This window comes from Paralichthys olivaceus, chromosome 7, assembly GCF_024713975.1.
Source record: "Paralichthys olivaceus isolate ysfri-2021 chromosome 7, ASM2471397v2, whole genome shotgun sequence".
NCBI lineage: Eukaryota > Metazoa > Chordata > Actinopteri > Pleuronectiformes > Paralichthyidae > Paralichthys > Paralichthys olivaceus.
In genome coordinates, this window is record NC_091099.1 from 19,786,102 (window position 1) to 19,851,042 (window position 64,941).

At 39.8% G+C, this 64,941-nt stretch overlaps 1 protein-coding gene across 3 annotated transcripts; it reads left to right on the forward strand.

Moving 5' to 3' along the window:
- Positions 1-4,578: 4,578 nt before the first annotated feature.
- LOC109624025 (INSC spindle orientation adaptor protein) lies at positions 4,579-57,014 on the forward strand. 3 transcript variants are annotated; one of them, XM_069528827.1, is made up of 13 exons: positions 4,579-4,905; positions 23,493-23,584; positions 35,646-36,012; positions 37,587-37,639; positions 37,716-37,839; positions 38,886-38,999; positions 45,189-45,314; positions 51,054-51,225; positions 52,067-52,245; positions 52,468-52,534; positions 53,707-53,862; positions 54,848-54,924; positions 55,933-57,014. In XM_069528827.1, exons 2-13 carry the CDS (start codon positions 23,511-23,513, stop codon positions 56,059-56,061), a joined length of 1,638 nt encoding a protein of 545 aa, XP_069384928.1. In that variant the 5' UTR covers positions 4,579-4,905; positions 23,493-23,510; the 3' UTR covers positions 56,062-57,014. The 3 variants fall into 3 exon arrangements, with proteins under 3 accessions (XP_069384928.1, XP_069384929.1, XP_069384930.1); XM_069528828.1 differs by lacking the exon at positions 4,579-4,905 and adding an exon at positions 15,883-16,017; XM_069528829.1 differs by lacking the exon at positions 4,579-4,905 and adding an exon at positions 19,857-19,995.
- Positions 57,015-64,941: the final 7,927 nt, after the last annotated feature.

Sequence of the window (64,941 nt, forward strand, 5' to 3'; positions counted from 1 at the left end):
ATTAGTACATGAATTGTTGGAACATTAATTAAAAAATTGTCAATTCATTATAAAGTATAAAAGGTCCTCACAGAAATAGAGTGATTTATTATTAATTGATTAATTATTTGGTAATATTTTCCACTGACAGAAACACAAATATGTCGCACACTTGGCAAAATGAAATCCACAGTCACGCACTCTGCTGTTTCGCAGTTTGGGTGACTTTGTATGCAGCAGCAGTGTGCAGGTATGATCACATTGGGAGTATTTTCTGACTGACACCAAAGCAGCATGGAGATGTTAAGATACGTGACAATAAGGGGAAAATAAACTGCATGGGTCATTCATTCTTAATTAATATTAATAAAAAGCAGCCAAACCTGCTGTCGGACTTCTTCTTGCAGTGGAGGTAACTGCACAACACTCAAATAAATCCGAATCACAAAGGATTCTCATTTACACAAAGTGATCCTTCACATATGAGTGCAAACGTTGTACAATAGATGGTCTTCTTTTGGCATCGATGTAGAGACATCAAAAATGGTTTGAGTTTGACAGGACACAACTCTCACAGAATAATGCATTGCTCAAGCTGCCCTAACATACTGCACTCTCGTCAATTGGCAGACTTTTAATCATAAAATGTGCAGCCCCATGCAGGATCCAGGTTCACTGAACATTTTAGGGGTTCTCTTGTTTTTACAGCAGCACTCCAATAGGTGGCAATGTCATTATCCTGACTAAAGTTACAGTGGAGCACTGCAAGTCTCACTCGTCGGACCCACGTCACAAAAGCACCACGTCATTATCTGGGATAAACATGAAATCTTGAAACCCCTTCAGCAGGCGTTGTGATGCTGTCACATTTGGTTTATTCTTACAGCTGCAAAAGTTAATTTCAACCGTAAAAGAGTGAAAAATAAAAATAGAATAACACAAATTAAAACATTATGTATCCAGTGAGGTGTAACACAATGGCCTGTTGAACGCTCTATATGAGGCATATTTAGGAAATGGTCCTCCTGTGCTTCATACCAAGGAATTCTGGTTTTGACGTGTTTTGTTTATGTACGTTGCCTTCAATGCAGACAGTGGCTGCATGACAGTTACCTCCTAGAAGTCAGTGACTCACAAAGACCCACTTGCGGCCGACACACACAACACGTCAAATACACGCACCCCAAAAAATGCTGTGAGCTCAAATCCTGCATGGTCGAGCTGAGGAAATCCCTGACGTGCACTTAACCCTCATCTGCCTCAGCTAGAAGACGACTTCCTTCATGTTCTAGATGTCATCTGCACAACAATATAATTACACATTTCTATGTGTTCCCCAACAATATCACATTGTGTATCCACAGCCAGTGGTTTCAAATTATTTTAAGTACCATGTTTCCAGAAAAAAAAATCACACACAGGCGGCTAAAGAATCACTTGAAGGGAGGATAAATTATAGCCCCTCAGTTTTGGATGACAAAATATGGGATGCACATTTGGAAAATTGAGGGTATAATGAGCCCATTCAATAAGGGTGAAAGTGAAAAACAGGATGCACTTGATCCTATTTGCTTGCACGGATGGATGCCAAGCATGCACCAGAGCAAATACAGGATATTTGTCACTATGTGCAACGCAACCGAGCACACAAGAAATGTGAGCACTAAGAAAAAACTGTGTATTTCTGCACAACATTATATTTAGTTCAGATGAAAAAAAAAGAAAAACTGCAAACATCAACACCACACATGTCACACAATATAAATCACTTATCACTTAAAGCAACGAGAGGATGTGTATGACTAATATGTGAACTTATGCTCTTTGAATATAAACAGAACAAATGAATTGTGCTCTATTACCCATCAGGCCTTAACACCCTCATCAGTCAGTAGATTTACTGTCTTTGCAGTCATCTGTCCCTCTCACTGTCTGTCTGTCTCACCATCTATCTCACCATCTCACTGTCTGTCTAATCTATTTGTCTCACTGTCTATCTATCTATCTATCTATCTATCTATCTATCTATCTATCTATCTATCTATCTATCTATCTATCGATCTATCTATCGGTCTCACTATCTTTCAATCTGTCTGTCGGTCTCTCTCAGTGTTGAATTTGTAGCCATGCTGGAAACCACATGGAAACTTCTCCTGCATGGTTTAGAAGGAAAAAAGAAATACCCCTGCCCCCTCCATATTCTGATAATTGAGGAGGACGGGAGTTTGAGGGCTGATTCGTGGGTTGGTTTGGTTTTAAGCTTCTTTCTCCGCAGTACTCTAACAATCCCACTATGCCAACGAAGAACGCAGCCCTAATGATACACAGCTGCATTGAATATGGCCCTTCAAGTTTGAAATTAGATGGTTCGCAAAAGAGAAAACTGAGAAGCAAGCCCCCCATCTCAAGAGAGAAGATGTGCCACTGGTCCAGTTCCCAGAAATGTACACCACAAATGCTTTTTAAGACCTGGGGCTTTGGAAGAAGCTCCTTTTTAATGTTTTAACATTTTGGGGAAAATAGAAAGTCAAAAGTTATGACGTCAAATCCAGGGTGGCCTCTTTTCCACCCTCTCATCAGCCTGTCTTCCTGGACTTTACTTTCCTTGTCCACAAACAAACTGCCTTTAGCTGTAATACTTACTTTTAACAAGTCAAACCAACGTGCTCTGTCTGCACATAGAAAATCTACTTGGGTCACTCTAATTTGGTGCAATCCAAATCTATAAAACTCATTCACTCTTCATCAACATTTAACCTGCAATTGTTTAGGCCTTATGGGAAATTGTGTTTGTTCAAGGAACAAAACTGAACAAAGAATATTAAGCTGTCAAAAAATTACTATCCTTATGTAGACATGTGCACTAAACCACACCTCCTGGCATTACAGAGCAATGTAGCATATGAATATTAGCTTCTTTCTTTTTTTTTTACCTCACTCTCGCAGTGTCTGTTGCTTCGCCTGTGTTAATGCTCCAGAGCCACTTTAGAATTATTCTTTCTCATTGGTGAGTCCTCCTCAAACACGTCTTCAATATACTGTTACTGTTTAATGTTTGAGTGCTGGTGCTGGTGCAGAGTGAAGTTAGAAAACTTTGTGTTCACCCGGTGTATCTGAAATGAAGATTTCATAGTCAATCTTTGGGATCTTGTTGCCCTCTATATAATTTATAGATTTATTATTTTATCAGGTTCTATTATACACTCTTCCCATAATCCCTTGACTATCAAGAGTTAAAAATCGTACCTTGACAACACATTGTGTTCCCCCTCGTAGCTCTGTGCTTCTTAAATTAGATCATGAGGCAAAGTTTTCATATTTTTCAGTGATGCAGTGAGGTATTACCTGCTAAAAAATTTGAAAACTCCTGAACTGACCAATCTGCATTGATTGGCAGAATGCCAGTGTAAAATGGGCAAATCATCCTCTGTCAGAAAAACTAAAACACTTTTTTTATTCAACTCTGAATCAATGAAAAGGCCTTTTTTGTGGGAGCGGGTTTAAATAATGATTTCCTCCGAGCTACATTTCATTCAATTCATAGAGGATTACCTCACGATGCCCCCTGTGTTTTAAATATACAAATAAAAGTCTGATGAATGATATGTGTTGAGAAATTGTGTTCTGCTCAGGGAACAGAGGCTAGAGTGAACTGTTAGGACCTTTTTTCCTCCAAATATAGGACTTTTCCTTTATTCCTCTATCTATCTCTGTAATAATTGTGTCAGGCAAAGGGTCAACATCAGGTATATGGAAATGAATCTTCATGACCATTCCCTTGATGGTTTTGCCAGGAAATGAGGTAACATTTGTCAGGAAATTAGTTGTTTTCATTCAGATTTAAGCTAAAGCTAATATTTATTGACTCTATACAGTGTAACAGGCCCTTGTGTGCACATGGGAGAAAGTGTGTGGTGCCGCCCCTTACACATAATCACATAGTAAGTATTCACTCAAGAATATGCAGCGATATTAACTGCAGCGGCACAGACCAGCTGAGTCTTGCTCATAATGGGAAACAGCCGACTGGCGTTTATATTTTCATTTTCCTTCCCCATTTTTAAAGCTCCCAATCTTTCCATAAGGTAGTCATTTCCAAGGCTGACGTGAAACCAGACACCCAGGAGCACTCATGGTAAAGGGCCAGAAACAACACAAGGCCGGGCCCGACATCCTCTCACCTTCCCCAATCCCCCTTCCCGTCTTGTGCGACTGTTCTTGGGAAGGTAAACACCTCGATGCCGTGTCAGAAACGGGATTTCATTTTGCTGTCAAGGCAGTTCCTTAATCTGGCCCACGTTTCTGTCCCGCCCTCTCTTTCTTCTCCTCCCCTCACTCTCTCACTGCTTCCACATCTGGAACCCAGCCTCCCATTTATTTATGTGGTCTGTGTTGTTCCTTCTCTTATTTTTTTTAAGACTTATTTAAAAGTCCTTTACCTTGTCCTGCTGGCATCTCCATCTGATGAGGTCTGCAATTACATCTTGCCATAGCTGGTCACTCTGCAATTACAGCTGCACCACAGAATCTTTCTCCCCCCCCCCTCTTCTCTGAGCTGCACCACTGCTCATATGGCAGACCGAAATAGAATAGTTTCATGTCTGTTTGGATGGCGGCCCAGCTGAAACTATGCTCTGCTGCTTGACTGACAGTGGGATGTGAGCTTTTTTCTTCCCAAGAAAAAACCTTTAAGGCCAGTCACGTTTAGACGTTCAGAGCAGTCTTACTCCGGCAGGCTTCGGTGGTGGTTGGCCCCAGCTGGGCTCCAAGAAGGGAAACTGCAGGGCAAGTCAGAGACAGAGTCAGTGTGTGTGAAAGAGAAGACAGAGACAGACAGTGTGCAAGGGGAGAAGACAAGAACCTTGAGCTGAAACTATGAACCCTCCTGGGAACACTTAATCTTTTAGTGGCTGACCATGAGAATGGGTAAGTTTGGAAACTAGTTCTGTCTTATCTCAACCTCTGGGAAAGGGGAAATTATGGCATGAATAAGTTTTGGACAACAACTTTTTTTTCCAGATAACTTAATATGCATAACTTAGTAGTACAGCATGTAGTACTCTATTAAAATATATGAACGGTAATGCAGGATATCCCTGTAAAATCATCCAAACATTCTCAGTGCAGTTGTCCACTGGTCCAGGGGCTGACAGACACTACAACAGTGTACAACAGAGTATTTTCTAATTGGAGATTCAGTTATGTTGTTGTGCTAAAAGCTTGCAGCGCTTTCAAACTCCTGCATTTAAATGGGCGGTGAATAAATTGATGTCAAAGCCCTTTTTCTTCATGAGAGTGTTCTTGACCAGGGTCCAACTCAGCTTTTTACCACATAAACCTTGAAGATTTTCTAAAGATGTCAGTAGCATACTCACGTAAAAGCTTGTGATTTAAAAGGGCAGCGGTACTGATCATCTGGACTCTTAAAGGTCATATGAGCCCCTCTGGACAGGACGCTTAGTTTTTTTTTAGTTCAAGAGGTTTTTGAGTTTTATGCTTTACAGTACTACCTTGCAGGTGAAGTTCAGAAAAAGCATAATAAAAGAAAATATAAAACCAACTCGTACAGACTGGAGTAAAACAAATAAAAACAAAAGGCAGTACAGTTTAGTAGAGTTAGAAATTAACTGATGCCAGTGATAATAAATCAAACTCTAGTAATCTGAAATATTGTTGGATATTTCAGTGACAATGGAATCATGTAACACTAAACACAGCAATAGCATACTACCGTCAACAATAGCATGAGCGTCTTAAAGTGGTGATGGCAATCATTTAACAAACATATGGTGTTTCCGGCTACCTCTTCCACCAACTGCTAATGCAATGTTCACTGCTAGTCGCTAAGTTTGTCTGTCTGCTCAGTTGGCTGCATGCAGTGGGTTTAAAAGAGAGTTAGCCAAAATGGTGAGTTGAAAGATGGTAAAACTGCTGAGTCATGTGATGGTGGACTCCAGCATTTTCAAGTTAAGCTCCTCTTTGCAAACGTGCATTGGCATCCAAACGACAAAAGTCTAAAGCATTGGTACTGCTCGTTTTAAAAGGAAAATGGCGGTCACAATGTTTTGGTTGGTCTTATTGGTCTTGTTGCTCATGATAATCCTGCCCACAGCCCCTGACAAAAGTGTTTCATTCTCAAGACCAGCAAAGTGTTGGTGTCAGAGTCGAACCAGTTTTTCTGGATGAGAGTGTGTTCTTTGGCATGTTGAAACACAAAGAACTGGCTCGAGATAAAGCAGTGGCTGGTCAAAAGACTGGTCCTTGAACTGTCCTTGGTGGAAAAGGGGTAATGTGAGTATGCAACGTCAAAGCTAGTAAGATCAGGCTACACTGACACATCCAAAGCAACCTATACATCCAAACCCCTATTGTTTAAGCTATGACCCCAAAACCCATAAGTGTGCACTGACTGACAACTGCTAGAAGGAAACTTTTCTGTGAGTCTTGCAAACGCCTGACCATAGTCTTTGCTTCAGTGGTGTGTCTCTCCAGCTGAGGACTCCAGTCATGTGCAGTGAGAGCACTGTGGACAGCTCAGTTAGAGACAGACAGGCACGGCAGCCAGTCATTTCATTCTGTTATAATCAAATGATTGGTTGTTTATCACAGTCCTGTAAGGGCCACAGACACCATCTATTTTTCTTTCAGACAACTTTAGTTATTGATGTCTATCTGGAAGTGATTTCAACAAACAGGATAAAAAAGTTTTTCAGAAACAACTTAGCCAGCCTTTAAAGGACTCTACCAACTTTATTAAAACTTAAACCAAGTGACAACATTGTTATACTGAAATACTTGCTAATTCTCTACCACACACTCAACCATTTCAGCTGAATGCACCTGTGTGTTAATCACTGACGTGGTACATGTTCGTAAACACCCATCTTGTGACATATGAAGGGTCCCTTGGGGATGCTGCTCAGTGTTCTCAGTCGGAAAATATGTTGTGCATTTGTTCTGAGTCATGCTGGAGCTGAAAACCATAGTGGCTGAGTGGAGTAGAGGCTGATCTGGATTGAGTGGGAGTGGTGGTAGCTGAGATTGTGGAAAACAACAAAGATTACAAAGAGACTGACTGTAATGATGAGCACACAGTCACCACACGTCTTTACTACAGGCTTCTGTGTGTGTGATGTGGTGGTGCAGAGATGTGTGTTGGAGAGCAAGAGAGACAATTAGAGATCTGAGTGATGATGTTTTTTCCACATGTGCTCAGTGTGAATATCAGACAGTTAGAAATTAGACATTTGAATGGATATCTGAATATATTTAAAAAAATGTTCCTTATTAAAAGCACATTATGAACTTCAACTTTGTTAGCATTGTTAGTAAGTGACTAGTCAATTAATAAAGACGACTAGTAACAGGACAGAGGCACTTCAGGGGACAATGAGATTTCAGCTTGGGTCAGTGACCCCTTTGCCTGGATCCGTCCCTGCTCCAAGTCCACCACGAGGTTGACATCTCATTTTTCAGTCCTCCCTGGACATAACGTAAACATGGATCTTATGAATTTACATTCAGTGTCATCATCAGTTCAAAAACTTCTCCAGTTTGTTTCCATCAGCCTCAGCTCCTTGGAGTTGCTAAATAGCAAATATTGACAAGCTCTCATGCTAAAAAAACCCTGGTCATGTTGGTAAAGCCAGATGAAGCATGATTGTGGTGTCAATGTGGCTGGTAGCATACTGATCTTTGCATTTTCCTTTTTTGAGTCAAATTTGAATGCTGTCTGTGGATTTTTACCTTCCATCAAACTCTCATTTGGTGTGTCATATCAATCACATGTTGGGATTTGACCTTGGGGGACATGAAAGACTTGATGATCTTTAGATGAAGAAGCAGCTGAACCATCACCACTGTCTTGCTCTGTTCTTTTTTGACCTGTCTTAATCCTTACACATTGACAAGCCTTCCATTTGGTGACTGAATGCTTCACACAAGTTTTTCAACATGACTGAAAACATTTAGGTGTAATAATAACCCTACATGACGCCATCCAGTAAATGTGATGTATTGCTTTCCTAATTTCTCAGAGCAAATTACTACTCAGCATTACTTGTCTTAAGTTAAATAAAAACAGGTCCGTCCGGGAAACTGCTTTTAACAGCTAATTTAACATCAGTTGATGACAAGCTGTGACAACCGCTTCCTTTAAAAATCTCTATAGCACTTCTAGCTAATAATACATGACTAGTTGAGGGTGAATGTGGATGCATATTATGTTGCCATTCATTCTGCTCTTGCCTGCCTGGTGAACAGCTGAGGAGGGCGTGGTGTGGTTAACATGAACCGCACATGCAGGTGTGGCCCTCACTGTGCCGTCAAACTGTTTAATTAGGTTTTTTCTCCACGTGCATGAAATCTCAGAGTTTCCAATGTTTAGGACTGAGCTCTCCTCGGTCTAATTCCTGCAGTCATTGTCTGGAGATGTTTAAAGAGTTCAGTGACTGTAACACTGAGGGTGTAGCTGGACTTTGTGACTATAATTATGATTGGAAACCTGAGGCTACTCTTGGTTCCACACAACTCTGGGTTTTGAGGAACAAGTGCCAAAGCATTGTCTACTCAAACTATCCTGGTTACACTGAATTGGCTTCATGCTCATTATATCTGCTTTCAGAAACGCAATAACCTCCAGATACACCCCTGAAATTACCCAGAGTGAGAACGCAAATGTCAATCAGTTGCTCAGGGAAATCTCCAGAGTTGTCATGCCAGCTCCCTTGTAAAAACTTGGTTTATGTCCGAATAGCCCCATGTGAGAAAACAGCAGGAGATTATCAGGAGGAGTCACACACATGAGTATGTTTGATGACGATTCAAACACATGACGGGTGCAAATTTGAAGAAGAAAAAAAGAACATGTATACATACAGGATGACAAACAAGGGTCATAGAAGACACAGACAAAGAACTGAATGTTCTGGAGATTTTTCAGTGGTGAAAGTATCTGACAGGAGAATCCTGCTGCGTTGTTCATATGTGATGACAAACTACTCACAAAGTTCATGTCTAAAAACAGGTTATAAAAGACAGACTCATCCCATACATTTGCTTCTATAACATCTTCCTTACAGCTGCTGACAAGATGATTCACATTCGAGGACTCTACACAGCTGAGATCTCACTCTTGGAGCTGTACAAGTGTCTGTCTCTCTGCATTAGTAGCCTCTTTCATCTGGATGTGGTTTCTTTCTCTCTTTGTTGCTATTTTTCCTTCCTCATTGTGCATGTGTGGCCCTGCTGGAGTCAGGACTGGGTCATTTTGGTTCTCCTCCCACAAGTCCCCCAGACGCTATTTCTCAAACAACGCGGCCTCAGTCTTCAGACTGTTTCGATCCAGAGACCAACTAATTGCAATTTCTTCGGGGAAAACAACAGCGTCAAGATTATTTTTTTCATTTTTTTTATTATGTTGCCTGTACTTTTCTTTACTATCTTACAACAAATGGAAAATCATACAAGTGCACAGCAGAGGGATTTTTAAGATGCTAAAAACAGACACGTGATTTGGTTTGATAACCCCACTATCCGAGCCAGAGCCTTGCATGTCATCAGTGTTGCAATGAGTGTAAATACAGTAATTAGTGCTTTGATATAGAGTATGGAATTGTTCATTTTGATGGTATTAAATGTATGAATTAATTGGAAGTTTTGCCAAGTGAAATATCACAGACGTACCTGCTGTTCTATTGCTGGATGTGGCAGTGAGTTCTCGTTGCAGACAGTTAGGCGTCTTTCAGACATGCACTGAACTCTGGACATGTTTTCTTCTAGAGCGGCAGTGCGTGAAAACGCAAATGTCCGAGCCAGTCGGTCCAAACTCTTTCTGAAACATTTCCTGCCAGCCCACTAGCAAAACATTGAATACGTCAGATTGAGTCCATGAGAGAATATAAAAGGAAAATATTCTGAAAACTCTGGGCTGTCATTCATGTAGAAGACGTCAATGAAGATGTCACCTTGGAAAGACAAATAGATTTGAGAGCATTTGGTAATAATGGCCAATGTCAGCATTGAAATGATGTCAACAAAAACACATGATTTCCACAGCAGAATTGATAGGTCATGACCTCCCTCCTGCATTCTACATTCTACAGCGGTGCCACCTGTCGCCTGAATCTTCTGGACATTTTCCAGTTGTTGTAAACACATCTGACCAGGACAATTCCCTGCTACATTCTTCATATAGGAAACAGCTCTTTCAATCATCTCATTCGAGATGGCTTGTTGATTGTCCGTGTCCAGCTTCCAGAAATACATTAGATAACGTAAAAATGTTTGTAAGAGAAAAACTTTTCCTGAGCTCATACAATGGATGTAGATAGTCTCTTTCATTCCTATGCTACCCTTTGCTTGTAGGCTTTCCAGGCAGATGGTTTCATTGCATGACTTCTACATGTGTCATGAAAACGTTTTCTGCTGCTGGCCACATCTTGGTGCCATTTCAAGATGCCAGTGTGCAAATTGATTTAGTAGAAAAGAACAAACCAGTTATCACCACAAGCCAGGACATTCTGTGACAAAAACTTTTACATTTCTGCTTTTGCATGTCTCAAGCATTATCAGTGGCTCTGGCTGCTACCTTTGAGTTGCTGACCTTCGGCCCTGGTGGAGTGCAGAATAACATCTTCCTCCACATGGGGCCACCCTCCTGTCTTCGACATTAATCACAGAGGCAGCTTTTGTCACTTTAAAACAACTGTGATCAAAGAAAGTTGTAAAAATAGTTCAAAATAGTAGCAGTAGAAAAGTGCTTTTGATTTAAACCTTTATTTCCCAATGATAGAAATTATAATTTATAATTATACATTTTGAACACATTAGTCAGCGGACTTTTGTGGGTAAGTATGGACATTTCTGACAGGCTTGGCAGAAATGATGACATGGCATTTAAATAATGTGGGAGCACAATTTGAAGCAACGCCCATGAATCTCATGAGAAAGCTCCACTTTAATCTTCCTTACATCAGAAAATATAGATGCCGCATGTGCGTCACGTGTGCATCTTTGACGCTGCTTTGCTGTGGGTAATGGCGGCTGTTGACACGTCTATGCAGTAGCGTTCATGACTCAGTGGAGGTTCTCTCTTTGGAGTGGAGACTCAATTAGGAGAGTGCAGGTATAAATTTTTGCGTAGGTGGGCCCAGTATGGCAGCCACTCTGGGGCCCAAGGCTGGGGGATAAATCAATATCAGACTGGTTGAATTAGAGCGTCAGCTAGGAGCTTCTCTTGAGATGACCTCTTTTTCTTTGCTCTTTTCTTTTCTTCACATCTCCATCTGCTAATTGGAGGGAGGTCATGGCTTTGTGGGCTTCAGTCACTTTATCTGTCTTCTCTGCGATTGCCATCTAAAACATTTGCTCTGTGGCCCTTGTTACGGTTCATTGGGGGGGATCATGAGAGGAAATGGAGGCTTCAGTATGTCTGTGCATCTGTTTGCTGTGTGATCCACAGAAGATAGAAAGGTCACCACTCCCTCCCCACGTACATGTCTTAATGCTGTTGAGAGCACATCAGGGAGCCTTAAGGAGTTACGACTCCTTCTCTCTGGTGGTGTCATTTTCTGTTTGGGTAACCTCCACACCCTCACTGCTACTGTCTACTTTGGCTCGTACAGCTTCATACAACAGCAATAGTCACTGAGGACAAGCAAAATGTTTCATTGGATTTTTGGAAGGAATTAGATAATTATGACATCCACACAGTCAATTTCCATTAAGTTTCAAACTTTTTTAACATGTCCCTGTTAGTCTTACACAGCAACCTTGCCTTTACTTTAATTCAGTTGTCATAAAGTGCTGCAGCAATCATTTAAATCATTCATTTAGCATTTATCTACTCAATTAATTGATTATTCAGTCTATGATATCTCACAAAATAGTGAAACAAGCCATGTGATTCTGTTTGTAAGACTTTAAAATCATCAAATCTTCACTTGAACACTCAATTGAAAGTATTTCTGCATTGAATGCAAACAGTTTCTTGATGATCAGAACAGTTTTTCAGTGGATTGTATAATTGATTAACTTTGAATATATTGAAGCTCTTTGAATATCTTTGTACCTTTGTGTCTCTTGTGAATCGACCATTTAAGTTTTTTTTGCTCTCTCTAAGTAAAGGCTTGATGAACACACCTTTTAAATGACTCACATGTTATTTTGAGCTATTTTTTGTGTATCTCAAATGAGACATTGCATTACTGTTTTTCAGACCTAATTACCCAGAAAACTCTCATGTTTTCTTTGTGCTTGAAGTGGAAAAATAGCACAGAATTTTTTTTTTGCAGCCGATATTTACTTATCACCCTCACCCCATGTGTATCTCATTAACCATTTTCCTTAGACCAGTGGTGGAATAACAGTCAAAGGACAACGCCTTAAAAAATTCCACCCTGCCCTGAAGTGCAGCCTGTGTTCTTCGGCTTAGATCTGGGCAGCGGCCCTATCCTCCACCCTTGATTCTTATTCTTCTACTCTCCCCGACACCCACCCACACACACGCACCCAGCCCACCTCATTTACTCCCACCTCCTAATGTCAAACAGCTGTAGAGTTGACTCGCAAACGAATTGCTGCTATTACGTCCTCCTCCCTTCCATCCCTGCTCTTTTTCTCAACTATTTTGTGTGTGGCCCCTAATGTCAGGTCACTCACCGGCCTAAATGTGGCGTGTACACCAAGCACACATCCAAGGGTTTATTTATGATCCACACGTTGGATATGAGGTCATGAATTTAAATCTCAGGTGCCTGCGTGGGCGGAAATGGATAGAGAGACAGCTGGCTATAAATTGTGCGTACGGATCGTGTTTGACTCCTCATAGCATGGTCTTTCTGACATGTAAAACTGGGCCGTAACTGGTCAAATGCCTTTGCCAAGGCACTCCATCTAACTGAAGGAGCTGCGTAACATAAATGCCAGTGAGGTCATTCGAGGCATGATTGACAGGAGAAGATCAGGCAATGAGGCTGAGGGTGGAGAGCTCCTGCTGCTGTCAGGAATCTGCTTCAAAGGATTCGGCCAAGTCCAACCTGCAAGCTGATGTTAGCAATTTCTCAAGAATTTATCTTGACTTTAAAACTTTAAACGCAATGTTGAAGATAATGCTGAAAAAGCAATAAGCATATTATAGTACTCATAGTTGAATAATCAGGCAGCCCTAAATTCTAAACATAGCTTATAACATAAGACATAAAAACAAACATATGTGTCTAAGTCTTTAACAATAAGACATCAAGAGCAATGAGTAAAGATTGTCTTTGAGCTTGTTCAAACCACTTGTTTGTACAGTACATTTTAGTCAATTTGAAAAATAATTTAAAAAACAAATAAACTTAATAATCAGGTGTTTCTGATCGAAACAAAACATCAGCTGAGCCTTGTTGTTCTGTGGTGGTTTTTATGGAGTTTTCTCATTCAGGTTACACAAGGTCTTGCTGTTTTATGGAGAACTCATGCAGCTCCACTAAAGCAAATGAGAGACCAGTGCACCTTGATAATACCATACAGGTAGAAATCAGCTGTGGCTGAAAATGTTTCTTTTATTCATCTGTGGGACCCCACTTGTTCTGTTTTGAGGTGATCCTGTATTTAGAGGAGAGCACTGATATAAGACATTTCTGCAAAACCCTTCTCCTCAAGGATTCTTCATTTGGCTACAAAAGTAATGTTAAATGTTTTGACAAATACAACATGGAAACGATAGGGTTACACATCAAAAAGCTAAAGTTGGGAAAAGATAATGGATGCAGTTAATGAAAAACCTGACCATTACCTGGAATGTAAATGACAGAAGGCATACTCCAGTCTACTTTACCTTTTTGCTAAAGGACACAGAAAGCTGTGCATTAGCTCTGAACTTTGGCATTGGATGTTAATCATAAGATAAAGTATCTAATATGGATGTAATTCCTTTGATACTAGACTGTGAGCGGAGTCTCTGGCATTTTATCATCTCAGCATTGTTCACTCTGTGATGCCAGAAGGACCGCAAAATAATTCGTCCCCAGGTGATGTTGTGTCCTATTGAGACTGGGTCTGTGAATGTGAAGCAGAAATGCAAAGATTAAAGCAGCAGACAGGTAGTGTCACTGTTACTACTGTTACTACAGACCTAAGTAGCTTTTTTCAGTTTTGTACTCAACACACATGCAAGAACCATTCGTACAAACAGACTTACAGTGTAATATTTAGGAGAATTTACAGCATTTGCCAATTTTTAGTTTTCTTACCGGTCCCAACAGAATATATGAGTGATCCTGACCTGTTGTAGTAGTCATTAGAATTTAGTCTGCTGCTATTTTTGACTAATTGCTAAACAGTCTAGACATTCCTCTCTATATCTCAGAAATCAGGACTTAAACCTCTGAATTCGTAAAGTTCTTAATTTTCCTGTTTGATGCCATTTTCATGAAAGAACGCTTCTGACATGGGACGAGGAAGTATCTCAGTATGGATCATTGGGGCGTTGGATATGCTAATTTAATTATGCTGTCCATGCGCATGCTCGCTCGAATAAGCAAAGATAGCTTTCATCATGTCACACATGTCCTTTACTTTTCTGAAATTAGAAGCCTTTGTTGAATAGAATGTGTCATGTTTGAACAAAATCACTGCACAAACATTTGTACACACACAAGATAAATTGAGGATAAGAATACAAACATGTTCTTGCATGAGGCCCAATGTTTCTTCCTCAAAATAAGAACATTGACATGCATCTTAGACTCCGAGTTTTCTGTCAAATTCTTATTTTGATTTTAGTTTGGATCAGGTTTTTAAATTACAACTTGAGAAACATTTGAAATCAAATCCATCTGGAGCTGTACATCCAGGTTTCCCACAACCAGAATATGGTGGTTTCCCATGGTTTGTGTTTATACACTCAGTGGGTAAACACCAACTCTTTTGTGTTGTGCAAAATCTTTCTGTCATTTAACTGCATAAATATTGTGCTAATGATGTTAAGATATGCTTTTATCCAGGGCGAACTAAGTGTTGCCAGCTTTGAAAAACACATTATATTATATTTAACAAATATCGACTTTTTCAAGCTTCAGCCACATTTCTCATTACACTGTGGGTGCTGGGTCAGTTTTGGTTTGCTATCCTGCGTCAGCGTAATCTGGGTTTTGACAAAAGCCCAGTCAGTAAAACCACAGGGTTTCAAATTGATGCACTTCTGTCTCCTGGTTTTAACCTCAGTGTTTGTTGATACTTTCTCGGCTCCAAGATGACTCAGCTGATGTTTCATAGGAGAGAAGCGGTTTCTACTTTTGTTACTTGGAGCTGGCGGCTGCTCATCTCTGATTTGGTTTTCCCCTCTCCTTTGAGTGTTGCATCTCAGCCAATCATATTCTCTTTCTCAGGTGGGTGGGGTTAGAGTTTCGTCATACATGACAACACCCATCAATTTTGTTATTTTCATCACCAGACTGGGTTTTTAACTTACTGACTTCTCACATCATGTCTGTTTTTATGAACTGCCGTCGCACTGAACCTTAGTGGAACAAAGTAAAAAGGAGGTTTTACAAGACCGGTGTAAACTGCTGTGTGTTACATGCTGAGTTGAAGGGTGATGACAGAACACTTCGTTAGCTACATGTGTCAAGTTGCTCCAACTGATTATAGTACATACACCCTCATTTTACCTGACCATGCTGTGAGCCTGTCTCCAATTATGTCAGACTGACTCCCCATTAGCCATGTGGTGTGTGTTTGTACCTCTCTGCAGGCCTTACTCATTCATTATTAAGCAGCTCCTGATGTTTAGCTGGCCGCCACTGCTCCGGTGTCAGGTACCCACATGATCCCCTTCACTGAACCACACTGTGCAAGGATCCAGTTCCAGTCTGTGTGACCTGTTGGAGCTGCTCCTGAAGCCACGGCGCTCCACTCCAAAACCCTTTGTTAGCTCTGGATGTCGTCTCTTCCCCGGTATTCATTCGGTTAACAGTCGCTGAGCCGGGAAGCTTAAAATGCACTTGGATATTTCTCTTGGCGTAACGTTGGGGCTATTTGAGCTCTGAGGAGGTATGGTGCTGCTATCTTCTCTTTTTTTCCCTTGAAAATGAGAATTATGTGTACTTTTATAGCTGACCATAAAGTATCAAGACGACAGTGCATTTAGCAGGCTTGTGGTAAAGCAGTGTTGCTATTTATGCAGCTAAATTTAATGTTTTTTGGGGGAAATGTGTCACAGGCTCTTTTTAGAAGAATGGGGATTTAGCAGAAGCTGGTGTGATTACTCCTGCACTGAAGTGGAACTGCTTTGAGCAATCTGTCCACTTTTATTACTGTGACATTAAACAGGGTGGGTGATCTTGGACCATGGGGTTACAGGTCTCTCTCTCTCTCTGTGTGTGTGTGTGTGTGTGTGTGTGTGTGTGTGTGTGTGTGTGTGTGTGTATGTGTGTGTGTGTGCAACTTGACTCCATCTGAGCTCATCTCCGTAAACTAAGTTGGTTGCCTAGAAACTCCACGAGGGCAGCGCATTCATCCTCAATGTTATTATGCCAAAGGAGAGAATGCCCCCAGACCCTAAATAGATTGAACAGTTTTTGGCCTTACAAGGGAATCTCCTCATTTCGTCCAGTCAGGAGTGTGATGGGGATTACTCAAGGTTTTCATATAGCTCAAGCCGGTGCCCACAGAGACTCGAGGGTGATTAAGGCACAGAAGACAAAACCAAAATTTCCAGTAAACTTTTTTATAGAGTGCTTTTAGTGTATGCACTGCTAAGAATATACCTCTGTGTGTCTGATGGTTAGATAGAAAAAAACATTGTGCTGTAAGCTGTTGTTATTCGACTGGAAGTTCATCATTCTGTTGATTTTGTAACCGAGCACATGGTTCGTTGTGTTATGACTCACGTAGACTGCTCCAAATGATGGGGACATTTATAGCTGCTCTGCAGCCTGGTTAACAATAGGTATGAGTAACTAGTTCAGCTGTCAGGTGAACGGCTGTGATCTTTTCACATGTCAACCAAGTCCATTTTCGCTTTAGAGGCTGCTGACAGATGTGTCAGAAAGACTCAAATAACCCTTTAGGAGACATTAAGACTTTCTCACCACCTCCACCATCACTTTCCAACAGGTTTTACACTTCTATGTTACAAAACTGTCAGCAGTTGAATCAATAAAGCTCAACAGAAACTTTCTGTCACTCATCATCTCTGTTCAAATCATAATCCATGTAGGGTCATTGGAGAGAGGACCAACAATAGAATAGTTGAAAAGACAGTCCAAAGAAAATTAGAATTCAAGTAAAAGGCTCTCCGATAAAAGTATGTCTTAACAAGGGACTGTCAGCTGACCTGATTTCCTCAGGCAGATCATTCCAGACCTCAGGGCCACGACTGTAAAGGCTCTGTCCACTTCAGTTTTCAGGGTCTCTGTGACACATAGCAGACCTCTGCCCAAGAATCTCAAGCAACGAACGGGGGAGTAGGGTACTAAAAGGTCAGGTATTTATGGAAAGACAAGACAAGTTTATTTTTATAGAAGATTTTAATTAACTAGGCAATTCAAAGTGCTTTATATAAAATATAAAAGGCATCACAATGAATTGCAACATAAAATAACACTATAAGGAGTTTATATGAATAAAAGTAGAGAATAGAAAAAGAGAAGTCAAATCTTTGACGCACAGGCAGCAAGTGTAAAGATCTGATAACTGGAGTGGTATGATCCACTTTGGAGAGACCAGTAAACACACCACTACAGGGAGAGTTATTCTAAATCTTGCTGAGACATAAGACCTTTAATATTCTTTATGTTCCTAAGGTGGTAATAAGCTGAATTTGTAATTGTTTGAATGGGGCCTTATTTCTAATAATACTATTTGTTGTAAGCTGTCATGCGCAATCTTGAGATCTATGTGTTCGAAACCAGATTTTCTGCAGGATACCAAAGATGAGTAGAAGCCTGTCTTATGTCACTTTTGAGTAGGAAGCTGAAGCTTTTAAGGATGTCAGCATCTAAGACACCAAAGTCACCAGGAGGCCCCTCGAGGCAACATCTTATGAAATATTCAAAATATAAAGATGACAGTATGTCTTATTGTGATGTGAAGAATAAAGTCAGACACCCCATAGATAACCTGACTCTTAAAGTATACTACATCTGAAAATGTTGTCCTTTACAAAACTTTACTTTGAAAACCGCATCCATTTGGACAATGGATATTGTAACAAGTTTGCTGCCCCATACCCACAGTCCGTCCTCCATAGTTCCCCTTGTCATATTCTCCACTTCTTTCGACTCCTTCAGTCTCCTTTCCAAACAAGGTAGAGGCGCTTTTTGTAGTAAAAATATATGGAAACGTAAGCAGTGCTTCCTCTCCATCCGCCTACATATTTATTCCTGACTCACTCAAACCTGTGATGCTCCTGAGCCCCCATCACCATCACCCTGAGACATGTCAAGATAGTGACATTGTTTTTCTATCATTAGCCACACAGTTGTGGAATATAGTAATGTGTGTCTTTAGATTATTATGGTTCAGTGTCTCTAAATGAACTACAACAGCCATCTTTGATGATGCAGACAACACACAGCTTTGTATGTAATATTCTGGTTCTGGTACGTCTTCACATTAAAACAAAACACAGTGATGGGATGAACCTGGAGATAACTGTGGGAGCTGTCAGTGTTTTCAGTTGTGGTTCCCATTGTGTTTGACTTCGCTGTCAGGAATCATTGAGAAGAAGTGTGACGGATGTTTAAATTTGACAGACCACCGGAAGACCTGGATGTCGGCAGAAGGAATGCTAAAAATATTGCAATAGTGCTATCCAGTTAAAAAAAAAAATCATCATTCTGGCATTAATTTTACTAGGAGCTGCTAGTTTTGTCACATTCAGCACACTTAAGCTTATTTGAAGAATGGTCTTAGTCAAAAGATTACTGTACTCACTCACATGCTAGAAAAATGTAAACATTAATTAATAGAATTGAAACATACAAAAAAAAGGGTTAGAGGTTAGAGTTAGGGTCTGTTGACCCCACATGACAAATGCAAGTTCACAAAGTGAAAACCCTTATTTTCCAATTCTCCAAATTATGAACGTCATACTAATTTAACTTTGCTAGCAAAACTAACACAGTTATTATTCAGACAAAACAAAAAACAAACTTAAAATAAATTGCCCATGCCAGTGTTATCTCTGGAATGTTCTGCATTTAGACTCACTGAGATAATGGGCAAGAGGGCTGTTGTGTCTGGAGAGAAAAGTCTGGCTCAGTGTAGAAGAAACACATGGATGCAGAATTTAAAAATGTATGTATTTTGTAACATTAGGATGTTCATCATAGACACCAGTTGTAAAATCCAGTCAATTAAGCCTGCGTTAGCTCATGCTATGTTAGCTATCAGACAGCTTGCTATAATGTTTGAAAATTTAATTTAATAGCCAAATATTGTGCAATGCAATAACCATGATATAGTACCGTAATTAGTGCAGTGTAAGTTTTAGCATTGTAATATGCCAGGAGAAACTTGAACTGACTGAACACAGCAGTTCACAGCAGGCATTATCTGCTGGCCTGTGTGGGTCTCTCTGTCCAAGCACAAGAGCCCAGTTTAAGCCAACCCACTGTGTGTGGGATGGGAATGTTGGATCCATGGCTCAGCACAGCCTGCTTCCAGCTTGTTCCCACCCAACCACCCATGTGGCACCCATCCTACTCTGCCTTCCTCTCCACATGACAGTTCTGTGGTAAGACTTGTCTCCTCCTGTGAACCCAGTCTCCAGCTCACTGAAAGGACATGAGCAGTTCGGCACCATCAAGTCGCAGACGCAGAGCGTGTCGACTGTATTTAAAGGCCAAAGGCCACAGTCTGTGTGAGTTAGGACGGCATCAGGAGGAGAAACATTTTGTACTTAATCAGCAGTTTTGAAATCAAGCCAAACCATAAGGAATCACTCCTGAAAAAACGTGGATATTAAACTCACTCCATCCTGAGCTCTATCACATTGATGCAACTCGATTTTGGCCTCTTAAAATGGTGAGTGGCTTCGCTTGTTTCTCCCGTTTCGCCTCAGTTTGATTTCTTGTGTTTTTGTCAAATAAAAATGTATTGCTTTTGGCACAACAACACAGCTAAGCCCTGGTGGTGTGCTGCTTTGTTTTCTGCAGACCAGTCTTTGGTGGTTTTGCCCAGAATCTGTGAGAGGCATTCTGCTTTACCGCAGAATATTATAAAAAGCTCTGGAAATGTATTATAACCAGTGACTGTGCAGTTATGGAGCACTCACACAGTGAGGTCAGTGGACAATGAAATATTGGTGGTACATTACCATGCACAACAGAGCATTTTATTTGTGGGGACAAAAAAGTGGTGAAGATTTAAGAAGCATTTAGAGATGTAAAAGAATTGAAAATTATTTCTGGTCAATTCAAAAACTAAATGATCAGTACGTAGGTTTTAGGGCGATCTTTTGGCAGAAATTGAATACTAATAACCAGTAGACAATTTGATGATTCTTACTTCTTGTGAACCCTGGTGTTTTCATCCCTGTGTGTGTATGTGTGTGTGAGCGTGTGAGAGAGAGAGAGATTTACACGTGTGAGTGTTTTCCCAGATTCACAACTTTTGGAGCCAAGTGCTCATGGTTTGGGATGATACCCCTCAAGAACTCCATAGCAAAAAGCAAAAACAGTATCTGCCTGCCCGTATAGTATCATAAACATCAGAATGATGGTGACATCAACAATCATGAACATCAGCCAGAGACCAAAGTTTGATGAACATAGACAATGCATAGTAATTTTATCTCTTCCACAACCACCATGTAATTACACAGCCACACTGGTTCTTCCTAAGTTGTTTGCATCGCTACCATCTCTACCATCCGCCCCATGACATGAATTTGTTATCATTTAACCTGTGGCATGTCAGGAGTTCACCCAAGTTGAGAAAACATAAATATTTCATGTCAAAAGAGTGAAGATAGGGATGGGTGAGATTTTTATAGTTGTGGATGTTGTGTAACTTTTGGCATCACAAATTTCATTGTGCTATTGAATTTAAGTTTTGTTTGAATAAATCTTTACACACTGGCTCATTATTGAGGCTCTTTGTTATTACTTTTACCAAGCTAAGTCAGACTGTTTAACTACACAATTAGAATATGTGAAGTCTTATGGGCTCATATGAGAATCTAAATGCAAAGTTAGCATGACTCTAACTAGGACCAGGCATCACCCAAAACATCATTGGAAAACTGCAATTGACAGAAACATGCTCACAAAGACACATCGACATTTAAATCCCCCTCTGCACACATGTAAGAAATAAATACCAGTGCAGCAGTAAATCTTGAACGCACACCCAAGTGATTGCCCTTACACACACACACACACAAGTCACTGAGTGGTTGTTATTTTACCCGGCGTGTGACATGAAGCTGAGACAGAGGTGTCCTTTGTTTGGCTTACCTACTACCGACACATTCTCCACGGCAACAGAACGGGGCAACCCGCAGGGCCACTCAAGTTTCAGCCCAGACATGAAAAGAAATGTCAAGCACAGCAAGAAAATTAGCCACGATCTCGTCAAAGCTGACCATCTGCTGAGGAAACTCGTATTTCTGTAGCACTTGGGGGATTTTGTGACTGCAGCTCCATGAAAATATGGTGTTCACTTAAAACAAGAAGGCTCAGCTTTAGTTCTTAACAGTTACATCACATAAATTATTCCAACACAATGCTGTACCACAGTCATCCAGGAAGCTGTGAAGGAAACCATCCCAGAGACACAGAGGACGTGATGTGATCTTTGACTAAAGCCTCTCACTCTCCTCCCTCATGTATCGTTAGCAGTTGCAGGCCACTCACAGCTGAGTGACAGAGATCACCTCCAGTGAAATGGTCCTTAACACGGCACTTAGTGGCGCATTCAAAGTGCTCAGGACTGAATTACTTGATTGGACAACTCATCTCCATTTGTATGGTAATCCACAGAAGAGTGCTGTTACGAGCTAGAGGCACATGTAATGGAATCTGCTGGATTTGTGTCTCATTGGCTATGACCCTGTGTCCAATTATGATTTACAGTAATTTAACGTCACCTCTATCGTAATAGTCTAATGTTGCAATTCTATTATGTACATATTCAAGGGTTTTCTATATTGCTCTATTTTATTTTATTTATTCGATGTAGGCTTTTCCCCGAACACAGGGTTTTTACTGTCAGTCTTCCCCACTTCCATTGTCCGGGCAAAGTACTGATATAATTTCTGATTTGCTGTGACACTCTCTCTGAAAATGGACCCAGAGGAGCCATGCCAAGACTGCAGTTACAGGACCCCCTCCTCTCCCCCTCTCTCTAAATCTTCCTCTCCCTACTCTCTCCCTCTTCTTTTTCTGCCTGCATTCAGCTATCTCTTCACCTATTCATCCATCTGGGTGTCTCTTTATCGAAGTCAATGGCTCAGTCACACCCTGACTAGAAAAAACCTCTTATTTCTTTATCCATCATCAAATAGTTCCATTGTACCTCATTATTACGTAACACAGGGAGTTTCGGAGCAATTGAAGCAAACAGTAAAACCAAATCGGTGATCCTCTGATGCGCCTCTGTGTCTGATCTTTTCCATCACCACCTCCACAAAAGGGATCAGTTGTTCTGTCATCGAAGCGTCTCGGCTTGAAAGCTGTAGCACTTAAAAAGCAGGTCAACATGGGACGGAACAAGTTACGTCTCACGTGAAGCACTCTGGTCTCACTTGCTTTATTGCGAGTCCTCCTGTTTATGTATGAAGCATTTAGTAAGTAGCAGGGATGCAGAGCTGAAACCTGCATTGTGCATTGCATTGCAGGTTGTGTGCATTTGTGATCGTGAGAGAGAGATAGTTTCACTTAGTAACTACCTGCTAATTATACTCCACAGTAAACATCAAATTTGTAACCACAGCACTGCAGGATATCATTAACTAAAAGGATTAGAGTGTGGCTCAGGCAGGAGGGCATCCATGGCTTGTCCCGGTTGAAAATGGACTAATCTAAATGGGATACATCAATAAAACTGTGGAATAAAGTTGTGGGCACTTAAGACCGTCAGCCTCTTTTTCTCAGGCTCAAAGTAGGGAGTGGAGTCACTGGCTGGCAGCCAGCCAATAAATTAGAAGATAAGAAATATTATTCCACTGGCACACCAGCGGCTTGCAGCTATTTAAAACAGGGAGGTTTATTGATAATTGAATTACTTGGAGGAAAAAAAAAGACGAGACAAGAATAGAAAGGTTGGAGGCGGATCAATAAGATGATATTGTAGTGGATAACGCTGCGGTGGCAAGCAACGCAGCCAGGAGGATGCGAAGTATACGCTCCACTGTGAGTGATGCTGCGTTCAAATTGTGTATATTGAATGTTGCTGTTACATTTAATATAATAGGACATTTCCCCAAACATATTCTCACAGGAGAATACATTGATATGGAAGGTGCCACCACATTCATATCCCGCAGTCTTGATCTTTATCTTGCATGTGTTGTGTTTCAGGTGCTGAGCTGAAGTAAGATGGCCTCGGACAGAATGGCGACTCCTCAGAGCAGCTCCAGACAGAGCAGCTCTCTCTCTTCATCTCCCATGAGGCAAGTAAAAGCAGTAGTCTGACCACACATATACATGACAGTGTCCATCAGTACACTGGCAAATAAGGGAAAAGGTCGATCAGTACAGGCAAAGTCATTACAAATGCAATCTTGGGTGAGAAGCAGCAATGAAATATCCTGAGAAATGCAGTAAGTACTTCTTGATTTGTTATATACCTTTTGAGATCCTGTGGAGTCAAGGAAGGAGGACATGTTGTATGTGCCACTGCAGTGTACCTAACATGCCTACATACTGCTTGTGTGGTGTCATCCAAGTGTCCACAAGTACCGACATTCAAACTCGACTCGAAACAAGGTCATTTACACCATGTTATAACCCCAAAAGTCCACTACAAATGGCTCAGTTAGTGGACAGAGCTACACGATGGTGTGTCAGAGGGTCTGTGAATGCACCTCTTAGGAAGATATCAGTGGACTTTTAGGCTAAAAACACATGTCGAGTCAAATAAAATGATAACATTTCTTGTCTTGACATTAAACAGGGGGCACACACAAAACTAAAATACACAAAAAAGTCCAGTCAGTGAAGCAACTGGTAGATATCTTGGTGGGTGATATTCAGGGTCAGGTGTAGCAATCGTCATATCTGGTAAAAGTAACAGTGGCCAAGTTTGAATTGAGACAACACTACCCAGCAACCTTCTTATCAATGGCTCGTTTGATTTTACCATCCCAGAGGACTTTACTAAATAACTGGGTTACATTAATCTCTTCAACTGCTTCTCATTGGCATCAGGTTGTAGTGATGCTGCTGGAAACTTACTTTTGATAGTGCCATGCATGGCTTGCAAAGACAGTAATTCTCCGTCAAACTCTCAAAGATTCCTTGTAGTGTCCTTTAGTGTGAGGTCAATATCTTGTGCGATATCAGTTATGCACTCACAGCTTCAATGATTTCTGCTAAATGGGGCTTCGGCTTCTCAACTTGCTCTTTACAAAACCTGCCTGCGTAACTATGACAATGTTACTCTTCACCAGGTTTAAACTAATTTTCTATGGACATCCCTCCAGACCCACGTAACATACATGTAAAAACACACTGAAACAACATATGACAATATTAAGGATGATAGCAAGAAATAACCCCACAATTTTCCGATAATGCACCTTCATGGTGGCTGTGATGTGAGAGACACTGGTGTCATGGCAGCTCTGACTGGAGCAGAGACTGAGGTTTACAGAGGTGACGGGGTCTTGTTGTGTCATCAGTCATCCTCTGTGGTTCGTGAAGAGATGTGGAATCACAGACATGTTTGGTAACAGATTAGAGATTATGTGAGGTAAAGCAGGTCATCTGTCAGGTTTAGTCTCTAAGTGGTTCACAAGTTGGAAGATACAGAAACACACACATTTACAAGGAAAATTCAGGAATGATCAGTAATCAGAGAAATCCACAAAGAATGCAGCAGCACAGCTACCCTCAGATCTTTAGGTTTAGCTGCCAACAGCCGCTGCATTTTTTCCACGCGATCACCCTGTGTGGCTCCACATTAAACAGCACAAACCACACAACATTAACATTCATTCAGAGTCGCGGTTCTGGTGACCCTGCAAATTTAAGTCTGATTTTTTTGGTCTGCTGAATTTGAAAGGGAAATACCATGCTCTTTAACTTCCATATGGTATGTTCACTAACTAGTGACTTTTTGGCCCAGGTAGCCTGTAGATATTTAGAACATAGGACCAGATGTTGAATAACCTTTGTGTGTTTGAAGGTATTCTGCACAATTTAAGTTACCAATTACCAGTCGATGTTAGCGGGTGTTAGGCACATAACTTCGGTTGTGCACCTTAGCGTCATTAAGTGTTTTGACCTTGTAATTTATGATACAGGACAAACTTGAGGGTACGCTGAGGCTAAAGTAAATCTGACTGGCTAGTGGCTTGTATGGGAGTACTATGAAAGCCATGTGGCCCTCTCAGTAGATAAGACATCATTATGTCTATGCCTTTTAAACTAACACTATTTTAAAACATAGGGCATGCTTTAAATCTGACAATAATAATACTTTATTAAAATATTCTGTTTCGATCATCATGGAACCAAATTAAAACCAAATTAACCAAACCAAATTAAATTTACTTAGCTCTTCATTAGGTTGAGAAAGGCTGGGGCTGCCTGCTCTTATTGACCGTCACGCAAGCCTCACTTTCCTCATAACTGCCTGGGGAAATATTTACCAGCTAATGTGTCATTATATCAGACTTAGCCACCATTCTAGATCAACACGTTAGAGATGGTCAATAGCTAGAGGTGCAAAGGTCAAGACCCTAGTAACAATGCAAACACATTCCCCAACATACACCTTCTCACTCCCTCTTCATGCACACACACGTGATGTCAGTCTGTTCCTTGGTGCACATCAGCACAGGAAAGCATGAGATTGCAACCAAATGGAAAGCTGAAAAATCTGTCAGACACATGTTTTCCAGATATAAAAAACAGAAGGGTGTGCATACTGAACAATCAGACACTGCAGTAAAAACAGAGCAGCTGTGCTTCCACACTGTCAAGCAGTCACGAACAGTTGTCAGGGAGCACAAACTTGCCAGCTGACCTGAACTGGACTCTCTGCATCCATCAACTGCTCTGCCTTCCAGACAAGCTCGAGGTCTTTCAGGTATAAAAGCAGAAATTGGTCATTTATTTAATTTCACAGCTGTCTTTTCTCTAAAAAAAAACATCTGAAACCCATTCTGTGTTTTCAAGTTTTCATGGTTACCAGTTTTTAAATAAACTGTTGCTCTTGAAACAGTAGTTATCTCCTCCTTATCACACGATTTATGTCTTAAATTGCCAGATGCTGGTTCCTCTTATTAAATGGAAAAAGTCTCTTCATCAGCTGCGGTAATTGAGCATATTTTAGTCGCTGATAATACATTTGAATATATATCTTCTGACAGCTTTGTGTTCACAACACAGCGTTGCAGAGGATTCACAGTGAATGCCCTTCCATATCAAATCAGCCGAGCTGTTACGCCATACATGCACACACACACACACACACACACACACACACACACACACACACACACACACAGAGCCTCACAGACACACAAACAAAAACAGATCATCTCTTACTTGATTTCTTTGTCTCTCACACTCAAACATCCTATTTGTGCTGCACATGGCCGTATATCAGAGAAGCCAAATGACTGAATTGTATTAAAATAAATTGCAAACACAGATGGAAAGCATACGTGCACTCAGCTGACAAACATCTCCACAACAGAACCCGTGCTTTGCCCATGATCGGCTTGTCTGGACAATCTGGGCTTCAGGTTACAGTCTGAAAATGGCTGGAGAATCATTACACGATGATCTTAACAAACCAGGTTTCTGTTGCTGTCAATTACTCTGTATATTAGTCTTTGTGTGTTACTGCTCTTTGCCCATGTAGGAGTGTTGGAAAAGTTGCTTGTCAAAGTGTGGATTTGCTGATGCAAGGCAAAGAGACAGAGAGAAAAAAGGGAGCAAACCAGAAGAGTCAGCTGGATGTGGTTTGAAACACATAAAGAGACAGAGCGGATCCACAGAATAATGTCTTGCACATATGCCTGCAATGTCTGTATTTTAATGCCTGCGGTGCATGTAAGCGTGCACGTGCTATAGGTGAATCAGACAGAAAGAGAACATAGAGCAGAGAGAATGAACTTCGATGAGTGAGAAAGAAAGAACAAAGTCGGGGTGTGCTGTTCTAGGTGAATCTGGTCTTGGCTGCACATCAGAGGCCATCTGAAACATCTGGAAATCAGATGTCTGCCCCTGCTGCCAGGATTAAAGTGTGCCCGTCTGTTGCCACAATATCCTCTTACCCTGCGCTCCTTCAGGAGGAGCGCAGACTCCACTTCCACCCAAAAAAACGGCTTGTGTTCCCTAAAAAGTACCATTAAATCTATTCTTTTACCATATTCTTAGCTCATATGTGATCTTTTAACAGAGTGAGGCAGCGTAATGTGAGTTTTCAGAGGAGCTGTAGCCTGGAGTTCTGTTTAGAAATGTTCTGGTTCTTGAGCAGAAGAGGTATCCATTAAATCCTATTTGGTCTTTCTGTATATATGCTTGCATATTTAATTCTTTTTGGGACAAGGGCGTCCTTGTTTCCTCTGTCAGCTGAAGCCAAAGCCACAATGGTTTGGTCCTTAAGTCTCACAGCTCATTCTGCCCACATTTCCATTCACTGTGCTCTGCTGGACTGTGGTTCTGTTGTGGTATCTGTGAAATATTTCCATTTCTTCATACGTGACATCAGACATCACATAGTCATGCAAATCAAACACTGGACAACAGTGATGGGCTCCTTCCTGCCTATTTAGTGCTGAATGACGTCCACATCAGGAAACTGTGGAGAGAACACTCTGAACTCAATGCAGTCACATCCAGCACTGAAAGAAAAGCATGAACTAACACATTTCTGTCCAAACACGCTGCTTGACTGGACTGTACTGAATGCAGCTGCATGGCTGCCATTATAGATGCTATTTTAAACCTTTTGGCATAAACCTTTTGTCCAAAACTCCTCAATGTTCTGTACAAAGAATATATCAATTTTATATATGGACTTTATAGTTTTATACAGGATAAAACCACAATGAATTAAAGGCTGTTGTTTCATTGTACAATGACAGTAACAAAAAGTCACAAGATTTTCCTTTAAACACAGTGTTGCTAACATTGCCAACAAGCTAATTCTGGCTAATTTAACAAGTTTGTTTAAGTTTTGAGGCAAAATCTGTCAGTGAAAGTTAAAAATCTTTTACCTGAGCAAGATATTATCATCGGAAAGTTGCGTTGACTCTTAATTTATCAACATACAGGAGATAAAGGAGAGAGGTCTGATGGAAAATAACAGAATGGTAACTTCAGCTTCACATACAGTCAGTGTGCAGACTTTATGTCACAAGCTAACAGCTAATCAAATGTATTCACATGAAGGAGAGCTCAAATTCACTTCAGTTCAGTTTGAATATCTCATCTAACAAATAAACTATTTGAACTAGATTCATCTATCGAACTTTCTCCTGTGAAAGGAAGATACTGGAGAAAGTCATGAGAGTCAAAGAGTTCATGTCGAAAAACTCATAAGTCAAAACTATGTTTTCATGAGCTGAGGTAGAGCCAGGTCAGAGTTAAATGGCTTACACATATCACTTGAATGATTTGACCAGGGATCCACAATTACTAGTTACTAGATCATAATCCCCTGAATTCCAAAGGGAGGTCATCAAATTTAGCATTTCATCCTATTGGCAGTCTAAAACTTAAAGATAGGGTATTTATTTCATCACCATAAAAGAGTTGAGAAAACATTCAGAAACAGGGATGGTTTTAAATGGAAAATTGCCATGACAACAGTTTTTGTTTACCACAGCACCCTACTAAAAACCTGCTGTTCATCATAACTATTCATAACTGTTCATCGAGCACATTTTATTTTTAGGACCATGTCTGATTTTAATATTTGTATTTTGGATATTTTAACAAGCTTGAGCCACACAGAGAGTCTCCACTTTTACTCAGCGCCATTTAACATGTGGTGGACCCAAGACAAAGAGACATTATGTAACGTGCTCAAGATGTGTGAAGTGTTGTTCATCGTACCTGACTCACCAGAAGCCTCTAGCGATATGAACAAGCCCAGTAATATGCAGCCACCCCTGAAGAACAAATGAGTTCCTGCTGTCCAATAACGGCTTCACTTGAGCGACAACAGGTGCTGTGCCGTGTGGTGTCGACCTGCCGTCTGCTGCTCGATAACTAACAAGCACTACACCACTTTGTTAGCTGATCCAGTGAGTTAGGCAAACGTGTGACTGTATCTGTGGTTTAAAGTTCATGTTTACTGTTATTCATTTTCATTATCTTCATGTTGCGATCAGTGAATGACCCCCAGACAGCACACGCTAAGAGATTAATGCTCACAGTGTGTTTTCATGCGGATACAGCTGCTTTTTTTAGCCTCAAACAAACTGACTCACATCGTGTGATGAGACATTCTCTGAGAGGTTCATATGTGCGCCACATCAAGTGTTGCTTCTTTGTTTTCTTCCTCTTTGCTCAGCGAGGGTTTCCCTCAGCATGTAGCTGCTGTCAGCGGATGATTCCCTCTGTAAAGTGGCCGGATGTCACAGAACGAAGGTTTTTGAAAATGTACTGGGTTGCCGTTTCGTTCATACGAATGACAAACCATTTCAAGTTTAAAAGTTTTACACATGAAAATGTGACATCTCCCGAATTTTCACTTGGTAGTCTGGAGCTGGTTTCACCAGCTGTATGTGAAGGTAAAACTTAGCCTAGTTATAGGTTGGTTCTATTCATATGAGATTCACACATCATGAAATTAAAAGAAGTTGAATACAGAATACTGAATACAGTTATAGTTATATTTTTCCTAAATGTTTTAATCAGTATTTGTACAGACTTATCTTATGATCTTAAAAATGTGTTTGCAATGGTTTGAGTTTGATGGGAATGACTGAGGAAAAATAGTAACAGTTTTTCTCTGGAAATGTTTTAAATGTATCACTTACTCAAAGCTAATGGTGTTTCTCTGCAAAACATGTAATGAACTGTAAATCTATTGTGTATTTGAATACGGATCATTTACTCACAGTTTTGCATTTTATTTTACAGCTTTTGTTCATCAGCTGCATGACCTTTATTAATTATTTATTAACTACTGCCTTGTAGTGTAGGCAATAGATGACTGTTGTCACTGTTGAGTTGGCAACAGAGAGCAAATTAAAAATAACAAAAATTATAAAAATAATTACAAATAATATGTTCTAAAACCACTAAAATACCAAAAATACTACACTTAAACAATTGACCTAATTCAGTATTAAGTATGTTATGATAAAGTATTAATTAAGTTATTAATTAGATTTCTTGTTGTGAACTATTTAGTAAGAACTAAGTAAGATCTTACACAAAAGAACTCAAGAGCCAAGAACTACTTCAGCTCTTACCCTGATTCCAACCTTCAACCCAAGAGTGATCTTAACTCTGACAAACGTGTGTGTGACACATTTGTACATCTACCTCAGTCGGGACACTCATTGGCATCCAATTAAAACTAGATGCCTAACCCTAACCTAAAGCTGATTCTAACCCTAAAACCAAGTGTTATCCCTGAAACAGCCGTGTTAAAAGTGGGTCAGAAAGTGAGGAAAGGCCCAAATGTCCTCACTCTGTAAGTGGCAGGCTCAACATGGTCCTCACGAAGATATCTGTACAAGTACAAGTACACACACACACACACACACACACACACACACACACACACACACAGTGTTCTCCCTTCTCCCAGCAGTGGCTCAGTGACTCATCCAACAGAACAACTCTATGTGTTAAAAAAGAAAGAATCATCTAAGAGCCTGAGTTATCATTTCACCTGATGTGTTACAGGAATTGTGAGTTCTCTGTGACACTCACTGAACCACCCGGATTTCTTGCGTAGATCTGTGTGTGGGATTCGACCGTGTCTGATGCTGAGCTGAACTGCTGCATGGAGATGTTTCCATATGAAAGTTATATCATTTCTATACTTCCAACCCTCACTGCTCAAGTTCAAGAATTTTTTCCAGCGAGGTTTGTTTGTTATATAACATGTTGGCTGCTACACCAGCTTCATATTAAATTAAATGTGTTATTTATCATCATCATTATTTACCATGGAAGTACTTTGTTTCAATGCAAGTTCTGACAAAGTAATTTGTCAGCAAAAAGTAATAAGGAAAGTAATATTCTTGGTTTTTCCTTCTGTCAAAAATAAATCCTAAGGCAAGACAAAAACTTAATATATGTTACAACATCTAGTACTTCTACTACGTAGCACAGCACTTTCTGCTTATACAGCTGCAGGATACAAAACTGGTGGCTGAGAGAATGTCACTAATCCCTTGCTTTAAAATAAGCCCTATTAAAATATGAACAAATTAAACATCCAAATTGATCATGATTATCTTTACAACACAGCAAGTCTAATATGTTTTAAGTACAGTAATCACTTAATATCTAATTAAATTATATCATAGCTCAATCACTGTCCAAGTCTCTTGCAAAAAAACCCCACATTTAATGCAATGGCCTCTTTTCACAAATTCCAGAAATATGTATCTGGATTATAGATATACATATATATTTTATTGAAAGAAAACAAGCACATCTCCTGTAAAGCGGCTCCTGTTCCTGCTGCTGCCCCTTTCCCTTGGTTCAGCTACCAGTTGATGAGGACGAGCGGTGCTTCATCTCCGCAGAATCCCTGTCTGGGATAATGGAGCCGCTGTCGCCTGACCCTTCTCTTGGCCCTGCATATAAATATTTGTCATTCCCGACGAGCTGAAGTGCACCGCTTCCCCTCCTTTGGAAAACAAACCTATTATTATAATCGTTTTTTTTTTCCATGGTGGTGAGGGGAGCATTGTGTGGCTTGTTTGGCGAGTAAATCAAGATGGGTTCATCCTTCTGTAATCCTGTTATATAACTGTGGAAATTACGGTTTAAAATTGCCACATTGGGACTGATATGAGGAGAATGTGATGTGTTGTTGGACATTTTTATCCCCAAGATTGATTTCGTTGTTTGTTTATGAGTTTATGAGTCTCTCGAGGGCCATCGGGACATATATCACAGATCTGTCATCAGAAACAAAAAGAGATGCTACAGGTTAATTGGATAAAACATGGAAGAAAATTATGCCAATTATGAACAGAGGGCTCTTTCCATGTCCTCTTCAGCCGAGCATTGGTCTGGCAATCAAGCTCTTTGTGGCTAATTTGATTCGCTTATTTTTAGTCCCATTGTTATTTGAGTTATTCATCTTGAACAAGAGATATCTTCAGAACTGGAGTGAGTTTTAAGAGCTTGTGTTTTTTCAGAAGTGGAACAGAAAATGAATCTGAGTTCAGTAGTATTTTATTTGCAATGAACATATAGGAGAAATTAATTTCTTTAATCACTTAGAGTTAAACTAAAACTTGTGGCTCATCCATTTTCAGAAGTCATGAAGATCAACATGGAGCCATTTTGCCCACTTAGCAGAACAGGCTCCACATTAATGATGAGCACACAGTGGAGCACAGTGCAGTTATTTATTTTAGTCTGCATTCACAGCTAATTACGTCTTGATCCTCTTTCCGAATGGAGGAAGATTTATTTGCTGGAGAGTTTTGAACTTGCGAGCTACCTCATGCTGTAACCAGCAGATTCTGCTACTTTTCATTGTTAGGCCACCTCCTCCGCTGACAAATGATCCACTCACTGTGCAAATTCTATGCAGTACATATAGCGTGTGTCTGTGTAAGTATGTGCGTTTGTGCCATATACGCAGTTTTCGGGGAACAAACTGTCCTGTGTGTTGGGAGAGAATGTGTTGCTAGTTTTTTGCAATGTAAAGTGAACTTGAAATGCAAAACTTATATTAAATACATATAGATATAACATAAATATATTTTTCTATATATTTCTCCTGGTGATTGTTTCATCATTTTTATGTATTATTTTCTCTAATGTCGTCAGTTTTTAAATATTTCTTTTTTAAAAATCTTTTTGAATGTGGCAGCTTTATGTTCAGCCTTCAGTTGTCAGCTGATTTAATCTGCCTCAGCTTTTAATGAGACATTTTTTGTGACCTGAACAAAACAAAATATTGATTTTCTTCAGTAAACAGCCTCTCCCCTCACGGTTTTATATTTGATTGGACAGAACTGAAGTTGTGGCTTTTAAATGAGTCAGTCCCGTGTGGCCAGCTCTCACTTACAGTTGAAACCTGATACCTGGCCTGGGGATATTAATGATGTTGGCTGCTGCTACTCAATGAGAAACGATTGTTTTAAGTGTCCACACAACCACAATTTATATATATATATATATATATATATATATATATACACACTATACTTACACATCTCAGATGAGCTGTTATTTCCCAGAAACTGCAGACAGTACCCAGAGAGCCAACAGGGAAATTTGATATTTCAGTGGAAACCTTTTACTGTGTGTTGACTCAGAGCAGAGGTGGCTGTTGTAGCCACTGACCTGTCCAGAGTTTAGATTCATTGGGTTCAGCACTTCGGGCTGCCCCCTTAACCCCACCTTAAGCCGCTCAGAAGTGTATGTGTGGGGGTGTGTGTGTTTTGGTGGGTAGGGGGCTTAGGGTCGTTAGACAGTATTAATTGGTGGACATTTACCTCCACTACACATCATTGATTTCAGTAATGCTCATTTCTCATCTGTGTGCTTTGGATCAACATTTTATAATGTGGCATTAATGGCTTTTTACTTTAGAGAGCGTGGGTTTTATTTGCATAGAGGGCTCATATGGATCACGTTGTTGGACTGGAGATTATATTCTGTCTTTGGTCATTGGGTTCAGCGAGATGTGGAACGTGGTTTGCCTGAGCATGGTGTTAGTGGAGCTCGGTGGGCTCTTGCTGAGGGTTTGGTGGAAGGGCAGGCAAACTAACCAGCAGTGACCTGAGGCAGGCACAGACACTGAGTGTGGGAGGGAAGACAGAGCACTGAGACAGAGAAGTAGAACTGGAGCCAATACTGAGTCGATACAACCGTCTGCCAGCTTGGGACCTGCAGAGGGAAACCACGCCCATGCCCAGACCTGCCAAACCAATCACACACACACTCACACATACCAAGAATGCCAAACCAATCAGTGATTTATTCATTTAAACACATTCACTCAGTGGCAGCCAAGGTGCTGACCATGACACCCTGAAAATCCAGCCAGTAAGAAACTTGGGTATTAGCACCAGGAGATAAGTACATATATTACATACATGAAAAATACAAAACAAAAAACTCAGTGAAGTCAAACCTCTATAAAGCCTCTTTCAGTTAGCCAGCGACCTGAAAAGTCAACAGGTGCAGCTTGTGTAGTTCATATTCAACATACTACCTACGTTTCTATCACAGAACAATTTTCTCATAATAAACATCTTTACTTACTGACATGTCTACTCCAAGTACTCAAACAAATAGGAGGATACAAAATGGAGAATTGGCAGTGAAACATAAGAAAAATACTCAGTGAATAGAATATTAACAAGGGGGCAACAATGGAGCAACAGAAATGATGACGTTAGCTCTGGATGCGCACCGGCACTTGTCAAAAACAGTATTTTTCCATTTAATATTAAAACGTTGTGGTTCAGGTATGATATGATATAACTGACTCTTTATTAAAACTGGTGGCAAATTTATCAATTCAAGTTCTTGGTATTCTTTCAGTTCAGACATGTGTAGACTAAAGCAGGGTTCTCATTTTTAGTTAGCGACGTTTGATTCTGTCATATGAAATGAGTGCACTGCTGGCTACACTCTCTGATGTAAAATTAAGAAATAGTAGGGGACAAGACAATGAGGGATTGTAATGAGAGGACAAGGGTGCCACAGCCAGATAAATAATTTGTCATTGATCGTCCCAACAAGCAGTTTAGATTTATGACTAACCACTTCCATAATTTTGTTCTAATTAATCACGTCACTTCTTGTGGAGACGACAAAGACGATTTACGTTTTGTTAAAAAAATCAGCTCAAGATTTATTCTGCACACACGACTTTCTGGATCTCACATGGTATTGACCTCAACATACATCTTCTGCGAGATGCCAAGGTTTCTGCACAGCTTCTTTTTGTAAAGTGATTTGTTCCCTTCATTGTTGTATCAATAAAAAGAAAGCAAAGAGAGTTAATGTTATCCTTTTAGCAAATCAATGTGGAGGCAGGAAACAGGTGAATGCATGATGTTATTTGGAAGTTTTCCACGAATGCAACTTGAAGTTCTGACCTAAGGTGTCTTCTCTGTGAGTTGGTTGGTTGACAAAACATTATTTCCTCGTGTCAGTTATTGACACTTTTTGTATGTTTAAAAGGTTTTTTATTATGCTCATTGTGCACTAAAATCCTCATCTATATCCAAATTGGTCTCTAGGTCACATCCTGATTTGGGTACACCCAGAACAGATATTTAATCTAACCCAAATCTTTCTTTGTTAATAAGCTCCTAATGTTTCCTCCCACAGCACCCGGATTCAATCTCTCCAGGTCGACTCTGTGCAGCGATGGATGGAGGACCTCCGCCACATGACGGAGGTGGAGTGCATGTGTGTCCTCCAGGCCAAACCCATCGGGGTGGAGGAGGACTCCCAGCAAGGAGAGCTGATCGTGGGTTCCGGGGTGGGTGCAGGGGACCATGTTGCAAGGAACAACCTGCAGATACTCCTCCGCCGAGCGCTGGTGGTCAGCACTGAGCTCGGCAAGATGTTTCAGCGGCTGGAGAAAGGACGCTGGCAGAGGGTTCACAGCACTGCCGTACGAGCCAACTGCCATGTTCGCTCACTGGTGCATGAGTACAGCGCCGCCAGAAGTACCCCACCTGAGATGCAGAAGGTAAAAGGGAGGTTTTGAGGAGGTTAAAAGCTTGATCCATTAGATCCATTTATATCAGTCCACTGATAGAGGCCTTGGTAGACTTCTCCAGGATCTCAACCCTTCACAAGTCTGGTACTGGTTCTTACATCATCAATTACTAAATAACAAAATGGACAAAAAAAAAAAAAATGCAAATCTGAGAGTGATCAGAACTTTGTTGACAAATAACTTCAAATCTTTTCAGGGTTTGATCTCAAAGATGGCTGGAAAAATCAGACTTGTGCAGGGGATGATGTTAAGTCAATGACAAGAAAGAAACAAATCAAAATGTATCTGTATAACCCCTGTGTCCTCAACACTCGTGAGGAAAAACTTTCCAAAAAACCCTCTCCTAACATGATAATATAAGAGTGTCACAAGTGAGGGATTCCTTACAGAAGTGCAATAGATGTTGTGTGTAACAGAGCATATGAACAAAATTACAATATTTACATTATTCATGAGATTAGAAATGTCATCTTCCAGGGAGACCTGGCCAGGACAACATTTAAGTTTGAGAAAGGAATATACAACATTGGACACACACGTTAAACATTAATAAAAAGAAGTAGTATGAAGGCTAAAATAAGATGAGAATGAAGAAAGTTACCAACCATTTGTTAATATTAAAGCTCAAAAGAGGAACAAAATCAATAGTCTTGATGTCAGTCTGACACTAAGTTGTTTGACTGTTAACATGGGACATACCTGTATGTGATGATGACAAAGATATATTTGGATAAAAATTTACCTTAAAAAGAGACTATTCTTTTGAACACATTATTTTTTTAATCTGCAGTTTTAGATTAAGAAAAAAATAATCAAATGCATCAAAATGAACTCACATTTATCCACAACACACTTTTAAGTTGTCTACATATTCGTGCTTGTTTTGTTCATTGTCATTCAACAGTGGGAAATGTTCTGTAATGACCTCAGGCACGAAAACTGGTGGACTCAAATGCACAACTCAGACAAGACTTGGATATAACAAAAAAGAGGTTTATTTTCCATCTCTAAAGGTGCATAACAAAAAGCGCTCACGAAGAGGATAACAAAAGAAAGTAGCAAAACAATACTCTAACAAAACTACGAGATATTCAAGAACACTAAACATGAATGAAGCTAAATCCTGGCTTGACAAAATCACACACTTGAAGCATTGGGACAGAACAAGACCAACTGGCACAGGACAAAGGGAGACGAGGACTATTTATACAAGAGGAAGTAGGAAACAGGTGAAATCAATCAGGGGCGGGGAAGACGATCACGAAGGCGGGAAATCACACAAAGGGAGGAAGTCAGGGTCTGAAATGAGAGGGAAAAGGTGAGTACCAAAATAAAACAGGAAGTGCACGACAAGACTAGACATGAGTGAAGTTTAACTTAACACAGAGTGCTCCCAAACACACAAGACTAGACATGAACTAACACAAACATGGTATACTTAAAACATAAACATGAATAAACTTAAAATAAGTGACGAGACATAACATGTTCTGCCATTCCTCCTCATTTGGGGTTGTTTCTTTTCTGTGTTTCTTTTGTTACAGTATGAAACATCTTTACTGGAGAAGTGCATGGAGCTGACTAATATTACAGAGAGGTAAAAACCTGAAAATAAAAAAAAACGTTAAAAGTGGATAGATGCACGGCATGTTTCTAAATGTTAAAACCCACAGGTGCCTTCACACCGATGATGAATTCTTCCTTAAATCCATGAGAGAGGCCATTCATGAGATCCTCACTGATGTCAGTGACTCATTCAGCAACATGATCGACATGGCCTTAGCCAATGAGATCAGGGTAAGTAATCTGTCCACGCAACAAATGGCTCTAATAGACACAAGCCAATGCTTCACCATGGGGTTTATATTCTTAATATGAGCGTACGTACAGTAGTTTGTGCCACGTTATCACCTGCTGTTTGCAAAGTGAGGTTTGGCTTCTCCAGTGGAGTGAAGCCTCTGTGCTTGGTTTATTTTTGGGTTGCAGTCAGATTACATGTATGCGTGTGTATCCCAGCTCATCCAACATGAAACGGTCGAGTAGAAACACAAACATTCAGCAGTTGTTCAGCATTGTGTGGGTTGCAGTAATAAATGATTACATCACCTTTGTATGACTTGGACAATAAGGTAAAGGAGATTACTTTTTTATTATTTCAGTCACACGATGGATGATTGAATTTCATATCTTGGATGTTGTACAGCAGGTCAATGGCTATTTATTTGCACTCACTGTGTAATTATCATTATTTAAAGGTCTAATTGTTTACTCTTAAAATTAAATGTTTGAAGATTGCCTGACATATGAGTTAGCCAGCACATGCAGCTCACACAGTTGAGTGGAAAAACAACATCACTGATGAGACAGTGAGACTCTTGGCAAATAAACTCAACCTTTTAACCGACACCATGTGGAAAAACAATATCCAAATTATCTATCTCATGGGATCAAATACAGAATGTGTTCACAGATTTCTTTCGTTCAGTGTGCAGAACTTTATCATTTGTAACACACATTACTTAGGGTGGGACATAACCCAAGGAAGAACCCATTAAATATTGCTGTGGATGCTGTGGCTATTTTTTTTTTCATTTTAACATTGTGAGACAGGGTGATTTTCAAGTGTGTTTCAATTCAGTGCAGATCCAAGTAATAATGTAAGAATGTAGTGAATTTAAATGTGGCTTTATAAGGGGCCTGTTGGGCCTTGGAGGATGAGTATGCACACTCCTGCGTTCCGTGTAGTTTCATATCTGGATTTTATGAAGTGTTAAACATTTGCCAATAAATATAACTTTTTATAACCATTTGTAGAAACGCACTGAATAAAAATCTTCTTGCAGGTCCTGATCAAACAGATTGAATCGTCGGACAGCGTTCACATCATCGGCAGTGCCATTAGCAACCTGCTGTCCCTCACACAGGACGGACCTCAGCTCTGCAGCATCATTGCCAAGGTACTGTGAACATACTATTGGAATCTGTTCCTGTCTTGTCAGTGGTTAATACTGTGTTGCTTAGGGGTTTGATTTGAGTGGAAATTCATCTCACGAATGGGACCATGAACATTGAATCGTATCTCTTCATTGAAATGTGTGCCTTTGATTAATGCTCCTCCACTGACGCTTGTGATCGTGCTCAAACCTGTGAGGTCTGAGGTCCTGGCGTCAGCGATACGTCAGCAGCATCGTGCGTTTTATTCTTAGAGTCTTTGGCTGAGGTGACTTCATTTAATACTTGGTCTTGCTTCGATCTTTTTAGCTGCACCCCTGTTATGATCAGTTCCACTTCACCATCATCAGAACAGCAGCTATCTCTTTATACATGCCTCTAAAGAGCTACAGTACTGTGAGATAAGACGGAGCAGACAGCAAGTATCAGTTCTCCATTAGTTAGCTGCCCGCTTCCAGGATAATCTTGATAAGACTCTTCCTGATGTCACCCCCCCGCCCACACACACACCTCTTTGCCCCCAGATTGTCAGATCAATTCTGTCAGCTCCCATTAGGTAAGCACTGATCACAATTGCAGCTTGTTCAGGGGTCTTTACCGTTCAGTCCACTCCGACTTTACCTCTCTGTAGCTCCGCTGGTTGCTGCTAATGAATACCCAATACAATACCCTGTTCACCTGCCATCTGAATTAAATAGCTTCCATGCACCAGGCTGTCTGTCACACTGTCCCGTGCACATCATTTACAGTGGTGCGCATCATCTGGCTCTTATCCAAGCTATTCACTCATTATCATTTTCCGCAGCTTGCACGCACTTGTTTGAGTAACAACAATTACTCGTTTAAATGCTTGGGTGGGGGACCGGATATTTCTGCCTCCTCTACCTCTTTAGCAGTGTTGCTGGTTACAGACAGTGTTCAGTGAGTGAGTAGGCTGCGGGTGTGGAGAGGAGAAGGGAGGTATCAATATGTGGTATTAAAGCAGACAAAATAATAATGAGAGATGAATCATTGTAAATATATCCAGACTGGAGTAGATTTGAAGTTTTATTATGTTGATTTCATTCTGCCGGAGGCACCAGATGGGTGGTCTTTAACAACATTAAACAGCATCCTGGCTACATCAAAGTATAAGGAAGAGGCAACTCCTTAGGAAAAATGAGTCTTGTGTCATACTTATATAACAATTTTCAATTTACAGCGAGCTTACATGATGACAATTGCATCAATGATTTTTGCTCACTTTACTTTTTTTATTTGTTGCAAATACATTAACATGTATGATAGGCTTGTTATAATGTGGCACCCTGGGTTTAGTGCAGAATATATACAGTATATATATATGACAATTAAAGAACTGAAGGCATCAGAAAAGACCTTATAAACAACATCAGCATCATTTATTCAACAAATTCATTAGACACACAGTTGTCTTAATACACATTTGGCACATGTGTAAAAGTCAGATATTGAACATTTATTCATCTTACAGCTTTGCAAGCATTACAGTTTCATTATTTGTGGATTTGTGTAATCTTCCATCTCTAATACTTCATAATTTCAAAACATTTAGTGTTTTATTCTAATGTTCCTCATATTTGATAAACACAACTGACAGCTTGTCGAACTGAGTAATAACACAATTGTGAAGGATTTGTCACAACTGAATGAACCGCAGCCATCTGGTAAACAGAGCAGAGCAGAAATTACTGTCATAGAATCATTTTCACCTGATCTGCATGTTTCTGGACTCTATAACAAAAACACCAACAGACACATGCAAAGTACCCACAGAACAATGAAACGACAATGTTATGAGCTGACAGTCTTTAATACCAGCCATACACTTCTTCATAAATCCAATGGAATATGAGGAGAACAACTGTGTCAGGATGTAGAAGTGAGTTTGAGTGTTAACCTACTGTCATGATGGATACTGATCTAAATGTGTTCATGGCAGACTCCTCATGTGTGTGTCCTTGCTGTGTGTCACTTTAGATTGCAGGGTGTGGGACAGTGTGATGTGGCAGTAACTCAGGCCTACAGTTAATCTGTCATTACAACTACGTGGGCAGAGAGGGAAGAGGTATTTAGAAATACAACAAAAGAAGAGCAATGAACCCACGTTTTGGGGCAAGCATTATGGTTTCGCTACAGACAGTATTTTCCATCCACAGCTCTTTTGTTTTCAAATCAAGACTTAAACTGCCTGCATCCTCTCGTAGCTCAAGAAACTGCTGGCTTTGTGTGAGCAGAACAGAGTTCAATTCCAAAAATGATGAGATGGAAACAGATTACACGCTGTGTAGGCCTTTACATGCAAGCCCACGGATAGAGAAGCATTTATAGATGAGTAGTCAAGTTTCAAATGATGATGTTAGTGCAGCAAGTAACAAAATGCGTGAGTGTGAGAGTAAATGTGCTCTGTGGGCTTCGCTCAAGGGATGAGTATGAAGTCAGTGGAAACAATAGACTGCAAGTTGTTTGACGGGGAAGGGAAAGCCCAACGACAAGTCCAACGATCTGTGAAAAGGAAACACACGAGAAAGTCAGGTTGTCTGGTTGTGTCAGGCTTTTATTTCCTCCAGGTCCATATTTATTTTAGGAAGATTATAAAGATAGTCTTGGTGTGAAAACATTTTCACATTCTGTCTCATTTATTGATGGTTTACATCATGTAAAATTTTATTGATCTGTTGTATGTAGTGGTATCACACATGTCCCATATAGTTTATGCTGTTGTAGCTAAATTATCCAATCAGACCACTGCAGAAATGAGGTAGATCAAACACTATGATGAGGTTTTGCCTGTTCAGAAGGAGACCAAACAGGCAGACTGGGAACAACAATACATTTAGCTAAACATCAAGCTTACATCAACAAGGTGCTCAAAATGACAGTGTTAACATGTGACTGCAGGTATTACATATGTCATGTTCTAAATTGTCTATGTTGTATAAGCATACTAACATTAGTATTACACATACTGTAGCACAACTGATTGGAATATCTCCAGACATCTTTCTGAAAGTTGCCAAAGGCCCTGTATGCGAGAACACAAGTGTCCGAGTTATTTGATGTGGACATTTTCCAAAACAGCCCCCCAGCTTAATATCCAATGATGTCTCCAACAGGTGATGCAAAACTCAAAAAAACAAAACAAAAAGAAAACAAATGCCTTAAATGTTGAAGATGCCAATGAAGATGTCATGACTAACTTTTGGTGATGAGGACTGACGCCAGTGTTGATGTGCCTCAAAATGCCAGAATATTCTGGACATGTTTCTGCTGTGGACCCATCTGACTCTCTCCTGCTGCATTCTTCATGTTTAAAATCTCCAGAAAATGTCTCACATATTGGGTATGGATGTGTGTGAAAATAGTTTATTTTTGCAGCTACGTTTTTTTTTTGTCCTAAACCAAAGTATATTGGCATTAGATGAAAAGTCAACATCCCTAAAATTATTACAACTCATCCTATGAGAAACAAGAATGTGTCTACCACATTTCATGGCAATCCATCCAACAGCTGTCCACAGTATTTCACTCCAAACCACAAATGTGAACCTCATGGTGATGGTCAGGGGAAAGTGTGAAGAAATCATGCTCCGTGCACTGTATGGACATCTGAACCAAAGTTCATGGTAGTCCATCCCAGAGTTGACAAAATGTTTGGAAACTAATCCATAAAATATTACATTGTCAAAAGCTTGAAAGAGACAATGATAAGGTTTTCCAATTTATTGAATTAGTATTATGACCATGATGGAAGGATATAATGATTAATTTAAGATTCCTTAAATTAGACAAATGCAAAGGTGTCAAGTTTGACCTTGTGTTTACTGTCGTGTGTATTTCTGGAAATCTCTTATATCTGGGAGCAGTTTGTAATTATTATTTTTTTGTTAAAGTATTAATGCTCATTTTGAACCGAAGGACAAAATCTCAAAAGTGTATCAGATCAGTCTGAGCTTCTCCACTGACTCACTCTTACTTTTGAAAGCAAATGCAACATTTGCGTCACATGAAAACATCAGGATCAACAGCCTCTTCGTCAATCTCTCTCCGGAGGTTCACTGAAAAGTGTCTGTCTGTGTTGGCAGTTCTTCCTGGTATGCCGGGCCAATATTGTGTAGGCAGTGAACAGGGAGGTGCGGTCAGGCTAGAGAGCACAATGATTAGCCACTCCAAGCCCGGGCAGCATGGCCTTCGCAGAGCATGAGACATACCAGCCCAGTATAATGGCCTTATTAGGATAATGGTGGTAGTTACCGGCTTCATCTTCTTCCTGGTAATTCTGCACAGTGAATAGATTTCAATACCTGCAAGTGTTTTTTTGTCAGAGGGATGCTTTGGTGTAGACATGGAGCCAATACAAGAGCTATTTTTGTTTGTTTACACCAGCATAATCCAACAGAAAATAGAAAATGCTCAGCTATTATGGCTAGCAAATCATCTTTTTTCCTGCTCAATGTTTTCCATTCATGAAATGTGTATATTTTGGCCGTTTTTATCCGTCATGATAAATTGCTTGAGCCATTTGATAGGCTCTGGGGTTGGCAGGCTCGCTGCGTAAAGCCGGCCAAATCCATCGGTCATTTCGGGTCTCCTGGGCTCTTTAAAACCAGCATGCTGCTATTGGCTTAGATCTGTGGGACCTGATGAATGTCACGACACAGTCTAGCATGGAACAATTTGATCCATCATTTTGTACAATCACGTGTGCCTCAAGACAAGGGCTGATTATGATGTGGATCATTTGGTGGCATGAATCCTAATGCCAGGCCCCTGAAAGTTGTAGTCTAAATGGAAGTTGTTTTTAAAACTTGTGAAATGATTTCCATAATTCAATTTGCAAAAGTATATTTTTTGTTAAAAAAATAAAAATGGAAACCACGCAAATGAGTAAATATTTCATCAACCTGGAGATTTTTCAGTCATAGCATCAGTTGCAGCAGGTAAATCTATAGCACCATATGATACAGTGCAACATGTACACAAAGAAGATTTATTTTTTGTGAACACTTTCTCTGAAGTCACTGGCGGCATTACTCTGGGGTCGGGGCTGGAAAGTTTTGGGAACTCCTGCAGTAGACAAATTAACAAATCTAAAAACTGCTTATTAAAAAGCTCAGGAGTAAATGTCAAGTACATGTGAATATGATACACACATTGCCTAGACCAGGTGTCAATGATATGTGACCTGTTTTGAGGCATGTAAACTGTGGGGGTAGCGAGCCGTCAGCCAGGTTGTATCAAGCTGAGGTAGCAAATACAAGTTAAAGTCAAGCCAACAATGCTGATGGAGGAAGGTACAGCAGCAACAGCTCCATTTGTGACAGTATGACCTCAACCTCAAGCTAAATGCTGTTTAATGCTGCGTGATTGTTAAACAGCGGGACTTGATTAACACACACTTAACTACAACCTGCCTGTCCTGAAGAAATACAGCAATGCCCTGCAAATTTTTATAGCCTTGATGCATTAGTTTTTTTATTGATAACTTAAAGACAGACACACACATACACACACACACACACACACACACACACACACACACTTGAAAACGAGATGATGCCGCACAAAGGTTTATCCTAATAAAAAAACTTTACCACCACACACATACATGTTTCCATAAATATCCTTACTAGGGCTTTGCAATGACTTCCATTTTTTGTGGACAGCCTAATCCTTAACTTTAACAAATGGAGTAAAGTAGAATAGAAAAATAACAAGAGGCAGTAACTTCAAGTCTGTTATTGTTTCTCATCGTGTCCCTTCTGGAATAAAAAAAAAGAATTGACCTGATAAAAAACACTAAATTAAACTTGTCGATACAGTTTGTGCATTTACTCCATCAAGAGGGGGGGGGGGCAAATCAAGAAAGGATAAGCACATAAGGCTTGTGAGAACAATGAATACATAGGGATGAGGTAAACCATATTCAATAAGACTGAAAGCAAACCATTATTCATCTGTATTGTCTCATATCCATATTCACATTTAACCATGTATCGACAAAGAGTCCAAAAGAAAAAAAAACTGTGTCATATCTTATAATTAAAGCAAACCAAGGATTTAGCAGCTTTATCTGTTTGAAGTCACCTTAACCTCAAAATGTTGCATGGTGTCTAGTAGGCTTGTTCCTAGATTCCGAAGGATTAAACATAACGTTGGATTTTGTTCCTCCACAGGAAGGAGCTGTGGTGGCCCTCTTTAAGATCTGCAGGCAGGACCGCTTCAAAGACCTCTATGCTCACGCTCTGAGAACTGTGGCCTCCATCTGCTGTGTGGAGGAGGGCATCAACCAGCTCGACAAGGTAGGTTAGGAAAGACCTTGACCTGGGTGGGCCAAATTTTAAAGTCAGCCTAATACATTAAAGTACTGTGTTTATAACGGCTGATTACGTAATTCATTTTATAGAATAAGATATTTACCAGGGACAATGCCAGCAGATCACTGATAAATGAGCCACAGTTGGCCTTAAAGGCAAGTTTTCATCTGAAGTTCATGGCCATATGTGACAAATCAGTTGAAATAGAGAGGGAATACAGGCAGTGGGAGTAAAGGGAGTACATGAGCACTAATCCAAGTATTCTTTTAATAGAACAAATGGGCATTTGGGTGTATGTATACAGAGAGAGGGGGTATAGAGAGAAAGAGAGAGATGACATTAATCAAAAGTAAGTACAGTACTTCCAGTAAAATACCTTGGCTACCTCCAGTCCAGACTGATTATATTTACACTAATCAGCTGAAAGTTGTAGCTCAGACAGGCAGTTGTTCCTCTTCCCAGCAGCACAGTATACTCTGTCTCGCACATATTCAGGCCCGCTCCCACTCACGCTATGATACTGGAGGCGCGGTTTGTTTTCACAGTCGAATGTGTGCCAATGATGGAAGCAGCAGCCAGAGGAGGAGAAATAAAGTGTGTGACCATGGAATCAACAGCTGAATGAAAGAATTAATAGGAAAAGAAAAATACATTTAGTTTCCTTACTAGAAAATGAGATAATATTTTCCATGTGATAGGATTTTCTTTAAAAAATATTTAAAATTGAGGTTTTAATTTACAGTATTTTATTAAAATGTTTTTCTGCAATGAGGATTTTAGTCAACTTATAGGCAAAACATTTAACAGAATTGTTCTTATTACTCTTCACGTACGTGGTTTATATATGAGTTTATTTGATTGACTTATCTGCTGTTATTTTTTCATTGAAAACATATTGGCTCTTTTAGAGTTTTGTTAAGCTATACTGACACAATCAAGTAGTGTGTAAAATAAAAACTCTGTAATTCAACTTAAGTATTTCACTGATGAAATGAACATTGTGCTTTAACTTTGAAGACAACTTGCTATAGAGGAAGTGTTGTTATGAATGTTGTTGTCATTAGATACATGTTCCATATACAGACGTCTGGGGAATTAGCAGGTAGATGACATGTGCCAGTGCAGCGGATGGTAGCATTTAACTAAAGTAAGAACACATTTCCTAAAACCCTCTTTGATTAGTGCAGGAGGACACATCCTCTGTGGTCATTTCATCTTTACTAATACACACACATGCTGCAGGTGATCTTACCAGTTACTTCTGGTTATAAAATGCAGTGTAGAAACTTCTTGCCAAACTTGGGCCTTTTTTGTTTGTGTCTTCTCATAATGAATAATTGATCATGTAACTCCTTTACATTATTTTTTAGGCAAACATTGACTCACACAGGCTGTATGGGTTTATTACTTTACTTCTGTTTTTGAGAAGCTTCCTGCAGTAGCTGAGTTTTCAAGTTGTCTGTTTATTTGAATGAATGAGTTCACTAAGTCCAGTCACCTCAGGGTTGGTGAACCACCATTAAACTGTTGTATAATTTTAGGATAGGAGACAGTGAGAAAATACACGTCACAGTGTGTAAGGTCAAGCATGCTGACAAAATTATACAGTACACACCGATGAGTCATGATTTACAGTGAGGACCTCCTGACCGCTGAGCTGACCGTTTAGACCTGAATGACTCCTCACTGTGTTTGTGTATGTGGAGGGAGGAGAAAAAAAGGGGTGAGGCAGTGCGAGAGAGAACTAATGATACAGCCTTCTTTGTTTGTCCTTGTCTGTTCCCTTTTGAGAATTCAACCAAAATAAATAACAGACGCACCTGTGTCAAGCAAGCGTTTACAGAGAAACAAATATAACCTGATTCCGGCGAATAATGATGCCACAGCGGTGTCTGTGTTCGCATATAGAGCAGCTGGGACAGCATGAATCATCCGAGTGTGAAAAGTTTTTAAACAGGAACCAAAGTCCGCCCCAGATTAGCAGCCCTGTCCCCCGGGGGAGAGGCTGTCAGGCAAGTCTGCGCTACCAAGCGCTCACCGGCGACCGCTCAGGCTTGAGAAACACAACTGTCACTGTTGAAGAGGCCGGTGTGCACCAGTACTGCTCATTGGTGAAGATACAGCAAACTACTTAATTTTATTCCCTGCAGGAACATTATGTTATCTGAACATGGTGAATAGGGAAAGTATTGATTATGAGCCACATGCACAAAGAAAAAGAACCCCCACATCCAGTGTGGAGGATTGATGTTGTATCAGTTACACTGTTAAACATCATCTTCAGCCCACATACACTGTATATATCAATATAAAACTGATTGCAACACACACCATCTGGATGGGTGATAAATGTTTAAAGTTCTAAAAGGTCTGACAGTTATGAAGGGAGCAGCAAATGCACAATTGTAGTGACAGTGTTATTGACAGTAATAGTAGTGTATGTGGGAAAGACATTTTGTATACCTGAGGAATCTACTTCAATAATAATCCAGGATGTGGTCGCAGACGTGATCCTGTTTCTGTAATGATAAAGCACAAGGACTCTGAAGAAGAAGACGTCAAAAAGTAAAAGCCTTTTCTGAAAAATGTTGAAGCTTCATGCGTAAATCTGCGATGATGGCTTGTATAATTAAAGCTGTACCTCTCATTCACTCCTATCATTACAAGGCGCTCTCATTTAGGAGTAAAAGGATTTATAGGATTAAAAAGCTAAACACGTTTTTTGTTATTTGACCAGAATTGCCAACTCTCTGCCAAGTATTCATCCATCCATCCATTACACAGCTTATCCATCTGAGGGTTGTGTGTGTGTGTGTGGGGGGGGCGGGGAGGCTCACCACACATCCATGCAGCACCTTGCCAAAGTTACAGATTTTTATTTCGTGTCTATATTTAACATCCTGCACTTTGGTTCTTGACTCTCAAAAGTGCCGAAAAGTTATTTCTGACAAAAAACTGAATGAGATACATCCGTATGCGGTAAATGAGGAGGTATAGGGAACAATCTATTTTTGAGAAAAGGGGAGGGGGTACAGAGGGGGGGATAGATGAATTGGGAGGGGGTGGAGAATGGATTGTTCAACGTTGGTGGGTCGTGCTGGCATAGTGCCAAGGATGTCCACACAGACTAAAACAGGGAGTTACCCTGTGAAGCTTTGTGCCCATCAGCAGGCATCGGCCCTGAAATGTTGAGCTTCAGATGCTCCCATCAGGGGGAAGGTTTATTCTGCTCAAAGGAAGCATCAACAGATTAATCTTTGTTCCTTCTGCTATTTAAAAAAAAAAAGATAGCTTTGACTTCAGTTCCCATTCTAAACATGTCTGTTCTCTTGGCCTATGGTGATGCTCCAGAGCTACTTCAGAATTATTCCTTGTCTTTATTTTATTTTCATAAACAGTCAATGGTGCAGAGTGAAGTTACAAAACTTTGTGTTTCTCCCAACTGGTTTATCTGCAAGGATGATTTTATCCTCAAAGACTCATAAAATTAAACTGAATTTGATTTATTACTATTCACGTGTGTGGCTCATATATAAGTTTGAGTGATTGCATATTCACGTCGGCTATTTCAGAGGTCTGCCAATTTAAAGCACTAGAGCAGTGAAACACATTGTGGTTTCATTTTGTAGACAAATTGCTAAAAAGGAACCATTTTGGAATTAGTAGGTAGATGCTTATCACGACTGCCTATATGATGACTATTGACTGAAAAGCAAATTGCCTCTCGTGGACATTTAAGTTTTACACTCTACTCTAAGACTGTTAGGTGTGGCAGCTGAGAGCTGATGTTTGTCTCTAAACTTTAATGTCTCAGCTGAGCATTACTAAATGATATCAATAATGACAATAAGAGGATAAGTGGTTGTTATAAAAAAGATTCTCATGCATCAGGTGATGTATTTCATTCCCTGGAGATCACGATCCTGCAGTTTATGATAGTTTATGAATTTTTATTGTTGGAGCATTTCCAAAGTATGTGCTGATTTTCACACTAATGCATAAATGCAAGACTTGCTCATGGTGCAGGGTCACAAACAGCAGCAGCGGTAAAGATTGTATGAACTGTGCAACACTGTCCCCAAGTGGATAAATATCTGTTCTACAGCTCCATCATTTTCTGAAGCGTTGACACTTGAACACCAAATTCTAAACATGATCACAATGATCAAACACAAATACAATGCCTTGATGCTGGCTAGAAGACTTTCTAGCAGCACGTAAATGGAAAGGTGTAAGTGCAAGTATGAGCAGCACCTTCTCTATACCATATCACTCACACAGCCATCAGGGAACACCTTACTACGGACATGCAGAAGAGACTGGGATCAAACCGTCGGTTAGTGGATGACCCACTCTTCCCTCCGAGCCAAATATGCCCACGTTCACACAGTTCCAAAGGAAACACAACACTGACTCTAGTCTGGTGGGTATCAGTCTGCAATCATGGTAACATATTACTAAGTCCAACCACCCTCACAACTTGTGGCTTTCATTTAATTTTCCACAATATAGAAATGATCAACTGTAGAGACATCAGACGTAAATGGAGGCTCAGCAGTTCAGACAGGCACTGATGTCATGTATAGTCACATATTCCATACACCCTCCTTTCATGTCCACTCCAAGTCCATGAGCTGTCTCTCATTATAGTTTATTTGTGCATATTTAGTCTGTTTACAACAGTGCTAACTGCGTAACTTCTTTCCCCTCCCGAGTTTTCTCTTGTCTTGGCATTTATATGCGATATGTTTAACATGTGTTCATAAGGAGCAGGACCAGGGGCATTTACTTGCCGCCTTCTGAAATGTGATTTGCCCCTGAAGTGCCCCTTTCCTTATTTTCTAATAATCTGTGAAATTCCCCATGTGCTTGATCGAGGCTTTGCTCAAAGCTATAGAGCTAACTGTAAACAAGGAATGACTTACTGTAAATCTGCACCTCACTGAATCAAGAACTGTATATGGATGTTGGTCATATAATTGGCCCCTCTGTGTAATTGTGGCCCCTTTTTTGGTCCCTGATTCAGAAAAATCCTATATCCACCACTGTGTTCATGCTCAGTAAATGTTTTGCAGCAGCTTCTCTGAGGTGAGGAACTTAAAGGGGCAATGTGTAGAATTTAGTGATAGAGGTGAATTCGCATGTTGCAGCTGAATCCCCCTCACCTCATTCTCCCCTTCCAAACATGAGAGAGAACCTGTGGTAGACATCAGTTGCCATAAAAACTCAAAAGGTACTAGTTTGTCCAGTCTGGGCTATTGAAAAAAAACATTGCGGCCTCCGTAGAGAGGACCCCCTCCCAATTTAAATATAAAGTATTTATATATAGGGTTCATTCTAGGGTAAGGAAAAAAACAATTCATACAATTTAGATGAAAACATCACAAGGATTCATTTATATTCAATTTCTGCCAATAGGTCCCTTTCACCTAAATCTTACACAATGAACCTTTAATTGTCCTGACTAAAAATATCAGAAATGAATCGTTTTGTGCTTTTTGCTTTTTAGTAAATATGTAAATATGAAGTGCAACTCTTTACTTTACTTTACACATAGATCACACACACCAAGTTTGATACCATGTATTGTTCAACATATCTCAAAAGAATAATCATACACAACAATTCCAGCAAGTGTTAAAGTTTCACAAGTTGACAGTTTAAACATAATGGATCATGGTAAAATATGATGTGGTGCCTAACGTATATTTATCTAATTTGCAGGTGGATGGGATCCTGTGCCTGGCGGACATCTTGACCGATGACAGCAGCGTGGAAGCAGCCCGGGCCGAGGCGGCAGCAGTTGTGGCTCAGATCACCTCGCCTCACCACACGTCCACGCAGCACCTCGCCAGCTTCCTGGAGAGCATGCACGACATCGTCACCTCGCTCATCAGTGAGTGGACCTAGCACTGATGATGTCACAGCTGAATCATTGACTTTGACAAAAAAGAACCATCATTGAGATTTAATTGCAGAGGATGTTTCAAATATTATGTCCACGTGATTCACTGTCAATGACAGCTCCCCAAAAAGTTAAAGCATCTTAATCACCCCCTGGTGGCTGGCTGTAGTATAGGTCGTAAACTCTGCCTCTTCCATGTTAGTGGATTGGACATGTAAAATGTTTTTTTTTTCTAAAAGTAAGTTAGGTTTAATAAGTTATTTGATGCTATAAAAATGGGATGGAACATCATAATTGACAGCTGAGACTGACCTGTGACTGGTCGTATCAGCAGGAACTCACTACAAAAGCTCCATTCCCTGATCAGTACTGAGTAGACTCGATGGACGGACGCATTCTGCAGGATATTGTGGCTTTATTTCTGGACAGTGGGAGGAAGTGGAGACATGTCATCCATCTTTATATACAGCCAATGATCCAACCCACTCATATCAATGAGAGCAGAGTAAATAGAATAGAACATCAGGGGGTGACATTCTTAAAACTCAAAACGCAGTACATAAAGACAGGAGTTACTACAATAAGTAGCAGAAAATAGAACAAAATAGTTATACTTTAAGAACTTAATGTTCCTGCTCTTACACAAAAGAGTGTTATCTCTTGTCTAGCCATGAGTGAGCAGCCTCAATCTAATGTAAAGACTATTGTACTCAGGCAGTACACTCAAGGCAGAGGCTTTTGTTTCAAGTTTTCCCTTGCATTACATTTGTTACTGTTTTATGTTTGAACCACTCCACTCAGTGACTGTTTATTCCCTCCTATTGTTGTGTAGAGTTGTGTGAGAGCGCCTCCTGTGGTGAGGTGTTCCTCCTTGCGTCTGCAGCCTTGGCCAACATCACCTTCTTTGACAGCATGGCCTGTGAGATTCTCCTGCAGCTCAACGCTGTCCACATCCTGCTGCAGGCCTGCAAAGACCGACAGAGAGTCGACACACCCTACTCCAAAGACCAGGTGAAAATGTGCATTTAGCTTTTATTTCTGTATTGCTTATAGGGATGGCGAGTGTGAAAGATCTCAAGTTAGTGGTTGACTTAAGGAAGTCTGCAGTAGGTCCTGATTTTATTTAAATTTAAAAATTAACTGTTGTCAGACAAAACATCATGCATTTTCTAAGGCATCTGTATGTGTATATGTCATCATGTTGTTTTGTATTCGCTGTTGTTTAAATCTCAGGTGGTGACCATATTGGCGAACCTCTCAGTCTTAGAGCAGTGTGCTGCTGAAGTCCTGCAGGAGCAAGGTAAATAGTTTTACAGCTTCAATTTGTAGTTCAATGTTACAAGACATTGTTGTTTATTTCCTCAAAATTGATTAAATACATGATAAACACCTGAACTACTTTAAAATCTATTGAGTGAGGAACAAGTGAAAAACGTTAGTGTAAATCTTCTTCAATCCTCAAGATGGCAGCACCAAGCAACATCTGTGAAGTAGCCTGGCAGTGTTAAAATACATAACATAGATCGTTACGTATTTTCTTTCTTCAAATTACCATTTATATTTTCTGCTTTTATATGTACTTCATACACGTAGATTGATATATATATGTTTTCAGTGTGAGTCTGGGTCATTGACTTATAGTCTGATTGTGCCTGTATCATTACTATTCTTCTTCGTCTTGTCAGTCAGTTAGTATATAAAAATAAAGTATATGTGTCAACAGACCAAATTACTTTTTTCATTGTTATACTGTTTTTTTTAATATATACTGCATCATTTATTTTATTGTCAGCTTGTTATTATCTTTGGACCAGCAATTGAAAATACAATTTTCTTGAAGCATTGAGCTATCCGAGCAAATTTACTTTCACCAAGGCCCACAATACCCTTATAAATCCACATTTAAATGCACTAGATCCAGTTTTTTATTTGGATCTACAATCAATTTCACACACTCATAAATATCAGTCCTGCAAACATGCCTTTTTTTCATCAATATCCGTGAATGATTGTCTAAAACTTCAATAAAAGTTCTTCCCTTACCCATACCACATCCTTCCAACAAGTTTCATGGTAATCCGCTCCAGATGAAGGGTAAAGAAAACAACAATTAGTACAATTTAAATGATCACACACTAGTACAATCATCATTATGATTATTTATATTCATTTTCTGCCAATTGATCCCTTTCACCCAAACCTACACACTGGACCTTTAATGGCAAGATTCAAGCTGATGTGTTTGTTGTGTTAGGTTCCTATGGTTCTGACTGTGTGACAATGTTTTGTCTTATTTGTATCTAACTTATTTCCTATCTGTTTGCTGCCTTCATTTGTAACGTTCTTAAATGTGTTTCTGAGGTATCATGTTCCAATCTGACAGTTTGTTGTACCTCTGTATAACCTTCCTGATATCCTTGCCTCTATGGTTTCTTGCTTGGCTTATCTGTATTGTACATTATTGTGTTTTAGGAACAGAGCGATTGCTGCTGCTACTGGGAGAGAAACCATCCTCCTCCAGTCCATCAGAGGGCGCCGCCTGCGAGCGTGTCCAGCAGAAAGCTGCTGTCACTCTGGCCCGTCTTAGCAGAGACCCTGATGTGGCCCAAACAGCCATCCAGCTGAAAGGTACTGCAGCTTTTCAGTTTTATATAACACAGGCACACTAAGTACAAAATAAACAGCAACACAGGACGGAGGATTAGCACAACATATGATTGGATCCTGAGGGCCAAACAATTAAATTCTAACAAATATTTTCATCTGTCTTTGTCACTGTTTATTACATTTTTGTTTGTATGTATTAAATTACTTTAATTGAATTGAATCTATTAAGTTATGGACTGGGGTCCATAAAGAGTTTTGCTTGATGAGAGGAAATAAAAAGGTAATAAAATATAAGGATAATTAAATATAAATAGTTCATTTTAATTGAGGAGCAAAATATTTATTTGAATGCAAGAAAATCTGACTAAAGACAAGGCAAAATGATCAATGGGTATAATTACGATAAAGGTGGATATTGACTGGAGCCTGGAGAGGTGTTCTGTTTGTAAGAAGTGAGGCTAAATATAAAAAATTACCAAGTGGACATGATTCTCTGATTCTAATGGTAAATCTCCTCCTGAAGAAGAACTATTTACTAACTTATTAATATTAATCTCATGAATATGATTAATATTTATTTACCTGACTTTAAGGATAAGAATAAGGTCAGAGAGGTATGTATCTGACCACCGACATACTTTGCATACGTTGCATACTGTATGTAATGTATGTACTGTATGTCCATTCCCCTGCATACCTTATCATCTCATGGGAAGCAGCTCTTTATAAATACTTGATGAAACCTCATAATCTGATCCGTGGAGATTCACATACTTTACAAACCGTAACGAGTCACACATGAAAGGAGTAACTTTTTTTTTTAATTAAGAAAATAACGATAAAGCAAATAATAATGCAGAACTTGAATGTACCTGAAAACTTACACAATTACAAACAGTACTCTTACAGTAAATATCTCCTAGAACTGCTTCTAAAACATCCATTTCACATTAATATCTCAGAATGGGACAAGCTTGTAACTGAATATTTTTCTCTCTTCTCTTAGCGGTTCCGCTTCTCATTGAGCTGTGTCGTTCCCCTACTGAGAGAAATAACAGCGACTCAGTACTGGTTGCCTGCCTGGTGGGTGTACAGTGTGTGTCCATATGCTTGTGTGTGTGCACACCCTCAGATATGTAGAAATAACTCCATGTCCAGAATACAAATGTGTAATTTAAACATTCAAACTGTCTATTTCAGTCGTACCCCTGAAACAACGTGAATTTTCAACTGTGCTGCGCTGCCATATTACAACTTCAATAGAACAAACTGAGGGCATTATACCACAGGACTGCATGTGTAACCTCAGTGCAGCAAATGACTGTCCAATTTAATTACCTCCACAGGGTAACATTAGAAAAGTGAAGATACACATCACATGTTGAGAAAGCTGACTGATTCACATCATCTCAAATGTTGTATGTTTAAATATGTACATATCATGAATAATATCCCTGCTCGTACTCTATAATTCTCTCAATCTGATCATGATTATTAAAACCAGATCTTAAGCCCGTTGAGGGGATTTGAAGCGTATAATGGTCGGGAGCTTAATTGGGCTGCCTCGCTGCGCTGAGCAATGTCCTCGTCTTCACTGTAACCACACTTGTCAGTCTATTCAAATTAATGTGATTCTATTTTATCCTTCTAGCCAAGGGTTAAGTAGTACATTTGTAGGTGTTGAATTTTCATCTTCAAAGGACACGGAGCTGTCACAGATCGTTTGTAATCTTAAATGTAAATGTTGGGGGCTCTCCTGACTGAATGGGCTGGAGATGTCACACACTACTCATCTGCTTTTGAAAAAAACAACGCTGCATTACAGAGCTTCTGGTCAAATAGGTCTGAACTCATTGTTACAGTTTCATCAGGTAGAACAGTTTTTCCAGTTGGTTCTTTGCTGCTAAAATAAAGGATATTTTTAGATTTTACAAATATAAATTTTACCGCCTGGGTTGTAAAAATGTGTGATTGCATATTTATTTATATGAGTTAATTTTTGCACACAGCAATCCTGTGAAACGCATACTGTGTATGTCTGTGTGTTTTGTGTCTTTACGCACTAGAGCTGACATGTGTGTGTGTCTCCAGGCTGCCTTGAGGAGACTGGCAGCAGGGTGTCCAGACAGCATCGAGGCAGCAGACCACCAGCAGCTCATCAAACCGCGGCTGGTCGACTCCTTCCTGCTGTGTTCTAACATGGAGGAGAGCTTTGTATGACGGCCTGCGCACTAAACACTGAGAGCGGAGCGCTGAGCTCGTGTACCAGATCGTGTACATGTAATGTTTCATGACACAGAGACGACTAAAGAGCATGTTCACTCCGAGACATTCTGAGTGAGAATTCGTTTTTTCCCAATTTCCTCCTGGACCCTTTGGATGTGGGTGAATGGAGCGAAGCTGCAGCGTGTCAGTTTGAATGGATGCAGATATGGAAATGTACAAACAAGTGCAGCCGAGTGGGACTCAGTAATAACATTTAATGCAAGGAGTGTGTGCAAGTTCATTAGTTATATTTTTGTGAGTGGTTATTAAGTAATTATTGTGTATGAGTGGGTGCTACTCTTTGAAAAGGGAAAGTATAACCTGTTGTGAATGAGATGCTTTATATGTTACCACTGTGGAATGTTTTTTGTTCTTGTCTGAAGATGTCGTATCTAAAGCATTTCAACTATGTGAGAATACAGAACGATGTTGACACAGTGACATGGATAATACAGTAAAATGCCTCTGTTCATCGTCTGAAACATTTAACATTGATGGTGTTGGTCTGAATTATTTCCTCTCAACTCTTCTTAAGCAGGTTTGTAACAAATATGTTTTCTATCAGCCGCCACTTTATTCAGTTAACTCTTTACAACTAAATTATTACAGTAAGAACTATTATGTGTTTTAGTATGTATGTTATCTGTGTATATTAATTGACAAGGCACTATTAGTATTTAATTTTTTTATCTGAAGCATGATCTATTTGTCCTGGTTTGGAATATATTGTCTCATAAAGAGCATTGTATGGAATGTTGAACTTAATCTCAATTATGACACGTATTTGCTACATGAAGATGAATCTTTTTTTTTTAAGTCTTGGGTTTGAATATAAAGATGCTTTTTATTTAAATAGAATTACCATCATTGTATGCCATACATGGAATAAAGGCAATCATCCATCTGAAGCTCAGTGTGTTTCATCATAGTCAATTACTGCCATATGAAGCCTTTTTAAATGTTCCATGAGAAGATGTGCATTTTACTTTTGGAATTCAAAACTTTGTGGTTAAATTGCTTATTACTGATGATGATGATAATGACTAACTTGCTCACTTTAGTCTCGCAATATTAGAAACCATTTAATAATAAAGGCTGTATGTAGGTAGATTTCAGGCTCAGTGAATACTGCTCAGATGAACATTGGCTGACATATGGAGATTATGTTTCAAAAAAAAAAAAAAAAAATAGTGTGCAGTATGTCTTTAACTCTGCTCTTGCCGCATCGTTCTCAGCAGCATGCAGCTGTTTACAGCATCAAATAGCTCCTAGAAGCTGAAGAGTTAGACATGTCCCTCATCAGAACAGAGGCTAAAGAGAGAGAATTAGACTTAACATTGATCAGATGGACAGAAACACAACTCCAGATAAATGATAATGGTGCTCCACAACTGCTGGATGTGTACATATTCAACTATCTGCTAATTATATTATCATATCTACTTAAAAAAGCAAAGACATGTGTACATGACCTTTTTCTGCTGCCCCAAGTGTCCAACACTCTCAATAATTGTAGGTTTTCTGTATCATGCACACAACCGGAGAAATTACAGGTATAGCGACAGTTTAACTCCATTGCAAAAGAGTCTAAGGTTTAACTTGTGCTTATCTCTACTGTGGTCACACAGAGCAGTGCTGCACCACTGGTACAGCAGCCAAACAAGGTCAGGGTCCATGCAGCTAAAGTCCCCCAGAAGGCCCCGCTGACCTGAGGCTCTCTTCGAGGACCCACACTGTCACATCTGTCCTGTCACAAATGCAGGCACAGGGATGAGAAGAGCCTTTGACTGAAGCTCACAAAGAAAGAAAGAGGCTAAGAGACTGAGAGAAGGTGGGCCCTGTTGGTGCTGCACAACCCATGAGGGCATTTGCTATTTCACTGAGTCTCATCGGGAGGAGTGTTCAGTGCACAATGCTGCTGTGCACATTAGAAAAACCTGTCAGCTTTTCACAGCGAGAACTCATTCATTAATTCACAATGGCTTTGAAAAAGGAGTTTGCAGACACTGCAGGGTTTTTTTTTATCGTACATGTTAGCTCACAAGTGATTGAGACTAGATGCAGAAGGTGATGAGGAGCAATATGTGAGGACTTATCTAGAAAATTTGTCCTTCGTATTGTTATCTCTCTGATGAAAGCACTCACAGGATTTCTTTTCTCCACAAGCCTTCCACTCCTTGGAGAGACAATTGAGGGCCTTCTTGCTCTCTCTGTAGCTTCCATTGCACCTAAGGGCACATGCTGAGCCTGGACTTGTTACACTCTCAGCCAGTGTTGGGACAATTGAGCTGCTTTGTGTGCACGCGCGTGTGTTGTCCAGCATTCACGTGGGACCCTGTTCACAGGCCTTTGTGATAGAATATGCTCCTGCCTCGCTTTGTTGAGACCCAATGAAATATGTATAGACGCAGAGGAGAACTAAACAGAGGGCCTAGAAACACAGGTTCCTTTGATACTGTTTTGGTTTGACCACGACCAACAACACTAAGTGTTGTAGCTCTGAGTTTTTCAGCTTTTCTCAGTTTCTATACTCTTCAATTTTCCCTTTCCTTCTGCTCCATATTCACGTCTGTTGTTGTTTTCCTTATTGTTTTCAATCATCGACAATTTTTTTATATTTAAATTTTGTTTCCTATTTTTAATATTTATACTTGCACGAATGCACCACAACAAATGTCTATGTGTAAACCTGATTGGCATTAAAACCCAATTCTGATTCTGATTCTAAATTGATAGATACATAGACAGATAGATCGATAGATACATAATTAAAAAGTACAATTTAGAATTTCAGAGTGTATATATTATCACTACCAGTTTAATTATGGGAAATATGCATCATAAATAAACTTCATTAGTCTTGAAGAAGGGTTAGTTGTAGTACAGAATTGTTTCTGTGTCATCTTCAGTGTCTCAGACCATAAATCAGAGGCATTTTGTGTAAGAAAAGGATCTGAGGACTTGTAGTCTAATTGAAGGAGACACTTCACTGTGACTCTCCCGAGATTTTAATATTTTATGTGTCACATCTTTTGCTTCCGACTTGGAAAAGTTTCTCTCTGTCTTACTCTTATTACTTCAGGGATCCAAAAATGTATTGAAATATCTTCCTCCTCCTAAAAGTGCTTTCAGATCTTGATACATTAGATTTTACTTTTAAAGTAAAATTTGAAAAACTCACAAATTAGAATGAAATAATTTGGCCAAACTTAAAAGTCAAACTCTGTTGGCGAAAAGCTTTAAAGTTGTGTTAGACTCATATTTTTAAGAGGCAGACAGAAAACTGTAGATCTCTGTCTCCACTTTAACTGTGATGGACTGGACTGTACCACACCCTTCCAGCAAGTTTGAAAAAAATCATTTGAGTAGTTTTTGTGTAATCCTGCTGAAACAAAACACTAGGAGCAGAAGTGCATACCAGTGCCAACAACCTACAGCCCCTCATGAAACCACATTTAAATTCACTAGAGCTGGATTTTGTTTGGCTAAGTAGGATTCCATCCAATCAACGGCAGAGTCACTGAGGCCACAACCTCCAAAGCCATATATGGTAAATTGGCTTTGACTGCCCATTTGTGGTATTTGTAATGTTTCCATCAAATTAAGTTCAGCTTTTATTTGTATTGCATCCATTAGTTATTCCCTGAGAAATCATGACACATATTTAAAAAAAAAATACCTGTAATAAATTACAATGTTAAACAAAAGTGAATCTGCACAAAAGTTCAATGGGTTCCTTCCAGACCCATACTGCATCCTTCATTCTGCTTGGCGGCTGTGGCTCGGGGGGTTGAGTGGGTCATCCACTAAACAGAGGGTCAGCAGTTCAATCCCAGTCTACCCCATTCTGCCTATTGAAATTTCCTTGGGCAAGACACTGAATTCCAAATTGCTCCTGGCAGCTGTTCCATCAGAATGTGATTGATGAATAGAGAAAGGGCTGCATATAGATTTACTGTACAAATGTGTGTGGATGACAAAACAGTACTGTTAAGTGCTTTTAGTGGACATCAACACTACAAAATGACGATATATAAATCCAGCCCATGGACCAAGTTTTGTGATTATCTGTTCAGTAGTATTTGTGTAATCCTGCTAACTAACAGACAGACAAAGAAATGTTGACAGAAGCATTACTTCCTCGGCAGAAGTAACTAGTGATCCCAGTACCCCCTAGCTGTTTCATCTAGAGACCTCTATCTCCTCTTGTTTTCAAAAAGCAATGTGGTTGAATCATGGGCCTTAAAATAAACACTAATATTTTGCTCAGGTGGAACATTTTCAAAATGAAGATGGTATTCACCTTAGTTTACAAGGCCTCAAACAAATGGATTAATTTGTGACTTTGGAGTCTCTCTCACACACACACACACACACACACACACACACACACACACACACACACACACACACACACACACACACACACTATTCCTACATTAGCTTGGCGCTGCAGCACACTTGGAGCTCACAGCACACAGATACCTGTTGGACAGCCAATTAATAGTTCACTGATCTCTGTGCTCCAGTCCCCAGCTGACTCCTATTAGAGGACCCACTGGGATTTTAATTGCTCATATACAACCACAACACTGAGTGTAAATTAATATCAGCACTTTGTGGAAGCAACTTTTGGCCAAAGTCAGTGAAGGGTAAAGGCTTAATGCCAAAAATGTACTAAGGCTTGTGTATAGTAGTCATATGGATTCATCCTTTAGCTGCCATGCATTAGCACATCATCGTCTTACCCGGTGGACCACAGAAATCCACTTTCATGACTTTATTCTGTTTGTCTTAATACCACAGATAAACTTTAAAGCAATAAAGACAAATCAGCTCTAACCTGGACTTTCTGAATTCAACATTCACAAAACATGCCACTGTCTGTGTATATCTCTAGGTATCTCAATGAAATAATAAATTGAAATCATTCAGTAATATTGTCGTTGGCTGAAAACCGTGATGGAAGAATGGAAGGACGGGAGATATGGAAAACATAACAATCCTAGATATGTTGCTCTATATGTGCATATTAATCTCTGCAGGGTCTCTTATCACCTACCCATAAAAGGCCCTTCCAACTCAAGATTATAGGTGCCTTAACATTACCTTGTCTGGTCCAGTCCTTCAGACTCTTAGGTTTGGACAGATCCAAAATAACAGGTGTGAAAGGTGTCTTGAACCAATGGAAGAAAATTTAGTATAGCCAAAAGAGATGGTTATGGTCCAGATCAAACAGAGCTATGGGTCAGATCGTTTGCAGTGTAAAAATGTTTTTTGGGAAGATGACAGCATTAAACAATAGAATAGGTGATAGCGGCTCACAGGATTGCTTGGAGTCTTCCATATATAATATTTGAATGACGAGGAGGTTTATTTTGCGGGTAGTAACAGGATGTACATATGTCATACAAAGGTATTCGGTGCGCTTCCTGAATTACAATATGAAAACAAAACTAACCAGATCAGATGTCAACAATGAAACAAAGACAGAAATCTTTCTTCAGCCTATGATCCAGACTTTTAGGTGTGAAAATGTCCAAAGGCTCCAAAGAACCAAATACTATGTAAAAGGGCTTTTGTCTGGCCTCATATACAGATACATACTTCACTGTCATAATCTTCCTGCTCTGGTTACAAATTCTGACTGTGTTTGTGTTCTTTGACCCTAAGTTCCCAATTTTATCTGAGATAAGAAAATAAATCACTTGAATGTATATTTCAACCATACGATTTCAGCAGTCAACATGCAGGCTATCTATCCGTAGCTCTAGATGACTCTGATGCTCCAAATCAAATTATAAATTTCCTTTCCAGCATGGAACAATGGACGAGCATTGCTTATCAGAGTATGTTCCTCACCGTTCCCTAAGGTGTTGGATATTTAGCGGGCTTGCTAAGAAGTTTGGGGAGGCAGCTTTCTGTTGCTAAACTCCCACCAAATATCAGACAAGCTACTTCTCTTACTTCTGTCCTTGCTAGTTTTATGTTTTTATCCTTAGTCTTTGTTTGATTGCTAACATGTTCTTATTGATGTATCTTATTCCATGTCTTTGATTTTATTGTAAAGCACTTTAAATTGCATTTTATGTATGAAAGGTGCTGTATAAATACAATTTATTATTACCATTATCATTATTAATTTGTGCTAAAAACAAAAATTATTTAAAGTGAGTCAGTAAGTATGTACAGTAACATTTACTTTCAAAGACATTCAAGGTAAAACAAAACCCTTTTTTTCAACAGAATTCCTCGTGGACCGCCATGAATTTGTTCAATTGTTGCCTGAGTGCACCTTAATTTGTTTGTGCCAGGCAGGACGGTGGGAGGTCGCTCTGTGTGGGTCAGAATTGACTCTCAAATAAAAGCAGCACACCAAGGCTGAAACAGCTTCTTTTTGTTAATAAAACAGTTTCAATCTTTTTCTTGCACTAAAATAATTCTCGAGCGTGGTGTACAGTAGCTCATTGGACAGAGCTCGTGGAAAAAAGGAATGAATTAATGAAATGTGGTGATTAAAATTTAAGCACCCACAGTCTTGATAGTTTCAAAGGCTGTTTTTTATTAAGTCTGTATTTTTGCATTTGAGTGTGTGTGTGTGTGTGTGTGTGTATGTGTGTGTTTGTGTGTGTGTGTGTGTGAGAGAGAGAAAGAGAGCAGAGAGAGACCGCTGCTCTTACGGGACTGGAGCAACTCAAGCAGAGAAAAACTGCTTTGAAAATCTATTGTACACACACACATACACATGTTCTTACCTTTAAACTGATGAGGTTTTAGTGACAACATTTATTCTAGTCCTTAAACTTTAACCATCATGACTTCTAAAACCATAAAAATGCTTTGACACTTTACAAAATAAAATTCATGTTTTTCCAAAAGAAACTGAGGGTAAATTACAACAAAATATGTATTCACTTAACTCCAACAATAAAACCATCTAATAATTCAAATACATTTGGTTTTGTTTCTCCATGTTTAAAAATGTCTGTTTCAGATGTTTTGCAACGTTTGTGTCCTTTATTTGAACCTTATCCTCTAAACCTCAAGTTAGCAGAACCAAAACATACAAGCTGCATCACTTCCAGCCTTAAAGTCTTCATTTTGGGTGCTGGACATTGAAATTGAATCTCAGATCTAAGCAGACTTCTTCATTTATCTGAAAACTCTTTCACTCTGTTTCTTAAAGCTGTTAAATCATTAATTAGGGTGCTGTTAAAAAAAGGTTGGGATCACCTTTTTGCAGGTCATGGTATCCCAATGGGAAGGCACTGGAGCAGATCAGTGAGTATTTGAAATGTTGTGGGGTTGATCCTCAGGTAACTTGTCATACACCCAGAAGAAAGAAGTAGATACAAATATAGAAAGTCTTGCTTGTGAGAGTTCTCAAGGATTGTTGGTTTTAGGAGAATAGAATTTCAAGGTACAATGTCCAACAGACCGCTCTTCCAAACTCTCACTTTTTATTTTAAGTGTGTTCAGTGCAGTATAATTACCTGGATGGTGCACTCAAAACAGCCAAAAGGTTGGGTGTAAAGTGATGGACACAACTATGTAGCAGAAAGAGATGGTCCACCAATGTATTTTTTTTGTCTGTGAGTGTGTTCGTACAATGGTCTTGTTTGAGTTAGGGTCCAGTGAGAATTCACACTCTATGCCGGCGAGTTTACTGTGTAGTGCAGGCCATTACATATGTCAGATTTGAGACACAGTTTCATAACTGCTGACAGAGAATTTCCCAGTGTGAAGGGGTCTTGGTGGCATCGAGGATTTTTTTGCTACCATGAGGCGTTTAGTTCAGGACCTGCTGTTACCTCTGGAGAGGTAGAAGTAGAGGGTGGGAGTCACGGAAAATATTGTGTTGGCCCATCACTGTGCCTCCACACCATTGTTACCCCCCCCCTTCATTAACAGGCCACCACAGTACGCCTTGTCCATTTAGGTCCTGCCGTCCAACCAAACCCCCCTTACACACGTACACACTCGCAGACTCTTCTTTCCTTTCTGTCTCCGGGGATTTGTGGAGAGATTGTTTCTCCTGCAGACGACCAGGCAGCAGAATTGTATTTGTTTTTTCTGTATCGCTGCCCATGACTGCAGACGGTAGCAAACCGCTGGACTGTGTGTGTTAACTGTCTGTGTCCACAGTTATGACGGCGTATATCATGTAACAGCCTCGAGAATTCGTAGCCTTTAGGTTTTACATGTCTAACAAACCAGAGTGTGTTTGACACAGTTTAGGATTGGCAGCGTCCATTTCTGGTCTCGATGGCATTTATAATTTGAATGGCATGTTGTGTTTTCCAAAACTTCTCTGAATGCCAGTTGCTAAAATATGCCCATGTTTTTTTTATGATATAGTGACTTTTCCTTTATCCAAGTTTGTTTTGTTTCAGTATTTGAATGATTTTTGCTTTGAGGTAGCTTAAATCAAATGTTTCATACTTATTGGTATGTTTAGATGGTTAAATGATGCACATAATAATGATGGTTTATTTTTTTATGTATGTAACCCTAAATGACCCTGCTGGTTAAATATTAAAAAGGATGGCTGATAGTGTTTGCCCTCTTGGAGTGTATGTTTGAACATGTGTGTGTGTTTGTGTGTGTGTGTGTGTGTGTGTGTGTGCGTGCGTGACTGTGTGTGTGACTGTGTACAGATATTTCCTCATCAAGGACTCACATCGAAGAAATAGAGATGTGTTTTTGACACTGTCTTGATGAGGAACTGATAAAACTTAATTTTTCTCTTTTATTGGAATAGGACTCAGACTGGCCATGCATGTCTTTAACCTGGAACGAGGGGAAAAATGAAACCCAGGAAAAAGGAGAAAAAAA

What these genes read in the sequence shown, in the direction of transcription:
- LOC109624025 (XM_069528827.1), top strand. Translation starts at nt 23,511, where the DNA reads ATGGCCTCGGACAGAATGGCGACTCCTCAGAGCAGCTCCAGACAGAGC. An exon ending in CTCTCTTCATCTCCCATGAG is followed by an intron (nt 23,585 to 35,645) that starts GCAAGTAAAAGC and finishes TTCCTCCCACAG; the next exon opens with CACCCGGATTCAATCTCTCC. An exon ending in CCCCACCTGAGATGCAGAAG is followed by an intron (nt 36,013 to 37,586) that starts GTAAAAGGGAGG and finishes CTTTTGTTACAG; the next exon opens with TATGAAACATCTTTACTGGA.